The sequence below is a fragment of the Theobroma cacao genome, chromosome 3 (genome assembly GCF_053813885.1).
Source record: "Theobroma cacao isolate CCN51 chromosome 3, ASM5381388v1, whole genome shotgun sequence".
In the NCBI taxonomy this organism is placed as follows: domain Eukaryota; kingdom Viridiplantae; phylum Streptophyta; class Magnoliopsida; order Malvales; family Malvaceae; genus Theobroma; species Theobroma cacao.
In genome coordinates, this window is record NC_142641.1 from 5,701,975 (window position 1) to 5,774,063 (window position 72,089).

The 72,089-nt window shown below is 31.9% G+C and overlaps 3 protein-coding genes across 6 annotated transcripts; all 3 read left to right on the top strand.

Moving 5' to 3' along the window:
• Positions 1-11,973: 11,973 nt before the first annotated feature.
• HON4 (winged-helix DNA-binding transcription factor family protein) lies at positions 11,974-14,082 on the top strand. The gene is made up of 3 exons (XM_018118440.2): positions 11,974-13,026; positions 13,533-13,604; positions 13,697-14,082. The coding sequence occupies exons 1-3, from the start codon at positions 12,091-12,093 to the stop codon at positions 13,898-13,900; spliced, it is 1,212 nt and encodes a 403-aa protein (XP_017973929.2). The 5' UTR covers positions 11,974-12,090; the 3' UTR covers positions 13,901-14,082.
• A 16,827-nt stretch (positions 14,083-30,909) lies between these two features.
• LOC18604312 (putative serine/threonine-protein kinase SIS8) lies at positions 30,910-48,183 on the top strand. 4 transcript variants are annotated; one of them, XM_018117831.2, is made up of 13 exons: positions 30,910-32,207; positions 33,651-34,088; positions 35,033-35,136; positions 35,496-36,763; positions 36,885-36,925; positions 38,707-38,775; positions 39,818-39,918; positions 40,480-40,558; positions 40,659-40,757; positions 40,945-41,013; positions 44,984-45,033; positions 45,123-45,299; positions 47,646-48,183. In XM_018117831.2, the coding sequence occupies exons 1-13, from the start codon at positions 31,710-31,712 to the stop codon at positions 47,776-47,778; spliced, it is 3,126 nt and encodes a 1,041-aa protein (XP_017973320.1). In that variant the 5' UTR covers positions 30,910-31,709; the 3' UTR covers positions 47,779-48,183. The 4 variants fall into 4 exon arrangements, 3 of the variants coding, with proteins under 3 accessions (XP_017973320.1, XP_007036775.1, XP_088661049.1); XM_007036713.3 differs by having other exon boundaries at positions 35,496-36,745; XM_088804923.1 differs by having other exon boundaries at positions 32,066-32,207; positions 33,632-34,088.
• Positions 48,184-48,649: 466 nt separating this feature from the next.
• LOC18604313 (FKBP-like peptidyl-prolyl cis-trans isomerase family protein) lies at positions 48,650-50,259 on the top strand. Its single transcript, XM_007036717.3, has 3 exons — positions 48,650-49,190; positions 49,598-49,642; positions 49,747-50,259. Exons 1-3 carry the CDS (start codon positions 48,805-48,807, stop codon positions 50,099-50,101), a joined length of 786 nt encoding a protein of 261 aa, XP_007036779.3. The 5' UTR covers positions 48,650-48,804; the 3' UTR covers positions 50,102-50,259.
• Positions 50,260-72,089: the final 21,830 nt, after the last annotated feature.

Below are 72,089 nucleotides of genomic sequence, written 5' to 3' on the forward strand. Positions count from 1 at the left end.
CTAAAAAAAGAATACTTAGTTGCTGTTGCAGGCCATAGTAAATATTTCTTTCAAAACATTAGCAAAAGTTCTTTTTATCTTTTTAATTGAAATTGACATACCATTATAACATTTTAAATGAAGGGCTTCTGTGAACCCCAAATTTCGTATAAGATTAAAAAGGTAATTTAGCTTGGTGAGCTCTTGATAAAAGTTTTCAATCTAAATTTCTGAAATTTCTGAAATTTCTTGTTTAGAAAATTTGTATTTTATAAACTATTGAGTCTATTTGAAATATAGGAGAAAAAGAGAGTTAATTGGGTATGATTTGTACGAAAAATAGCCTTCTGGTAAGAAGGTATCAATACCTGACAACTAAAATGCATTATGTATAACAAGTATCGATACTTAACCCATAAGTATCAATATCTGGTACCTAAAATGTCCAAGAAAGGCATTTTATATGAAAAGTATTGACACCAATGTCTTATGCATCGATGCCTATGCCACGTTTTATAAAAAAAAAAAAAGGTAAAATGGTAATTTATAAATACTTTTAAGTCAACTGACTTCTATTCTTCTAGCAACTTTAGCCCTTTCTCTTTTCTTCTTTCTCACGTCTCTTGTTATCTCTCTTTTTTCTCAACTCTTTTTATCTTTTTTTCATATTTTTTCACCAAACAAACATGAATTTCAACTTATATTGTGGCTCCTAAGATTTTCAAGGTAAGATTTTAGTTTTCTAAATATCAAATTTCATGGGTTTCATTTCCAGATTAATACCCCTCTGAAAATTTGTTTCTTTCTTCTAAAAATTTAGGTTTTCAGTTGATTTCATTACCACAAGCTCACGAATGTAAGATTACTAAAGCTTTAGGTTGTTTATATTATAGATTTATGATTATGATGAAGATTAAGTGCTGAATTTAAGATTAAAAAGAGATTAGTTAATGTTTTGTTAAAAGGATGTGATTGTTATGAAATTTATGGAATTAGTTGAGTTATTAATGATTGTTAGGTACTATTGAAGATTTCAATATTTAGCCTTAAGCAAAGTTGTTGATTGGAAGTGCTATAGGAAAAGCACTCTTTGTATTGTGAATAGATAGGCGTTTTACATTATTTTGATATATATACATACGCATGTTTTGGTACTGATTGATGTGTTACTCAATCATGTATTTATGAAAGAAATTCGAAGATAGGGAAAAAGCACTTTGATTGTTTTAAAACTTTGATTTTAAACTTAGTTTGCATGATGTCTAAAATGCTATATGAAAGGATGTGCTAGTGTTTAATGAAGTATGAGGGCAGCCTTAGTATAAGTTTGCCTATTTTGAAAGCATGAGATTTCATTGATAGCATCGTAGAAATTACATGACCATAGAATGCTCAATATAACCTTATCAACTCAGGTTACATGCCCCTTAGGATGTTCAATTCATTATCATCACTAGCGGTTACATGCCCCTTAACATGTTCAGTTTATCACTATCATTATAGGTTAGATGACCCTAGCATGTTCCATACTACCATCATGAAGGACTACATGATCTTAGCATGTTTTGTCTACATATTGTAACATGTTCGGTTTATTCCCTCGACATATTCTGTGTATACATCCTAAGATAAAGCCATAAGTAAAAATGTCTTATTAAGTAGAATTTAAGACTTTGAATGGAAATCTCACACTTGAGATTTAGAAATTGAAGTTGATTTTATCTGTTTATGTAATGTTTAGATAGAAGCTATGCTTGTGCATCTATTTTGACTTATTTTATGTCTAGAATTTGAGGGTTTGATACTAGAATGGTTGGCCTTTTTATTATATGTTCAAATTTAGAAGTTTGTTTGAAATCTAGAAACTAATGAATGAGATATCAGTACCTCTTGAGTGAGGTATCGATACCTAACCAATTAAATTCCCCAAAAAGCATTTCATGCTCTAAGTTATCTTACTTGTAAGAAAAATAGCCTTGTGGTAAAAAGATATCAATACTTGACAACTAAAATGCATTATGTATAACAAGTATCGATACTTAACCCATAAGTATCAATATCTGGTACCTAGAATGTCCAAGAAAGGCATTCTATATGAAAAGTATTGACACCAATGTCTTATGCATCGATACCTATGCCACGTTTTATAAAAAAAAAAAAAAAGGTAAAATGGTAATTTATAAAAACTTTTAAGTCAACTGACTTCTATTCTTCCAACAACTTTAGCCCTTTCTCTTTTCTTCTTTCTCACGTCTCTTGTTATCTCTTTTTTTTCTCAACTCTTTTTTATCTTGTTTTTCATATTTTCTCACCAAACAAACATGAATTTCAACTTATATTTTGGCTCCTAAGAATTTTCAAGGTAAGATTTTAGTTTTCTAAATATCAAATTTCATGGGTTTCATTTCCAGATTAATACCCCTCTGAAAATTTGTTTCTTTCTTCTAAAAATTTAGGTTTTCAGTTGATTTCGTTACCACAAGCTCACGAATGTAAGATTACTAAAGCTTTAGGTTGTTTATATTATAGATTTATGATTATGATGAAGATTAAGTGTTGAATTTAAGATTAAAAAGAGATTAGTTAATGTTTGGTTAAAATGATGTGATTGTTATGAAATTTATGGAATTAGTTGAGTTATTAATGATTTTTAGGTACTGTTGAAGATTTCAATATTTAGCCTTAAGCAAAGTTGTTGTTTGGAAGTGCTATAGGAAAAGCACTCTTCATATTGTGAATAGATATGGCGTTTTACATTATTTTGATATATATGCTTACGCATGTTTTGGTACTGATTGATGTGTTACTCAATCATGTATTTATGAAAGAAATTCGAAGATAGGGAAAAAACACTTTGATTGTTTTGAAACTTTGGTTTTAAACTTAGTTTGCATGATGTCTAAAATGCTATATGAAATGATGTGCTAGTGTTTAATGAAGTATGAGGGCAGCCTTAGTATAAGTTTGCCCATTTTGAAAGCATGAGATTTCGTTGATAGCATCGTAGAAATTACATGACCATAGCATGCTCAATATAACCTTATCAACTCAAGTTACATGCCCCTTAGTATGTTCAGTTCATTATCATCACTACCGGTTACATGCCCCTTAACATGTTCAATTTATCACTATCATTATAGGTTAGATGCCCCTAGCATGCTCCATACTACCATCATGATGGACTACATGCTCTTAGCATGTTTTGTCTACATGTTGTAACATGTTCGGTTTATGCCCTCGGCATATTCTGAGTATACATCCTAAGATAGAGCCATAAGTAAAAATGCCTTATTAAGTAGAATCTGAGACTTTGAATGGAAATCTCACGCTTGAGATTTGGAAATTGAAGTTGATTTTATCTGTTTATGTAATGTTTAAATAGAAGCTATGCTTGTGCATCTATTTTGACTTATTTTATGTCTAGAATTTGAGGGTTTGATACTAGAATGGTTGGCCCTTTTATTATATGTTGAAATTTGTAAGTCTGTTTGAAATCTAAAGACTAATGAATGAGATATCGGTACCTCTTGAATGAGGTATCGATACCTAACATATTAAATGCCCTAAAAAGCATTTCATGCTTTAAGTATCGATACCTTTGAAAAATGTTTCGAAACTTGGAGGTTAGTAAGCATTCTGTGTGAAAGGTATCGATACCTACACTAAAAGTATCAATATGTAGCTACTTAAATGCCCAGGAGGCATTCTGTTTGAACAAGTATCAATATTTTCAAAAAAAGTATTAATACCTGTAGCGTATTTCTGAAAAATTTAAGCTTTTAAACAGGTTTTAAAATGCTTCTAGCCTTGCCACTTCAATCCAAACTTATATGAGGTTTTGTATGCTTTTAAATCATCTAAATGAGATTCAAAAACATTTTTTCTCACCTAATTTATGAACAAGGATTGGAATTAAAGTAAAATTGCATATTTGATGAAATGTGTTTTTGTGCAAAAACTCATGCATTAGCTTGTCCCCCCTCCCTATATCTACTAACTGAGTTTTTATAACTCACACATGTAAGCTCTATTGGTTTTTTAGATCCATACCTTATAAGATCATCATCTGTGGAGAGGTCTCCATCCACTGTATTAGTATGTCCATGGCATCCTAGTCTACGTTATTTATTTTTTAGTCCGCTTCACTGTTAAAGTCAAACTGAAGTTTTGTATTTACCAATGTTGGGTACATTTTATGTTTTGGCCAATGCGTGGCTTATACTATTTGGATATGTAATAAGTATTTACTATATGAATGTTAGCACACATTAGTGCATCTGATTGTCTTACAAGGCGTGACTTCAGTTTGATTTAAATATATTTATATATATACACGTATATTGAGATGCGTTCTCATGTTATTATATTCTGTTATCTGATTTTGTCTAGTTATATTTGAGGCTTGCTTAGGTCGAGTGAACATTACCCATTAGGTCCTTGCGCCAGTCATGGCTCAAATTTGAGTCATGATAGCTTCACTTATCTAAATCATGTTCAACAATATGTTCCTAGATTTTTGCCTGCGATTCCAGTAAAATCTCTTTTTGGCCTTCTCTCTGTTCTAATTTATGTTTCAATTTTGAAGGGGTAAAATGTCGAAGGCAAATTTATGTTTATTAAGAACAAATCCTAAAAAATCCCCTATACTATACACGATTATTCGAATAAATTCATAATCTTTAATTGCACTCTAACAACTATTTGAATTTTTATTTTAGATCAAATAAACCTTTAAGATTAACAAAAAGGTAACAATCAATAATCTTAATGGTAAATGTCACATTCCATTTTCTGGAGAGATCGTGATCAGCACTAAGACCTATATGGGCATAGCCCACTAGGCCCTAGTAAGCCTCTTTACATCATTCAATCAACAATCATGCATAAGTGGCTCATTTGCCATCATCATCAAACGTAAGCATATGTCATTATAGCATAAACAATCATACTTAGTCTTAGACACATGAATATGGATTTCTCAACATAAACTGTGTGTATACGTTCCATTCATAATATTTGTATCTAGTACAAGTCATAAGAAATACTGTAAATGCACCCTAAGTGCTCATACGAGCTCTCAAGCCAACAAGCATAATATTCATATAATATCATAAAAGTAACTCGCCACTCAATAGCTTAGCATTTCAATATTGACAACTCTATGATATAAAGTTATTTGATCTTAATTTTAGCTATTAAGTTGTTAAATTCTTGAGTTTTAGTAGAAATTTTAAGTGTTTTTAGTTATTTATTTAATTATAGTTAATTATGTTGGGTCAATTGCATTTAGATTATTCTAGACTAAGTTAGATGTTAAATTGCTTAAGAAAAGCTACTATTAATTAAATTGTACTTTTGTAGGTGTGCTTTGAATAAGGATATTTAATTCAACTGGAAAACTGCATTGTAGCTGTAGACTTCCTTTACATATGTTTTGGTTTTTCGAGTATATCTCTCACTACAAAGGTCCAAATGATGTGATTCTTAAACCATTGGAAAGTTAAGAGGCAAAGCTACAACTATCAAGTTTACCACTTCACCTAGCTCAGCCTGAAAGGGGATCAAAAATCATGTCAAATTTGGAATAGTGTAGAAAAATGTGGAAAATAAAAAAAAGCCTTCGAGGCCACAACCCCTTGATTAAAAATCATGCTTTGGACCCAGGGAACTCGAGACCACAACCTCTAAAGCCCATGGCCATAGCCCTTAATGAGAATAGCTAAAAAAATCAAAATTTAAGCTCAAAAAATGAGAAAACTCCTAGTGCTTTTAAACTTTTATGTTACTACAGCCTTAAACCCTATTTAAACACCTTTGAAGAGAACTTTTAAAGCATCAATTAGGCAGCAATTATACATGAACTAAGCAAGAGTTTTCTGAAAAAAAAAAGGCATTAAAGTTAGGAAGAAAACAAAGAATCAAAGGAAGAATTGCGAATCGTCAATCATCAAATCATTAGAGTTTTTTTTTTCTTTTGTTTTTATTTTACTTTCTTGTTTAGATTTGATGTTTACTCTTTTTAGGATGATGTTCTTAGACATTATGGTTAACTAAGTTTTTAAACTACAATTGCAATTAAACCCAACGCGTAGTCTGAGTTTTTAATATTCTTTCTTGCTTATGATTGATAATGTTTGAATTATTTATATCAATCTTCCTCTTAATGCTTCTAATTTAACTGGTCGTCAATTAGATTGATTTGGAAACCTAAATAGAACTAAAAGAGGGAGTTTAATGTAGGCTTAGATGAAATAACATATGATCAATATCAATTGCATGAAATAATTGATTTGATTTGTATGTAGGGTAGGAATACACTTACAAGCTATATGTAACCAAGATTAGTGTTGGTACTTAATTAGTCTTTCTTAATTTCCATTTGCATGGGAATATAGTAAATTGGTTACATTAGATATTTTTATAAGAACATCATAAAAGACTTATAAGAGATTTATAACTCTAGGTTAACAACTCAGATGATCTAGTAAGTGAAAAAAGACTAAAAGAAATTCAGATGAAATATTGAAGGAATATTGGGGTTATTCACTTTTGATTTATTGATTTTAATAAGTTTATTTGATAGTTTTATCTTGGCTTAGTTTAGTTTAAGTTCTTTAGTTTTACTAAAATCAAAAGTCTAAAACCACAATATCCTCTCAATGTTTCATTTGAATTTTTGTTATTTTTCTTTTACTTACTAAATAAGTCTAAATTGTTAACCTAGAGTTCTAAATCTTTTATAAGTCTCTTCCGATATTCTTATAAAAATATCTAACTTAACTAATTTACCATATTCCTATGCAAATTGAAATTAAGAAAGACTCATTAAGTACCAACTCTAATCTTGGTTACATATGGTTTATAAGTGTGTTCCTACCCTACATGCAAATCAAATCAATCATTTTATACAATTGATATTGATCATATGCTATTTCATCCAAGCCTACACAAAACTCCATCTTCCAGTTCCGTTTAAGTTTCCAAATCAATTTAATTGGTGGCTAGTTCAATTAAAAGCATTAAAAATTAAATTAAAATAAACAACTCAAACATTATCAATCATAAATAAGAAAGAATATTAAAAACTCAGATTACGCATTATGATCAATTGCGATTCTAGATTAAAAACTTAGTTAACCATAATGTCTAAGAACTTTATCCAAAAAAGAGTAAACATCAAATCTAAACAAGAAAGTAAAAAGAAAATGAAAAAAAAAACTCTAATGATTTGACGATTGATGATTTGTAATTCTTCTTTTAATTCGTCACTTTCTTCCTAGATTTAATGCCTCCTTTTCTTCAAAAAGCTCTTGCTTAATTCATGTATAATTGCTACCTAATTGATGCTTTAAAAGTGCTCTTCAAATGTGTTTAAATAGGGCTCAAGGCTGTAGCAACACAAAAGTATAAAAACAATAAGAGTTTTCTCACTTTTTAGGCTTAAATTTTGATTTTTTTTTTTTTAGCTATTCTCATCAGGGGCTATGGCCATGGGCTTTGGAGGCCATAGCCTCCTGGGTCCAAAGCATGAATTTTAATCGAGGGGACGCGGTCTCAAGCATTAGGGGCCGCAGCCTCAGAGGCCTCTCTTGATATTCCATGTTCTACTACACTATTCTGATTTCAACAAGATTTTTGATCATCTTTGAAGCTGATCTGGGCTAAGTGGTAAACATGTAAGTTGTATCTCTGCCTCTTAGCTTTCTAATGGTTTAAGAATCATATCATTTGGACTTTTGTAGTGAGAGATATACTCAAAAACCAAAACATATGTAGAGGAAGTCTACACCTAGAATGCACTCTCCTGATCTAATTAAAAGTCTTTCAAAGCACACCTACAAAAGCACAATTTAATCAATAGTAGCTTTTCTTAAGTAATTTAACATCTAACTTAGCCTAGAATAATCTAAATGCAATTGACCTAACATAATTAACTATAATTAAATAAATAACTTAAAACTCCTAAAATCTATGTTAAAATTGAAGAACTTAGCAACTTAATAACTAAAATTAAGACAAAATAACTCTATATCATAGAGTTATCAAGTATAAACAATTATTTATAAACAGAAATAAAAGACTAACTCGTCAAGCAAAACATGACTCGAATCCTTACATTTCAATAAGGCTGTTATGTCACCTATTCAAAGGAAAAACGAACCACGTTTCCGTGACACATGGTGCTCCATAGTTATCACTAATCTGCAACAAAATTGGGGAAAACTAACTTGTGAGTCACAAAAACTCCGTGAGTGGATATGGGAAAAGGACAAGTCAATGGGTTAGGGCTTTTTTATAAATAGGAATTTATGTAACCATGCACGTATGATCTTTTAAATACGTATAAGGAAATTGCAAGAGAATAATTATGCTTTTAAACAAGTTTCATAAATTCTTTAGAAATATGTATCAACCTTTATACCATTGTAAATCAAGTTCAACAATAACGAAAATTCGTTTCATACATTGTGAAGTCTCATACTCCGTTAAAACCCAATTTGAGTGAACCATTTGAATCATAATAAAAAAGGAGCTAACTTAGGCATTCATATTCCAACATCATGGTATTAAGACTTGCCTTCTCAAGCTCATCAACCATGCACTGGAAACTCAAGAATTTGAACTAACCGATATCTAATCTCATAAATCAACTTTACCTTTCGCCCTCATGACAGACTAAGGAACCGTGTTCTAGCATTCCACGAATAATACAATGGAAACAATAAACATCATGATCATTAAATAAAGTCAAACACAACATGAACATTCATCAATTAACTTTGCGACAGAATAACCCCCATTCACCATGGGCTCTACGGTATATCTCCCATTAAGCATGAGTACGCACAAGTGGGGAATGATATCACCACCTTACTCCCCGTTTCTCAATAAGATGGTAATGGAAAATCCTTCATTACCTTATAAGGTTTGTTAATGCAATAACCCCTATTAACCATGGGCAACAACCAATATTTCGCATCTTAACATCGAATACCCATTTCATAATTCATCATCATTCATCAAACACAATGTTCATTTGCCATCATATTGTGCCCTCATACTCATGACATGTGGTGTATGAAAGTACCTCACATACTTAGCACCATAACAATTCAACAAGTGTTCGATCTCAAATCATTGGTTATGTGGAAATTACCTCACATATTTTAACATAATTTACATCATATGCCTATTCTCATTCATAAGGTATGTGGTAATGTCGTCACATATATATCAACATTCATAAACATGTAGTTCTTCATAACTCATCTACTATGTAGGATTCATCATCACATAATCATATCTATTTGGCATGCTTCAAGCATTTCATTCACATCTCATGAAAGTGGAAGTTTTAGTATAAGACACTTGAAAGGACTTGTCTCCTTTTTTTGAAAACTACTGCATAATAGGATATTTATGTACATAATATATTCATAAACAATTTAAAAATCATTTGTGTCACTCACATAATAAATCATCATCCTTTCAAATCATTTAGTCATACTTTCAAAAATTAGTTGAAACCTTGAAACTCAAATCCTTTGAAAAACCATTCTTCAAATAATAGTTCATCATGCATAATCAATCATTTCTATAAAAATCATGCTCATTTTACATATTAAAATACTTGAAGAGGTGTATCCACTTACCTAATTAGAGACTAGACCTCTAGCTCCAATTATCACAACTTTTCTCTAGTAATTTTCTCAAAGTTTTCAACCATTCATAACATTCAACAACATCCAATCAATTATTTAGACTTATAATCTCATAATACTCATTCCAAGTACTTTCAAAACTAATCAGATTCAACCAAAACTAATTTTCTATCTTAAATCTACTATTACATTAAATAAATAATATTTAGAAACCCATAAATCCTTCATCCTTACCTTAGGTAAGCTTTTATACTAATGAAAATCATAAAACCTTCAGCTTTAGCAACTAAGAGAAAAATCTAGGCATAAAGACAACATTTTTCAATTCTGGAAAATCGAGATTTAAAGATTTCAAACTTGAAAAATGTCATTTTGTTTATAAAAATTCAAAACCAAGCTTAATATCATCAAAAATGGTGATTTAGGTTAAAAATGAGTTAGAGAGGGTTTAAGGTTTTAAAAATATCTTGCAATAATGATTAAGGGTTACAAATCTTCAGAAAATGTGAAATATTTATAGTTTAGGGTGTGAAAACACATTTTCACCTCTTTTATTTTTTTGAAAATAGCATTATCTATTGATACATCGAGGTTATCTATCGATAGATAGGCTTTAAAGTTCTTCAAAAAGCTCTCGAATTGCTATTTATTGACAGATGTGTCTCATCTATTGATACATAGGCTTGTCTATCAATAGATGATAAACATCTATTGATAGATGTTCTTCCATTTCCCTAGAAACCTTTATGGGTTTGTATCTATAAATAGATGAAGAACATCTATCAATAGATAGACTCCAATAAGTAAAAATCAAAACTTTGTCCATTTGAACTCCTTTTTACATTAAACCTTGTAAATCATTCCAAAACATCAAAAATTGAATCTTTCAAATGTTAAAAAGGCTATTTTAAGTGTTCAAAATATGAAACATGCATGCTCACCTACAGATTTCTTAACTTAGCATCACACGTTCAGGTAGGATTTCACACTAAATATCTTTTTTTTTATTCATGTAACATATGACATAGCCAAGTGATAGCTAACACATGTCATGTTATGTCATGTCATATGACACATGATCAAACAAAGTATAATTGACCTTAAAGCAAACGATGATTACCTTTCTGTTAATTTTAAGAATTTATTTGACTCAAAATAAAAATTGTTCAATATAAATTTTTTTAAAGTTTAAGCCTATTTATTATTGTAATATATTTTCATTAATTTTTTTTAATATTTTAAATGTAAAATATACTAGTATAAAATTAGTTAAGGTAAAATACTCTGACCCCTATAAGTTTAAACTTAGTCATATTTTCATATAGATCCATTAGTATTTGAAATAGACAATCCGTCCCAAAAGAATATATTTTATTGGACACATAAGTCCAGCCATTAGTTAATTGTTAATGCTTCCATTAGTTTGATGATGTGACAATATTTATCAAACAATTTTACCCTTTATTAATTTTAAAAATTACCAAACATATAAACTATAATTTTTCATTTTTAAAATTTTTTCTCTTCTATTCAAAAAAAATGTCCCTACCCTACCTCTCACCAGCTGACCACCCTGTGGCTGGATCTGGCCTCCCTAAGTGAGTGTGGTTAGAAGAGCGTGAAGATTTGACCAGATTTGAAGTTCCACGATTAGATTCGACCGTAGGGTGACCTAACGGTGTAAAGGAGCATCACTGGCTACCAATGTAAGGGAGCATCGCTAGCTAGCAAGAAAAGAAAAAAATAGTGAAAAAGATGGAAAAAATAAGAGTATTTTAGACATTTCATATTTACCGTTAATGTCATTTACACGTTTGGAATAGGTTGTCTATTTTGAATGCTAATAGATCCACGTGAAATTATGATTAAAATTTAAAAAAATCAGACAATTAGTTAAAGATATTTTTAAAATAGTTAATGTTGAATTTTTTATATAAGTATAGAGATTTGAAAACTTTTGAAATATAATAAAACCTTTTCTCTCTCATTTTCAACATTTAATGACAAATCAAAAAGAATTTTATTTATTTTAAGAAAAATAGAAGCCATTTCGGTATTTGAAACTTAAACTTAAAGACATACAACGGTAAAATGAAGTAGATACGAAATAACGAAAGAAGAAGAAAGAGGAGAAAAACAAAAATGTCCCAGTAAACAAAGGGCTGAGCCACTTTAACAAAAGGGAAATAGCAAAAAGACATAAAAGTCCACATCACCACGTCAGCGCGGAGCAGAATAAAGCGGAGAATAAAGGCAAAACACCAGGGTTTCAACGGTCCGAAGGCATGACCTTTCCCGTAAAATCCAACCCTCTCCTACCCATGTTCCCATTTACACTAAAAAATTAAAAAGAAGCCGCTGCCCCTTTTTTCCTTGGCCAAAAAAATATCCTTTCTCTCTCTACCAAAATTACCCCTTTCCCAAAATTTTTTCATCCATATCCAAAAAAATGGACCCTTCTCTCTCGTCCATCCCCATAGACCCTCTTCCCCCGATCGCTCCCCCGCCCATCATCCCCGCCGTCTCCACCGCCGTGGCCAACCCGACTACGACCGCCGGTCTCCCTCCTAATTTGAGCCACCCGCCTTACTCTGAGATGATAAGCGAGGCGATTGAGGCTTTGAAAGAGAGGAACGGGTCAAGTAAAAGGGCGATAGCCAAGTACATAGAGTCAGCTTACAAAGACTTACCACCGACACACTCGGCCTTGTTGACTCACCACTTGAAGCGCTTGAAAAACAACGGTATCCTTGTTATGGTCAAGAAATCTTACAAGCTGGCTACCGCAGCTAGATCTGATGCTTCCCTTCCGGATTCAGCCCCCCCTCACCCTCCCGATGCTTCTCCTGGGCCCAAAAGGGGCCGCGGCCGCCCTCCCAAGCCCAAGCCCACAATCCCCACTGTTGACCCCAACTCTCAGCAGCCCGTACCTCTGGTTGATGGGCCTAAGAAATCCCCCGGAAGGCCCAGGAAAGATGGGCCCGCCGGTCCACTTGGGCCTAGGAAGGGGCGTGGTCGCCCGCCGAAAAGTGGACCCAAGAAGAGCCCCGGTCGGCCGAGGAAACCGAAGACGGTGAGGTCAGTGGTGGGGGCTAACGCGGTGAAAAGAGGCCGTGGACGGCCTCCTAAGGCCTTGACCCAGTTACCCCCATCGGCTGTTTTGCCGATCCAGGTTCAACCCATGGCTGTTCCTTATGCTGATGCTCCGGCTGCTGTTGCTCCTATTTTACCAAGGCCCAGAGGAAGACCCAAGGGCGCAGCCGGAGCTGCTGGCGCTGTGGTCCCTGGAAAGCGGAGAGGTCGACCACCCAAGATTGGTGGGGTCTCTACTAACCCGATTAAGCCCAAGAAAACCACTGGAAAGCCCGTGGGCCGCCCTAAGAAGGTAATGCCACTTTATGTGCTTGGTTTTTGGGGTTTTGCTGTGATTCTGTTATAGACCTTTTGCTTTCCAAGAAGTATAATGCTGTGTTCTATTCGTAATGTGGTACACTTTCTAATCATTTATTCCTTGTTAATTTAATATTATATAATCATTGTGGTACTATAAAGTAGCACAAGCAACAAGCAATTTGAGTTCTTTGTATTCTTGTTTTTCTTTGAATATTAAAGACAATGGTGGGCAAATTGGCACTTTACTTAGTTATTTGTTAGTGAAAATGGATGCAGAATGTAGAATTATTTAAGAGAGTATGGATTGTTGCATGTGGTGCTTGTTGGTTCAAAGTAGGAGTCAATTCTTGGGTCAATCATATGAGTAATGATAACGCCTTGATGTTGTAGTATAAATAGACTTCCAAAGTTTAGACATTCGGTTTTGCTGTTATTTCCTGTAGACTTTGCATTATGTCTGACATCATTGTCCTTGACTCTTTTTGTTTATAACAAAAGACAACTGAAGGAGCGGACACAAAGGCGTTAGCTGCAGCCTATGGGGAGGCTAAGAGAAAACTTGAATTCTTTGTAAGTCTGATGATATCTTTTATGGCTTCTAGTTTGCTATAGTTATTGGCAATGTAGTTCTACTAATTATGTTTGAATAATGTTGATTGCAGCAATTAAAAGTGAAGCAAGCAGTTGGAGCACTGAAGCCTCAGTTCAGCAGTGAAAGCAACATCAGTGTGATTGGCGCAATCCAAGAGTTAGAAGGACTTGCCGCAATGGACATTGGTACACCATCTACAGAGGAAGCTCAAGCACCTCCGCCCCCGCCTCCGACGCAACCACCAGTTACGCAGAACGAAGGACAAGTGCATTGATCCTTTCTTTTCCTGTATGTTTAGCAAGAGTTGTAGAAATGTTCTGACCTAGACACAACCAATGATATTTCTGTAAAGGGAAATAGGAAGTTGCAAATCTAATTGTGATTGTTGTTGAGGTTTGTTGTTTGTGTAACTTTTTCATGACTTCAATTTTATCTCATTCTCTGTACTGATTCCAATTTTTTTTTTTATGCAACTTGAGTACAATTTCATCTGCACTTCTAATAACCCGAACCTGGGAATTATTGACACAGCTTTCTACTTGTCTCAGTTGTTGTTTGCTACTACTCTAACTGGACATCAAGCATCCTTCTAATCTAAACACTTGCTTCTTTGCACCGGGTACGATGAAAATTGTCACCAGACCAGAGCGTGGAATTGGAAATTTGCAGCTCTTTTTTCCTTTTGGTTAGTTTTGTAGAGCTGTCAGTTGGACTCAACCTAGAAAATAGGAGAGGTAAAATTGTTAGATGGTCAAAAAGGTTGAGGAAATTCAGATGGCTGTGGGTTAGATTAAACATCACAATTTAGCTTAGAATCTACAAGTAACTTGATTTGGACAAGAAATCCATCTATTCGTAGTCTCTGTTTAATCTAATTATTAAGTCTTCCCCCTATTTACCCCTATTTCCCTAAGATGGCATTATTTTCTCAGCCTATCTCAGGATCTACAGCTCTAGGTAGAAAATGGTAGAGAAATTTGACTACTCTCCATACAATTACCAATAATTACATTCAATATTTACTCCTTCACTCATTTATTTGCAATAATTTTAATCCCTTTGATTTTTATTTTTTATTTTTAAATCAAGTTCTGACCTAGTTGGAGTGCTGATCTTTTCTAGCAATAATATGTAATTATATTCATTATTGTCTTTGACCAAATTAAGACTACAAAAAAAAAGGAATAAAAGTTATGCTCATAGATTTATCCAAGCATCATTTCATATTCGAATCAATATTCGTATTTAAACCTTCTTTAGATTTTGGCTTACTAATATTAGGATTTGATCTCTTACGCTACGAACGTATCATAAAAAAAGAGATAAGAAAAGATATTAAAGATAAAATTGTAAATAAAATTATTAATTTCAATAAAAAGAGTGTTTTTTAATTTGGAAAAATTAGATTTTGAGAAATCAAAAAAATACAAATTCATTCATTTTCTTTGTTCTTCATATTTTTATGTCTTGCCAAATGAAAGAAAAAAAATATATATTTTGCTTTAACTCTCTTTCCTTCCTTACTCTTTCTCTCTCTATCAAATATAGTGTTGGAGTCTGAGACTATAATGAAAAAGACGAATCAATAATTTCGCGAGCCAAACATGCAATTAATACAATCATAATATGTCATAGGCATGGCCGTAGGAAACTAATAATGGTTGCACCACCTGAAATCTAATCAATAATTTTGTATATAGCTAGGAATTTATTTCACTTTTGTGCCCACCATAGTGACCTTAGGCAAAACTAGGTATGAGTATGACCTCAAAACCATAATGACCAAAGAGTTGCCCACCTATTTTTAAAAGCTTTAATTTCCAAGTAAAACATGATTAATGCCTCAATAATACCCTTACCATAATTGGGAGTCGTCTACATTTCTAATTCGGGGGCTTAGTCACATATTACAAATGGTGTAACCTTCGAATACTAGATTTTCTCAATCTTTATTATTTCAAAAGCTTAAATTGATATATGTCATAACATATATAAAAAAAACTTTTAAATTATTCAAGAAGATTCAAACTTTTTATATTTTTATTTTATTTAATCAAATTTTTATATTTTTTTGAGTCAAATAAGTTATTTTATATTTATTTTGAGTTGAATAAATCTTTATGACTATTAAGAATTTAATCAAAATGTTATTTATCATTTTATATCACGTGGCATTAATGTGATACTAATATGATATGTTCACATATTATAATAGATAATGACATGACATATTAATGTTAAATAATGACGTGGTCATATTGTATTTTTCATCATCCATATTAGCAAAACGTCAGCTCCGCGTAAATATAAAATAACAAAAGGGCATTTTGGTTAATGAGAATTAGTCAATTATTACTTAGAAAGGCTTATTTGACTTATAAGAGTTATTTTGAATATTATACCTTGATATGTTAACGTAGCATTCACCCACATGAATTATAGTTGAAAATGTTACATTATACAAGATTTTGACATCATATCATACTAATTAAGTAACTTAATTAAAAATTTAAGGGTATGAGTTGGAATCAAACCAGTATAGTAATATTTTTCAATAATCATGGATTGTATATTAAGTAACGTGAGAAACACTTCTCTTGCCTATTTGTATGATTGACCCATTCAAATAATTAAACAAAATTGGAATTTTAAATTAAGATTTGTCAAATTAGGAATATGATATTTGGATATTATTTCCTCATACTAAAAGTTAAATTAATATGCTATTATCATTCCAGCTGTCAAGTGATAGAGAGTATTATATTCTTTCTATTAGGCTACTTTTCCTTCTCTAAACATGTACACAGTTGTACCCATGAGCAACAATGCAGACTTGCATTCCCAGCCTCTTTCCAATAAGTTTTTTAATTCAAGCCCCATCTTACTCAGGTCATTATTTTACTAAACAAATAATATATTTTTACTTTTTTATATTCAATATTCTTTTGTTGGGCTCTGCAAGGCTTGAAACTTGGACTTGGTTCAAGCCCACTAGGTTGAAGCCCATTAACATCTTGATTTGTTAGTACTGTCAATAGTAAAGGGTATGGATAAAATCCAAAAAAACGCTTCAAAAGAACATCGTAGTCCCTCTTAGTTTAAAACTAGATTATGGCCCGTGCGTTGTACGCGGATCTCTTTCTATTTATTTTTTATTTCTCTTTTTACTTTTTTTTTTATTTTTTATATCCTCCACGTGGCTAAATGAGAAAATCCCTTTGAGTCTTCCTTTTATATATGTTATAAATAATATTTTTAGTCTTTTGATAGTTAACTCTATTAGTCAACAATTAAAAGTTTTTATATTCGAAACTACTTAAATATTTTAAAACACGAATGTCCTTTTAAAAAGATTCTAATCATGTTCTTTTATAAAATTTAACTAAATTCACTTTGATATTTAATAAAATTCGATATTTGACAGAGAAGAAAAAAACTTAAAGCTTAATAAAATTTTAGAACGAGATTTGTGAATGTGAAAATTTATCTTACTTTGATATTTAATAAAATTTAATATTTGACAGAGATGAAAAAAACTTAAAACGTTTAATATATACTAATCAATCCAAATTATTTTACACCACCCTAAACCTTAATCTCAGAGAATAAATTTTGAATAAAAATTTTTTAACAAAATTAACAATCATGAGTAAGAAATTAATCTACTAACTTGACATCATCAAATTTGAAGTATCCATCAAATAAAAAATTTTCTTATAATTCGTTCTTTTCAATAAAAAAATATCAAACTGTTGGAAAAATAAAAGGTATGATGACAATTAATGGTTTTCAAAGTAGATACAGTTTCAAATTTTCAAGCCTTCAGATCAAAATTTTTTAAGTTTTTTCAATTAAAGTTTTGAGAGAAAGATGAGCAAAATTTTTTAAAAGAAAATATGCTTAAATTAAAAATATATATAAATAATATTTATATCTTAAAATATTTTAGTATTAAGTTTATTTATTTTTTTACCGTTAACAAATGGTATTAACAGTGAATAGACCAAAAACATTCTTTTGAAATAAAATGGATTAAAGTAAGGGTGAGCAAATATAAATTTAACCGAACAATTGAACCGAATTGAAATGAGTTCAATTTTTCAGTTCGGTTAATTTGGTGAGGATAGTTCGGTTAGGAAAATTTCTAACCGAACTAATCGAACCTAAATAAAGGTATTATGGAGATTTTACATGAAAAAAATATTAAACCTAAATTATTTATTGATGTTTATATCATATAAATTATATGAGTATTCATTTTTATTTATTAAAATTTTTTAGAGTCATTTTTAATATTTTTGTAATATAGATTTATTTAAAAAAATAGAGTATAAATAAATATATACAAAAAAATTTATTAAGTTCGGTTTTTGGAAACTGAACCGAATTAATCGAATTAGTTCGATTTCGATTAGTTTGGTTTGATTTCGATTATTTTTAAAAAAAAGTTCAATTAGTTTGATTATTGGATGTCTAAAACCGAACTAACCGTTTGCACACCCCTAGATCAAAGTGTCATTTATAAGTGTTTTAAAAGACTTTTTAAATTTTACTCAATATTTTTTTAGATAAAATTAAAAAAAAACCCTATTAAATTATTTCAAAAGTACACTTGTAGTTTTTTTTGTTTCATCCAGTAGTCGAAAGTTAAGAAAAAATGAAACGATTTAAAAAGGAAAATCAATTTCTTCAAACTTGGCTAACAAGTGAGGACAAGAATTTAAGCTACTCTTGATCATAAATCCTCAAAAGCACCTGTTGATGAAAAAAAAAAAGCATCATTTTTTTTGTCAGGTTTTTATAAAGATGAGTAGATCAATTTTTTTTTTAAAAATATATATAAATTGGAAAAATGATAAAAAAGATATTTTAAAATATTTATATTTGACATATAATCGATGATGTAATATCGAATTTTATTTTTTTAATTATTAAAAATAAAAAATATTATTTTTTTTATAAAAAAGAGATGTATTGTGATTTGAGAATATATTTATTAAAAATTTACCAAGTATTCTTCTCACTGCTAGTTTTACAAAGTCTTACTATCGTGTCCAATGACTAGACCTCAGACAACTCACCTATAAAATATAAGTAATCATTCATAAAATCTATAAATATTTATTTCTTATGAATAGTCCTGTTATCACACACTTTAATCTTTCTCATAGTGTATTTCATATTGTCATCAAAAATACTTTGTCAAGCAACTTGACATAAACTAGTTGAAATTGCTTATTTTTGGATTTAACTGAGGGGAACATTTATTTTGAGAATCTCGAATTTGAATCTCAAATTGAATAAAATGTAAATTATAAGATAAGAGAGAATTACCTAACATTAAAAAAAAAGAAAATAAAAAATGCCATCACAAATTAAGAAATCTTTGGTTTTCTAATTTTAAAAATAAAATTTACAATTAAAAAAAATGGTGCGGTATTGTTTTCTTACACATGACATACTTCTATTGGTTGTTTTTCATTTATTTATTAAAGCAAAAATATCTTATTTTTTATTTATGTTGAAATGGGTAAACATAATTTAGTGTTGTAGATTAATTATTATCTTTTTTTTAATTAAAAGAAAAGGATTAGAATCTTATTTTTAGATAAAAGATCGTGTACTAATTAATAAACTAAATATTTAAATATAAGTTAATTATTACCTAATAAAAAAAAGGAAAATGCTATTAGCCCCCTAGAAAGTAATCCTGCCTGAAGTAACATTTCCATTTTGGCAGCCTCTCAAACTTGCTGTCTCAGCTCTAACCCATTTTCATCTGATTCCATCAACTTCTCTTCAAATCCCTAAATTCTTGACAACCAAGTTGGTCCCATGACTTGTTTTGATTTGGCAAAATTAATTGGAATTTAGTTACCTCTGCTCATATTGCAGGACCACTCTTGTTGCGAACCAACTAGAATTTGCGTGCCTAATTTTTTATTTCCATTTTTGGTATGGGAGTGCATGGTTTCAATCAATTATAGCATTTGGGTAGAAGAAGAAAATGGGGAAAGAACTAGTTTGTATAAACCTAAAATGATGATATCAAGATTTTGCCCTCATTTGGCATGGGAAACAGTTACAAAAGTTTAAGTAATAATAGGACCAGTATCTCTGAATTTTTTATTTTTTTATTATTATTTATATAAAATTTAAAATGAATAAATTCAAGATTTTATATTACTTTCTAATCACTTCTCATACAAAATACTAAATTTGTCATTAATGAAAAATCAATAATAAAAAAAGATGTGCTTAGAAATTACAAGGTAACTAATGACAAAGAAATCTATGTATAAGAGAGTCCTTACAGAAATGAAGTATATAGCATTACACAATAAAAAAAATTATTACTTTTTTTTTTCCTTAAATGAAAGAATGATGGGTTTTTTTTAATTAAAAAAATAGAAATTCAATCTCTATTCTTTGGATAAAGTATTATGTATCTATTAATAAATCAAGTATTTAAATACGAATAAAAGAATAATGGTTCCCAGTGCAAAGTTGACCTTAATTTGATTAATCAGGTCTGATTTCGTAAAGTAAAAGAAATCATTATTAAAATGCTAGTACTGCCGCTCTACGCCCTCTCTCTTCCCCAAAAAGGCTCAATCTTAGTGCGAGCTTGTCATAAGAAAAAATTATCTCATTACATGTACTCTTCATAACCTTTAGAAAAGGAAAATATAAATACTCTCACAACGGATTAGAAGAATTTGAAGAATTCTTTTGAGGATTAATTATCCATTTTAGACACTGGATATATTCGATCTCATACATACGCGATCAAGTTAATAACAGAAATTCATAATATCTAAAAAAAAATTTAAATTATTTAAAACATTTTAAATAAATTTTTATTTTTTTGTTACATCCAATTAATACATTATACTTTAATTTTTTTTGATAATTAAGGGAAGGGGATTTGAACCTTACTTTTTAAGTAGGAGATCATGCATTAACCAATAAATCAAATAGTCGGATGCATTATACTTTAATTTTTAATCAAATAAAATTTTAAATTAATAATTGATTAATTATAATTAATTAAAATATTACATATTATCTCATGTTTTATGATATTGGTGAGCACGTGATATTTGTAAACGTCATGGCATTGGATTGGATAAGGCTTGTTGACCTGCCATGGTTGAAAACTAAACTAATTGATTCTTTTACAAAATTCGATCTATCTGACCAAACTTTGGGAGGCAACTGAAATTGTTCGGTCATACACCAAATAACCAAAATTTTTTAATAATTTTGTCTTTTTGTAAATTACTCAATGGAAATGTATAAAATATATACATATATGAATAAATTTCCACAATTTGACTTTGTCAAATTCCACAGCAAGTCAGGAAATTAATGCAAATTAATTCCACAATTTCTCAAATTAATGCAACCCGAAACATGAAATTAATGCATGCAAATGAAATTAAGTAAGCCCAGACGATAAATGAAGAAATTTATTATAGATCAATAAATCAAAAAATTACTAAATGGCCAAATGGGAGATTTGTGAAGATATCGGGTCTCGACATAATCGAGAAGGGAAAGGCTGAGGCAAGTGAAAAAAAGGAAGGGAAGGAAACTGGCAATGGCATAAAGGCAGCAGCGACCGCTGATCAGTCGGCAATAAAGGGGCAAAGGCAACGGCGTCGACAATGGGGAGAAGGAGAAAGGGGGCTTAGAGCTGGAGAGAAGCTACGTAGGGGTGTAAGGCAATGTAGTTGGACTGAAGAGGTTGAACCGCGGTAAGGGCGAAAGGTAGTCACGGCAAGTGGGGTTGAGGGCTTAGGGGTTATTGGTTGTTGAGAGTTAAGGTTGAAACTTGAAAAACAAGAGTAAAAAAGAATCTAGAATAGAAGAAACAAGAAAAGGCAGAAGGAGGTGGCTTGGGGTCGAGGGTAGCATAGGGTAAGTGTAAAAAGTTTGAAAAAACAAAAGTAAAATATCTTCTCATTTTAAATTTTAATCAAACGTAAGATAAATGTGAAAAGTAAAAGAAAAAAATAAAATATTTTTATTTTTGAAGTTTTAATCGAAATTTTAAATGAGTTTATTAGTTTTTGAAATGGACATTTTATCTAAAAAAATTTTCACTGAACATAAAAGTCTAACTGTTAGTAAATCGTTAATGTTTCTATTAGTTTGATGACATGATAATATTAAAAAAATAATTTTATTCTTTATTAATTTAAAAAATCATTATTATATAATATTTATTAATTTTTTAAAAAATAAGAGAGCACTGATTGGTGCTCCTCAAGAGAAGGGAGTTGTGCTCGGTGCTCTCCAAGAGAGGCTCTTTATTTTTTCAAAAAAAATTATATAATTATAATTTTTTAAATTAATAAAGAAAAAATATTTTAGTTTTGTTATATTATTTGTTAATCGTGTTTATATTTTTAAAGCGGAGTGATCATTTCGAAACTAATAAATTCACTTGAAATTTCGATTAAAACCTTAAAAATGAGATATTTTATCAAAAAAAAAAAAAAACTAAACTGAAGTGGTCGAACTGAAGCAATGAATACTCAAAATAACCAATCTATTTGGCCCGAATTGAATTTGAGTTGAACAGTTAGTTTACTTATCTCAACATCATGTGAATATAAAATAATAAAGTGATATTTTGATTAAAATTAATTAATCAAACTTTATTCATAAAAATTTATTTAATTTAAAATAAAAATATAAAAATTGATAATTTATTAGATTGTTTAAATAATTTTAAAAAATTTTAAAATATTATATCATAAAAAAATATTATCACTAGAATAAAGAAATAGTTAACGATACCACCATTGGATTAATTTTGACTTAATAAAGCTGAGGAAGTAATTAAGAACTTGGAAAAGTGACAACAACATTATTGAGCTATTCAGAATTATTTCGATTTCTTACAAAAAGAATGACTGATGGTCGACCTTTTTAATCTCATTTCCTTTTTCCCCATTATTCAGTCCATAAATAAATAGTGGTAGTAAAACTTTTTTCAAATGTGAGCTCAAAAATAACAAGCCTGCAAAAGAGCGACTGCAGTGCAGTGCAGTGCATTAGTGCGGTGCCAGCGGCGAAGTGGCTCTAGGAAGAAATGAGATAACGCACGCGCCAATCAGAAGTAAGAAATTTCCGCGGTTAGGTGGTTTGTGATTGGACAAAAGGGTTGCTGGAAAAGAAGATTTTGACCCACGCGCATCAACGCGTGTCGTATTAAAATTTGGGGCGTAGGATCGAATTTGCTGGAATATGGTAAGCGCGTGGGACTGAAGAGTTTCCAAATAATTTTTCCTTTTTGTGATTAAGAAAGCCACGGCCAACACTTTTCATGTAAAGATTTTACCTTTTGCATTGCAAGCTCCCGACAGGGAAAGCCGCCCATGATTATTAATTAGTACAGCAGTTGCCAACTAAGTTAGGATACCATCTAAAACAAAACAAAAATTAAAAAAAAAAAAAAACTAAGGATAATATTACACTTTTACTTTTCAGAAATGCTGTGTGCATTATCGTCCTGTCCGTGCACACTCACTCTATGCCTTGGATAGATAATTAATTGGATTATTTAGATAAATGTTCACAAAAAAAAATCGATGAATTTATTATTATCTTACAAGAATCTATTTTGATGATATATGCATTTGAGCATTTGATTTATTAATTGATATATATATTTTATTTAAAAAATAAAATTCAAATATCTTTTTTCTTAATTAAAAAAAACCTACTCTAAAAATATATCTTGATTCGTAATATCAAACTCAATTATCATCTTTATTATTAGCATAAATTCAACAATTTGCTTTACATATTAATATAAATGTTAATTTGAGTTAACATCATACTTTATGAATGTGTTTTTTTTTAATTTAAAGTCAGAGATAAATAAATTGCAAGATCATATGTCAAAATGAAGATATTGAGAAGTACTTTTATTTACTAAATAGCATTATATTTAATAAAACTTTATTACCCTAGTACACTTTGGAAATCCAAAGAATTTATGCCATACACAGAATTTGCTTTCATATAATTTGGTGGTTAACTCATAATTTTTTTTAATTAAAAGAATAAAGATTCAAATATAACTTTTTTTTAAAAGGTAATTCGAATGTAATCTATCAATAAAAACTAAATACACTTGCAATTTAGTAAAATGCTAATATGCCTGATTAGTGTATAAATTAAAAGGTTAAAATAAGTTTGTCATTTTTATTCTAAGCTGATATAATTCCACCTATAAAGGGAAAATATTTTGTCCAAAAGAATATAGATTATGATTATTTTTTTCCATAAAGCTGAATTACATTATAATACATTATAATAATTTAACACTAAAGTATTTCTTTATCAAGTTCATGCGCATGCAAACCCCACAATGACGTGGGGAATCAAAAGTATCTCTCATTCTTTATTAAGGGAAAAAAATGATAATTTAATACATTGCTTTAATCCAAATATACACGGGATGATGAATAAAAAAATGCCTAATGATTGATGATTCATCATCAATATCTTCATCTTCACTACAAATTTTTATATAAAGTTATAAATTCAAGAAATTACCCTCATTTTGTTAATAAATTAAATTGGAATTCATTTTAAGAATTATGATTGAGTTTTATATGGCACACGCGAGGAAGGCCACCATAGGGAAATAGATATCAAATTTAATTTTAGATTTTAGTTAAGAAAAATATTAAAAATAATTAAATAAACTTACAGCAAATAGTAGAAAATAAAAAGTAAAAGTGTGGGACTGAAGTCAATGGTTAGATGATTGTGAAAGGAGATTTTGTTATGAAATTACATTTGCAGTTAACAATTGTAATGAAATAACCCTTTTAACGTATTAAATCAAGCAGAATAAAATCATAAAATATCAAATAAACAAATTAATATAAAGTTGGATGTAATTCATACACGACGAAACTTGAAATTGAGATTTAAAAATTTCACAATCTCTAATTTATTATTGCGATCATAATGCATTGTCAAGGAAGGAGATTTTTTTTTTGTTAAATTATTGTGCAATAAAATCACTTAAACATTCATATTAAGCAACAACTAAAGAGATCACTTCTTAAAAAAAAAATTAAAGTGAACAAGATACCTAACAAGTATTGGCTTCACTATAGGAGGGAGAGTTTGACAATGACTATTTAATTCCTGATATAATTTTATGTTTGTAATGTTGAATTTTGGAAAAAAGATAGGTGATCTTAATAGAAAAAGAATTTAAAAATCAATTGAATTTTAGTTGGTTAATATTAACTTACCAATGATTATATATATATATATATATATATATATATATATATTCATATGAAATAATATTTGTGTATTGTATTAAAAAAGCAAAACACCCTTGTTATAATTTTTTTCCTTATGTTTCCACCTTCAAAGTCTTAATATAATTTTTCTGGTTTCTCATATTTTTAACTTAATAGTATTTATTGTCACATTCATAGCACATGAATACTTATTTTTTTTCTATTTTTAAATAATAATTATACATAATTACAAATGTATATTTAAAATGTAACATATGAATTGAAAAAATGAGAGAGATGAGAGAGAATGCTTTAGAGAGGCCGAGAGAGTAAGAGCATAGGGTTTGGCAAGTTGGAAGGGGTTCATCCAGTAGAGGCAAGGAGGATTCGTGGGAGTGGCTAAGTGGAGGAGTAGATTGCATACGACTTTTGTGTGAAATATTAGTAAAAATGTTGAATGGAGAACGCTAAAAGAGTGCTTTGATGAATATGAGGTTGTTGTGGACATCTATATTCCTTGGCCAAGGAGAGTAGTGGACTCTAAGTACGCATTTGTGAAGTATAGAGAGAAAAGAGAATTGCGAAAGGCCATTCACATGGGACATGGTAGAATAATCTATGGTAGGCAAATCAGAGTGTTTGAAGTAGATAAACTTAAAAATAAGGAGGGGACTAAAGTTAAGGAAGAGGACAAAACTAGGGAAGATGAGGGAGCAGACGTATAAAGAGGCATTAAAGGAAAAAGTTGTGCACCATAGGGGACGAAGAGGTAATGAAGAGGTAGGGAAAGATAAGGTGGAGGACAGGAGTGGGAGTTAAGAAACCTTCTAAAGGAGTTTCAGCTTAGTAAAAACTTCAAAGACAAAATAGTGAGGAAGAGAGAAACAAACGGGGACTATACAACAAAATCATTTTGCAAAAATATTATGTGTGTAGGCACTAGAAGGGGAAATCTTTGGAAAAAGGTATGGATAAGGGTGGCTTCGCATAGAGTCAAGGTGTTCGTGTGGCAAGTAATGCACGAAAAAATTAAAGTCAAAGAAGAACTTGCGATTAGGGGGATTCTAAGAGAGAATGCTGCATTATACGCGCTTTGCAGAAAACATGGTGAAACCAGTAGCCACCTTTTCTTCACTTGCTTTGAAGTGTGGCAAGTATGGTGTTGACGGTGCAAGATTTTTGGTGCCAAATGGATGTCACCAAAAGATGCAAGTACATTCCTTGAGATTTAAAACAATAGCCCAATAGGGAAGGACGATTAGAGAATTTGGAATATCGCATTTTTTGCAATTGTTTGGTCCATTTGGAAGGAAAGAAATGAAGTGGTTTTTAGCAATAAGAGTTGGGGCACTTCAAGATACTGGGTGTTAGTTAAAATCAGGACTGTAACATGGGCCAAAGCAAAGTGGCCAAATGAGTATTCAAGTGTGCTGGGGACTTATTTGCTACATAATAGTGTTAGTGCTGCTAAGAAGGGTCAAAGTGGTTGTAAAGGTGTTAAGTGGGAAGCTCCTATACAAGGAAATTGAAATTCAATGTGGATGGTGCTACGAATGGATGCCTCGAGCCAGTCGAAATTGAGGGTATTTTGAGGAATGAGAAAGGTGAAATTAAAGCCATTTTTTCTAAGTCTATGGGTTGTGCGAACTCTACCTTGGCAAAAACAATGGCTGTAGGAGAAACCTTTCTCATTTTTTCTGCTTTGAGATGGAGGGAACACTATTCGCTTGTGATCTAAAGTGATAATTGTAATGTTGTGAAATGGATCAAAAATCCCGAAAGGGTGCCATGGAGATTGAGGAAATGGCTGTTTAGATTTAGAGGTTTAAAAAAGAGGCAGAAAGGTGGGAGATAAGGCATGTGTTGAAAGAGGCTAACCAAATAGTTGATGACTTAGCCAAATGGGGAGTTCACCTCCAAAAGCCTATCTTGTGTGTTTTTGAGTAAGTTTTTTTAGTATGATGTTAACCTTTTGTTATGTTAATCGTTGCTCTATTATGTTTGCTTTTGGATTGGTGTTTTGAGGGCTATGAAGGTACCTTTAATTGTGGTGGTGCCTTGCTTGCTGTGTTTTGTGAATCTGCTGGCTTAGGGAAAGGTTGAACGAGGTATAAGGGGAATTTTTGTTGTTTTTTCTAGGATTTTGTTCGGCATGGAAGTGTAAGTGCTGGGATGGAAGGTTCTTTTGTTGTTTTTTGTATTGTATGGAGGGTTGGTAAGCTCAAAGAAAGGTTTGAGAGCTATAATAGCGGATGATGCTGATATACCAAGCCAAATCCTCACTCTGACCCTTGTTAATTTTGTACAATGTTCTGGAAGGGATTTTTTCTTCTCCCTCAAGGTTTAATGAATATTTCTAGCTCTTGAAAAAAAAATGTAACATATGAAGTATAAATAATTGAAAATTTGAAGTATTAATCTATAAATTGTTTAATATTATTAAAATTAATTTTTTTTAATGAAATTCATTCAATATAGTTAGGATTCTCATTTACAAATTGGATAAATCTGATCAATATTTATAATAAAAAACATTTAAAATAATAATTTTGAATTTTAAACAAACAAATATATCTGTTTTCATCAATTAAAAGTTTTTTTTTTTTTACCAACATCCATTTCTATATATCTATTTAGAACCTCCTTATAATTTGTTATTTTTCAATTGTGTCTATAAAATGAAGTCTAGTAGTTTGATTTTGAGAAAGAGAAGAAAAAGGGGGGAATAAGATTCTTAAAATGTTGAAAGCTACTTCTATGTAGTTCTATTTGAATAGTCTAAGATTCAAAGAATCTTAAAAAGTTTATAATCTTATGTGCTTCAATTTTACTTCAAATTTTCTTCTGTTTTTCTATTTATATTTGATATTCTTAATTATATTAGAAATTAAAAACAAAAATTAATTTTCTTAAAACATTTAATATGAGGTAACACTCTTGCTAGTTTAGTATTGTTTACCATAATTATTTCATATTCGTATTTTTTTTATTTGGTTCAGTTTTTTCTCTTGATTTAATTTATTTAATTAATGTAAAAAATTAAATTTTATTCTAAAACTTATGATTCTGTTTATTAAAATTGAGTATTTTATAATTATTTATTTATTAAAAATAAATTAAAATATTATCAAATAGTTTTTTACATGTCACCACATTTTTATATTAATGTTGTGAATTTACAGCATTTTGAAAACAATTTTAAACTAGTAGATTATTCAAAGTGTAATAAAGGAGGATCTGTTCATGATGGATTGATATGTGGGCCGTTGAGATACCGTCTTGAATGCTCAGAACCGGTCACATTAATTAAATGTGAAGGCATTTCCCACACTGCCTCTCTGACTCTCTCTCTCTCCATATATATGTAATGAACACACCAACTCTTGCTTCTCTTCTGTGGTATTATTCTATGAGATCCCTTTGTTCTTTTGTTTGAGTGGGTGGCCTTAGACCCTACTCTTCACTTATTTTATTTATTTTCTTTTTGTACAATAATTTTCTCACTATTCTAACTTTGACCCTTTCAACTTCAAAAAATACCAATAGGCCACTCAATCACTCATTTATTTCTGCATGTTAAAAGAAAATATTCTCAGACAAGCACAGGCAGAAGCCAACGGGTCAAAACACCCTTCTTCTCATTTTATACCAAAGAGAGAAAAATCAAACCGATCTCATGGGAATTGAATTTTATGGAATTTTAATTGTGTTAATTTATTTAGCCTTCTATATACGATACCATACAATACATTTTACGAGTTTGAATTTACGCATCGAGATAAGATTTCATCGATATTCATTAATTATTATTGAATAATAATTAAAAAATAATAATATATATGTGGTCATAGCACCTCAAAAAAAAAAAAAAAAAGTAAAATTAACTGGCTGAGAAGTTGTCCAACTGCCCCATTGGCTAGGGCATCAGGCAGAATAGGACAAGCAGAGAAAAAAAAAAAAAGTTTTGGAAGCACTAATGGGGTTATCCTTATCAACAACTTTTTCTCCATACCCAACTATATTATGGATAAACAAAAAAAAGGACAGCGACTTGTTTAAATTTGTTCACAAATTTCAATGAATTTTAAGAAAATGTTCCCAAGGTGATCAATTTTTATTTATTTGTTTTTTCTAGTGAACCACATGGAAGGGAAGGGTTTGAACTAGTCTATGACTATGCCCCCTGCTTCACCTATAGAATTGTAGCTCCTCGTCAAACAAATAAAATATTCTTTTTTGTTGTAAATGGTCTCGGAGGCCTAGCGGCTACTGCTACCCTTGAATCTTCTCTTACTCCCTCTCCTTCCCATCGCAATCAAAAAACAAAAGAGCAAAAACAGTAATTTTAAAATTAATATAATATTTAAATAAATTTTAAAATATTTAATAAAATTTAAATAAATTTTTATTATTTTATTATATTGAATTAAAATTTTATATTTTTATTTTAAATAAAATAAAAAATTATAATTAATTATTAAATAATTGATATTAATCAAAATATTATTTATTATTTTATATCATTTAATATTGATATATCACATTGACATGATATGATAAGGTAATGTAATATATTAATATAATCACGTAACTTTTTTTTATTTTTATTATATTGAATTAAATTTTTATATTTTTATTTTAAATAAAATAAAAAATTATAATTAATTATTAAATAATTGATATTAATTAAAATATCATTTATTATTTTATATCATTTAATATTGATATATCACATTGACATGATATGATAAGGTAATGTAATATATTAATATAATCACGTAACTTTTTTTTATTTTTATTATATTGAATTAAATTTTTATATTTTTATTTTAAATAAAATAAAAAATTATAATTAATTATTAAATAATTAATATTAATCAAAATATTATTTATTATTTTATATCATTTAATATTGATATATCACATTGACATGATATGATAAGGTAATGTAATATATTAATATAATCACGTAACTTTTTTTTATTTTTATCAATACTATGTAAGTACATAATGATAGATTTTATTTTAATTAATGATAATTAATTAATTATTAATATTTGATTTAAAATATAATTTAGAGATTTGATTAAAAATAATAAAAAAATAAGAATTCTTTTAAATTTTTTATTACTTTAGCTAATTTTATAATTTTTTTTCTTGCGAAAACAATGACATAGAAGGAGTGGAATATCAATTTAGAGGCTAATTTAAATTTGAAAAATTTCATATTAAAATCCCAAAATTTAGTTGTAACTCAAGAGTTGCCTATCGAGTTCATGGTGATAAACCATTGGGGGGGGATACAAGCAAATGATTAAGGTGTCAGCCTTCAAAGGAAGTAGCAATAAGATGTGAAAAGTTTGAAGCAAAAATAGACTTTTTCATCCAATGAAAAATTTAGCAACATTATGAGAAAAGATAGGTAAGTCAAACATTTAATGATGTATAGGAAAACCATATTTGGTTCTCATTAATATTCCAAAGTTTGAATATGCATGCGAATTTTTTAGCACCCAAACTTTGGTTCTAAAAATGTGCACGTGAGCTCTACAATGGAGTTTCCCAGCAGAAAACGAAATTTCTAATTGAAGCTCTAGAAGACAAACAAGAATGTAAGGTGAAGGACTTTGATAACTGCATCAAAATGTACCAAAAACAGAACACTTGGTAGTGAAAAAAAAGGTTACAAATATCCCAACTGCAGCCGTAATTGCAGTTCTCTAAAGTTATTTCTTTTGAGTATTTTCAGTTGCAGTAAATTTTCTTACCAGTGCAGTTAATATAACTTTCGTCTTCAAGCTTTTGGTACTAGCCAGAAGCTGACAAAACCAAATTCACATGAAAAATAGCCAAAACCCAATATCTTAAAAAATGCTAAAAGGAATGATTTTTTTTTTCTTTTTCTGACTGTCAAGTTGCTCATTCAATATTATTCCATTTACTGTGCAGTTCACAACAATTTTCCAACTCATGGCCACTACCTTCCCAGTTGTGAGAAGAGTTTGGGGACTCCAAGAATATAGAGAGAGAAAGTGAAAGTTGTAGAAAGAGAAAAGGGTCATTGGGGAGTTTTGGACTTTTTAAGGGAGGAGAGAGAGAGAGAGAGAGAGAGAGAGAGAGGTGTTTGCCACCAAAAACTTAAACTTTTTTATTTGGGACCTTGAAAATCCTTGTTGCCTCCACAACTCAAGTGGGTCATTCTTTGTTGTTTTTCCGGGAGGTCCTACTATCCCACTTGTTGGTCTTTGCTGCTTCTCTCTCTGCCCCCTGTTCAGTGTTTACATTAACTTTATATATATATATATATATAAAATATTTTTCAAGCTACTCCCTTTTCTGTGCTTTCTTCCCTAATATCTATATCCAAAGAAAGATCCATTTTTTTCTTAATCTGGTTATTGAATTATTGTTGTTTTGTTTGGTTGTTAAAGGTGAAAGAAAGTCTGGTTTTTTTAGTATGCTCTGAAACTTTGGTTTTTTGTGGATGTTCCTTGTGTGAGGAAAGGAGGGTCTTTTCTTTGAATTGAAGCAGCTGGGTCCTTTTGATATTTGACAAGCTTTACTGGGTATTGCTTTCAAATTATGGTTGTTTTGGCGTTAGGATTTGATGGTTGATTTTTAGGGTAGCTTGAGAGAAGGTAATTAGGTAACAACAGAAGGGGGGTGGGATTTTGTTTTGTTTATATTTTGTATTTGATTAGTTTGAACTGAGATTTCATGCTTGGTCCAAGACAATGGAGATGTTTGTGGCCAGATTTTTATTTCTTTAGCATTGGATATGCTACGGCTTTGTGAAATAATATGAAGAATCTTCTCAAGAAACTGCATATGATGTCTAATCAATCAGAAGATGTAGAAGGGTCAACTTCATCAAGAGGCAACAACAAGTCCAGTGAAGTATCATCATCCCCTGAGAGGCCTTTGCACGCAAGGTCCCATCATAATCCTGAGCATAATAAACCATTTTCTGTTCTTTCCAATTGGTTGAATTCAGTTGCTAATAGAAAAAATCCTAGTCCACCATCCTCTTCAAATGTGAACAAGGAGGAAACTATGGAACCTACTGATTCAGTTAGTACCAGTGGTTTAGAGGCTGCTTTGGATGCTGTAAGGCGCGATTCAGGGTCTAGTAACTCAAGGGATCCTGATATAGAAGAGGAGTATCAGATACAATTGGCTCTGGAGTTGAGTGCCAGGGAGGATCCTGAGGCAGCTCAGATTGAGGCTGTTAAGCAAATTAGTTTAGGCTCTTGTGCTCCGGAGAATACTCCAGCTGAAGTTGTTGCCTTTAGATATTGGGTACGTTTCTCTCCTAATTCCCCTGTTTAATCCATTTAGCTTCTGTTTTTAAAGTCTTCTTTGGAAGCTTTTAGTTTAGTTCATGACTTTTAACTTCCTTTTCTTGGTTGAGTTTTAGGAATTTATCTACACTATGTACTATAGGTTGAGCTTTAGCCAACTGTTTTGCAGAAAATACATTGTATGAATGGGGACAATCATCTCTTTTCTTTTTTCCTGTTTCATCTCGAACTTCACGTTAAGTTTGTTGCATGATTTGGAAAGGTCTAGTATATAAAGCTGACTTTTTCATGAAGGTAATTTGTGCTTTAAGGGGAAAAGGCTTTCAAAACCAAAGCTAATAAAGTTCTGAGAATGGCTCTGTCATGCCCTGGTGATGATTGTGATCCTTTTCAATTGTCATTCTACCTTTCTTTAATAAAAGCATCAAAACATGGATATTAGTAGCATCTTCATAGCTTAAAGAACGTTTTCAGAGTCCCCTATTAATGCTGCTGTACATTTATCATTTTTCCAGTACCAAGGCAGTATTGTGGCTTGAACCACTGATGAGGACCTTTTTGGGGAGATGGTACAATGTTTGTAGAAAACTGACATTGAGACTAGATTTAAACTGGCAAAAGTCCAGGAACATTTAGTTTCTTAATCTTCGATTCTTAGTCCTTATAAAGATGCCATATCTGCACAGCTTGGAGGTTTTCCATTCTGGCCATGTTGTTTATTTCTTGTCTGTCAATTAATCTTATTGGACTTGAATTTGGCCCCTTTAAATCTAGCCCTCGTGTTTATTTAAATCATAGTCTGACATCGTATTCCTTGAAGTTTTAAGGTTGTAATTTCATCCATTTATTTCTTATCAATCGGCTAACTTTGTTATCAACTGAAAACTGTCCCTTTAACTTATTTCTTTTTTATTTTCAAATCTTAGTCTACCATCATTTCTTTTTTGTTTACAGTTGTAGTTATTCCTTCTAGAACAAAAGTTTCTCCTTGCAGTTTCTTAATATAGTGGCCATTGTAGAAATATTGAATCGTACGCTCTGGGATTCTTTCTATTCATTGAAAGACACACAAGTTCTGATAACTTTCATCTGAATAATGTAGTTTATGGTTTACATTAAATTCATTAACTTGTTTATTTAGTGATCGTTCCAGATCTACCTTCTTCCCAAAAAATTAATTATCATAACGAAAGTAGTCCATTCTCTTAAAAGTTACCAGGTTAAAGCATATATTGCATGGTGCAATGCTATAGGTTATCAGATTCTCTATGTTTGAGCTGTGCCCAACATTGCTAATGTGACTTTATGGACTATTGAAAATATCTGTTTCTCATAAGCAAGATTCCTTCCCATTGTCTGAGTTAGCTTTCTGGGGTTTATTTGCTAGACGTTTATTCCTTTCTAACCCAGCTCATATCGTAGATTTGTCCGTGCTTCACAGAATTACAATTCTCTTAATTATGATGACAAGATCCTGGATGGCTTTTATGACCTGTATGGAATTCTAAATGAATCCACTTCAGAAAGAATGCCTTCACTTCTTGATCTGCAAGGGACATCGGTGTCAGACAATGTCTCTTGGGAAGCAGTTTTGGTCAATAGGGCCTTCGATGCAAATTTGTTGAAACTTGAACAAAAAGCACTACAGATGACTGCAAGGTTAAGATCAGAATCTCTGGCTTTTGTAAGTAGCAATCTGGTGCAAAAGCTTGCAGTTTTAGTTTCTGAATATATGGGTGGACCAGTTGCGGATCCTGACAATATGTCACGAGCCTGGCGAAGTCTTAGTTACAGTTTAAAAGCTACCCTTGGCAGCATGGTTTTGCCACTTGGTTCTTTAACAATTGGATTGGCTCGTCATCGTGCGTTGTTATTCAAGGTACTTGCCCCACTTGTTCATTTTTTCTTTATTTATGGCTTGACAACTGGATTGCTCAAGATTTGCAAGAATGGTGTAAAGAGGAAGGTTCCATACAGCCAATCCCATGTTGTTGGAATAATTGATTGTTGATTTAATATTTAGGGTACAAATAAGCTTGGGTTTCTGTTATTAGGACTATTTACAACCATGTTTATGCAAAATTATAATAGAGTTGGCCTACTTGGGTGTTTTGCATGTTTTGCTTCTCATTATTCACAAGCATTCTGTCTAATCTGCATTATTGTTAGTATGCTAAGATATGTCAGGTCATCCATCAAAATGTATATTATGACTCACTTGTTCGTTATCTAGCAGCATTGGATGGTGCTAGGCGTGGAGAAAAGTTGCTAGAAATTTGAGGAGGAAAAAAACTATGTTAATTTAAATACGATTGTATTCATCTTAAATTCTGAATTAATGTGAGCGACATTGAGAAACAACAACTGCAAAAACAACAAACAAGCCTTTTCCCACTATTTGAGGTTGGCTGCTTGGATTATTGCGCCACTGTGCCCTATCTAAGATCATAATCAACATAGAGAAAAATGATAAACAGTTTTGAGGGAAAAGGGACAGCAATTAATGCTGCCAGAATGTCCTCTGAGAATGTCATTTTTGTGATTTTGTTTTGTACATTTTTAAATATTTTTGGTTTGTTTGAAGATCTTCAACGATACTTTTTTCCTATACAAAAAACTTCTCTCATTTATTTTTCTTATTTGTTGTAGGTCATGTACAATGTGTAGCCACCCTCTTGTACCCTTTGGCATTTTTCTTGGTGCTTGCATTTAGTTATAGGAAAATAACTTTTGTTTTAGCAGTTGGAGTTTATGGTTTAAAACGTGTGATCTTTGAATGACTTCTCCTCTATCAGTAATACTCGTTTCTTTGTGGTTTCATAGGTTTTGGCTGATAGTGCAGGCATTCCTTGCCGGTTGGTGAAGGGGCAGCAATATACAGGTTCTGAAGATGTGGCAATGAACTTTGTAAAGCTTGATGATGGAAGGTTATTTCTATTATGCATACATGTTTACTTTTTCCTCTACAAATCAGTCATCTGAATTGTTTAGGTTCTGTTTGCTTGGCAGTAGAATATAATTTATCATTTATGTAAGTAGGCAACAGTTGATTATTTTGTTCCAGTCAAAGTGTTTTTTTAGTTCTTTTCTGTGCTACCTTCGATATAAAATTCGGCAATTTTCATCTATGTTTTTGTTTTAGGGTTTGCTGTGTGGTTCTTGCATTTGTTTTTGAAAATTGCTGGACAAGATTTGGCTAGGCTAGTACTGCTTCTAGGTTTGAAAATTATTGGCATAGTTTGCAGAAGCTTAACTATTCATTAAAAGTGGTCCATGTATCTTTCAGGGAATACATTGTTGACCTAATGGCAGATCCTGGCACACTTATTCCTTCTGATGCAGCTGCATCTCATGTGGAAGATGGTGATTCTTTCTTTTCCACAAGTCCTTTGTCTAGAGACATTGATTCATCTCATGTAGCCTCTTCTAGCAGTGGGGTTTGGAGTTTATTTGAAGACAATTCCGAATTTGGGACACTGGAGAAGAGATCCAGGTTCAAAAACTTTGCTGCTGCAGGAAATCAATCTGATGAAAGAGGTGATCTTAATGCTTTTGTAAATTTATCTGGGACAACTAGAAGTGGGGAGCAATCCAAGGAATCCATGGATGACTTTAAAACCCCTTCCAACATGGAGGAGGCACCTGTGCGAGAACTTCCAAACAGACCTAATTATCTTTATTCACATATGAGATCTCCTTCCTGGACAGAAGGTGTTAGCTCCCCAGCTGTGCGTAGAATGAAGGTGAAAGATGTCTCACAATATATGATTGATGCTGCCAAGGAGAATCCACAACTAGCTCAAAAACTCCATGATGTGTTACTTGAGAGTGGTGTTGTTGCTCCCCCTAACTTATTCAGTGAGATTTATTCAGAGCAGTTAGATACATCAACTATTGAAGTCAGGTTGCCATTTGAAACTAAGGATGAAAGTAGACAGGGCACTGGACCTCAAGAAAGTAAGAATCAAAATGATTTTGGACCTTCTCATTGCTTGCCTCCTCTACCCAATCGCAAAGTATTTGCTAAAGCAAGCTCTCCTTGTAACCAACCTGAGCATCTTAAACCTGTGGAAGGCCTAGGGGTCACTTATCCATTTGATACAAGGGAAGTTATTGGACCACCTGTGTTATCGCAATCTGAAGCAGCTCCTATTCAATATGCCAGAAATGTCCCGGTTGCTGCAGCAGCTGCAGCAGCTGCAGCTGTTGTTGCATCTTCAATGGTAGTTGCTGCAAAAAAGTCAGGCACCGATTCAAATGTCGAACTTCCTGTAGCAGCTGCTGCTACTGCTACTGCAGCTGCTGTGGTGGTGACTAGTGCAGCTGTGACTAAGCATAATGAGCGTAGTGATGGAGATGTAGATGCAACTGGCTGTGAGTCACAAGGTAGTGGTGAAAGGGAGCATGATGCCTTGGGGTTAAATTCTGAAGGTGAGAGAATATCAGATAGATCAACTGGTAATGATAGTTCAAAGTCTGATGTTGCCCTTGATGATGTTGCGGACTGTGAGATTCCGTGGGAGGAAATCACCTTGGGTGAGCGCATTGGACTTGGTATCGATCTATTCTTCAGCTACATATTTTATGCTTTATCTTGTGTAGATAGTTTGATTCCAGGTTGTTTTCAATTAGTGTGATCTATTGTCATTAAGTTGCTGCATCCTTTCTGTTGCAGGATCATATGGTGAGGTATATCGTGGAGACTGGCATGGGACTGTGAGTTTTCTTATGCTTAGTCTTTAGTTTCTTCTCTAAATCTAAACAATTTACATTACTCCTGCTTTGGAAAGCACTAAGATATTTTTATTGTCACTTAGAAAATATGATTTTCTATCATGCTTATTGGCTGGCCAGTCAACTTGGATGACTTGTAAAAAACCTGTTTGGGTGGTGGAAATGATTATAAGATGCAAAATATTACTGCTAATGTGACTTAAAAAATTATAGGACGCATTACTGAAGAAAGTAGCCTGAAAACAGTGAGGACAATACAAAGGAAAACATTAAGACAAATTGCATCAAAATAAAGGTGTAAGCAAAATGCTATCTGAAGAGCTTGATAAATATTGGGCCTTTATCCTCTGTATTATGTTATTTGGTATCCAATCTGCCAGGGTTTCATAAGATCATTTTCTAAAATTGTTGTGATTTCCTTTTCTTTTTAAGTATGGGAAGGACTGCTTTCAAAATTAATTTCTCTTCAACTTTTATAATATTCTTTCTCTAAAATGAGTTTTCCAAATATCCATCTAAGGAAGCAGGCTATTCTACTTGGCAAAAAGAGTTATTATAGCTTAAGATATACAGTCTTGCAATTTCAAACTCATTTCAACTCTTGACTTGGAGATGAAGTAATGCAACAAAATATTTTTGAGGACCAAGATCAGTGGCGGACTCAGGAATTTGCATGAGGGGTGGTTAAAGGGTAAATTTCATATATATAACAATAAAAAATTAAAAATTGAGTGGTGGCAGCTGCCATTCCCCACTATCCGCTTGGCTCTGCAACTGACCAAGATAGCGATATGATGGTCACCATATAACATGGCCTTAAAGGTCCAGCTGAAACAACACCACTTGATGATCCATGCATGTGGTGAAAATTCTCTGTGGGGCTGTTTGGAGCGTCAATATGATCAAAGTTTAGCATTGCCAAGTTGATAGAGGGCCTAATTGAAATATAATGATATTTTATGGTAACAAACAGTAGCGTATGGATTGATATTCTAAGTAGAGTAAATTTATCTTGATAATCCCCTTATTTGGACAACAGTAACAGAAGTCAGACAGAAAATTGTCGTCGGGTTTGTTACAATTGAGCATTTTCTGGTTGAGTCTTTATAGCACTTGATAGTGGTGTTATCTCGCATCATTCAAGTTTAGAGTTTGTTATGGGCTTGTATACAGGTTGGCCTTTTTGCATGTTGCTAACTGTTTTTTGGTTGATAGCTTAACATGGTATTAGAGCAAGTTGTACGTTCTATTTGTTATCCACATACTATGGCCATTTTCTTTTAGTTGTAAGTGTTGGGCTTAAACATAAGGGAAGTGTTAATTGGTGTTATCCCTATCTTTTCATTTTAGGTTGGATGTTTAAAAGCACTACCAGAAATGACTGGTTTTCAAATGAACTTTGCTCCTACTGTTTCTGTCGTATTTATATGGGTTATTATCTATGTTAAACTTTTGGATAAGCTACTACAACTAGGATATTTGCAGTGTGTTTCTTCGCTATTCTATGGAACTGGTCTGCGTTCTTGGGGCTGGATAATGCATCCCATTTTTGTTTATTATGAATTGGATCATGCATACAGATTAACTAGTTTATACACAATGTAAATTTGGTTTTCAATCAATGTTATAACTTGAGTTTTCACTTTCCCACTTCTTGGATGGAAATCATTTGTTGTTCTATATATCCAGTAAACTTTGCCATATTATGTTGCTGTTCTTTGAAGGAGAAGATTTGACCACTCTCCCATTCTTTGATTTCATAGGAAGTTGCTGTGAAGAAGTTTTTGGACCAAGATATCTCTGGGGAATCACTTGAAGAATTCAAAAGTGAGGTATAAGCCTATACGTCCGCTTATCATATGCCAAAGCCTAAATGGATGTGTTCTTCATTTTATTGGAGATTTTTTTACCCTGAGTAACTGATTACGGTGTTATGAACTACGAAGCATCCTAGATCCCTAAAACTGAGTCAATCTGGTCCCACTTTATATCTTTCTATACTTCTCTGTCGGTCATTATGGCTGGAGTTGTCCAAGGGCCAAGCCGGCCCTCCCAGCTCATGAGCTCACTTTGTGTTTGGATGGGCTCTAGACACCTCTTTTAGATTTATTCGGCAGGCTATAAGAAAAAAAAATATAAACTCGTAAAGTTCTGGGCCAAGCATGGACAAATAATCCAGCCTAGCTCTTTTTTTTTTGAAAGTTAATCCAGCCAAGCTTGGCCCCAATAAATATTTAGAAAATCTTATCATATATAATAGAACAACTATATTAAACTTATTTTTCAACGTTAATCCATTTCTTTTAGGAAAATTATCTTAGACATTGCTTGTAGAGTTTTTTAACTTCACAAGCCTAGTTAGAGGTTGTCATGTGTTCCATTAAGGCATATTTATGAAAATTAATAACTAATTCTTAAATGGACATATGACAACCATCTAATCCTGCTTGTGGTGTTTAGAAAGTCCACTGTTTGTGTATAGAATTATAATCCTTTATACACACACACACACACACACACACACACTCAAAATTCAGGCTTAATGAATGGTCTTGGTTTTTAAAGAATGGTCTTGGTTTTTAAAGATCAAGTTCTGCACACCGAGTGGTTGAACCAATGAAACCCCGAAAGTTATAACCGTTTTCTTGAGAAACTAAAGCATTCGTTTTCCCATTTATATGACTGCATGTCAGTAGTCTATTTGAATCTCATTAATAGCCTTTCCTTTCTGAATGATTTCATTAGACATGATCACAGTTCTTTTGCAGGAAAGATTTTCTCTAATTCACACTGCACTTTATCCATTGTCCCCCTCCATTTACTTGTTCAAACTACTTCTCTTGTAAATTACAATGTATAATACTAATTTTATAGGTCCGAATCATGAAAAAGCTCAGACATCCTAATGTTGTTCTTTTCATGGGAGCTGTAACTCGTCCTCCGAACCTTTCAATTGTTACAGAATTTCTTCATAGGTATGTTGTAACTCTATCTCTTTTCATAATTTTGTTGGAACCTTATTTGCAGTTTGAAGAAAGTGTCTGATTTTTCTAAGCCATCATATAGACAATTTAATACATTTTAAGGACTTCTTGTGGTGACTTTCTAACATTAGATCATTACAATTAGTTTTGGCTCAGCAGCTTAGTAAAAATTATGTGTCAACTCATAAGTTGAGCTATTTCATAAATCCTCGTCATTGTGTCATGTTTATTGTATCAGCAATTAAATTATGAGTAGAAGACAAAGAGGGCTGAAAGATGAATTTACAATAAGCAAAGGGTGTGTGTTGAAAACTACTTTTTGTATTGGAAGGGTAACTGAAATTGTGCCCTAATGGATAAACTTCTGCTGGAGGCATGGTTCTGGAATTTGAACTTGCTCATATGAGCATTGTTGACTCTTTAATTCTTATTGCTTTCATTTTTGACTCTTTTCTTCAGTCTTAATGATTTCCTAAGTGCTAAGCTTTTCATTTATTCACTTTGTTATATATGTTGTATTATCTAAGTATTTTGGCATCTTGCTTTTTGCAGAGGTAGTTTGTATAGATTAATTCACCGGCCAAACAATCAATTAGATGAGCGGAGGCGTTTGAGGATGGCTCTTGATGCTGTATGATTCTGTATTCTTGCCTTATATTTCAATTGTTTGCTTAAAGTGCACTTAATGGCTTTGCTGGGTAACTTTTTCTTTTGAATGCTTGAACTTTCAGGCTCGGGGAATGAATTACTTGCATAATTGCACTCCAGTGATAGTACATCGTGATTTGAAATCTCCAAATCTTCTAGTTGATAAAAACTGGGTTGTAAAGGTTGCGTTTTATCTCTTCACTATGATTTCTGGTCCTGTTAGAAATTTCTTTTATAATAACTCTGCCTAGGATGAAATTTTGATTTAGGTTTGTGATAAAGGTTGCATTTTATCTCTTCATTATGATTTCTGATCCTGTTAGAAATTTCTTTTATAATAACTCTGCCTAGGATGAAACTTTGATTTAGGTTTGTGATTTTGGGTTATCACGAATGAAGCACAGCACATATCTATCATCAAGGTCAACTGCAGGAACGGTAATGCCAAACAGATTGTTCTCTCTTTTTCATTTAACTACTTTATGTTTTATTCATTTATTTTCTGTTGTATGTAGCTGATCCCATCTATTTTAAGAGTAGTAGCATGTTTGTAATAAATGAGTTCTGCAAAAAAATTATGGAATTTGTTTGAAATCTATATTTTTCTTTGTTCAAAAATTTATAAAACTTTGATTTTAATTTCAAACATGGTAATTTATTTATAAATGATTTTACTGCAAAACTCGTTTTCAAATATAATGAATGAACCCTCTTTTCCGTTCGGTTGCCAACATGCTTTATGGATTAGTGTAAGTTGATGTTTATTTTCTGCTTTATACTCTTGGGCTCTCGTTTCTTGCTTCCTCTCTTGGCAATTCATGCAATGCTAATTTAGGGAAATGTAGGATTGACTAGTGTATGGTGTCAATGAAAGTTGATTTGGATATGCACATTATTGTCTGTATGCTAGGTTGGTAGATGTATTTGCTAGAAAAAAGAATGTAGGATGGTAAAGTTAGGCCATAACTTGGGTAGATTGGGATGAATAAATCACCAAAAGAATAGTATTATGAAATGTTTTTATATGATTACATTCAGATTAAAATGCACAAGGTTGGTGAGCTTTCTTTCAAGGAAGATCCTATTGAGGGTTCTTTTACTGGAAAGATGAGCTAGCACTGCGCTTTAGTAAATAGGATGAACTAAAGGAGGCAAAAAGGAGGATTGGGCAATCTCAATGCACCAAAATATGGTGGTATGGTGACAGAAGAGTAAGGTAAATTAGGTATTTCATGAAGTAAAGTAGTAGGTGGTAAAGTGGATAGCTAAGGAGGATTTTCAGTGGTAAGAGGTAAGGAGATCAAATAGTGAAGATAAGGATATCTAATAGTGCAAGGTGTGAGATCCAAAAATAGGAAATTAGGAGGTTAAGTGGAGATCGGGAGTAGTAATAAAGGGCAGAATAATGCTATTTGACCCTACTTTTGTCCTTATTATTTGTCCCCCTTGATATGCAAAATTTCATTGGATAATCTGATGTTGAGGTCTACCAATTTATGACATGTCAATTTATTCATATGGACAATGTTTAAAACTGAATCAATGAATTGTTGCTACACTGAGATGGACTAATAATAGAGACAAATGTGTAGGGTCAATAAGCAACTTCCTAGAAGGAACTAGGAAGTTTAAAATACTGTTAGGTGAGCAAAAGTAGTAGTTGGAAGCAAAGTTTTGATTATCACTATGGATGGATACAAAAATAACAATATTAATTTGAGGAAAGGATTGATATTCGGATAAAGAGTTGAAAAATCTTGATTGAAACAATAGTATATATTCATTCATATTTTAAAAGTATAATATATCATACATATGATATATAAAAACATAATATATGATATGTAGTGATTTGCAGTGTCATTGACATAGATAACAAATTTTAAAATTTATCTGATAAAAACTTGAAACAATTTGAGAAATATTCAAATAATTTTGACCATGATGCTTTCTACAATTTCCTTTTGAAAATACATTGAATTTAATATAATATTCTTCAAATCATTCGTTATACACCCCTAGATCTTAATGATTATTTAAGTTTTATGGTTGAGCAAATATTTTCTTGTAATTCTTTTCTGTATAATTCACATTGAAACTTTTTCTTTTAACATACTAATAAGGTAATTAGCTTTCAATCGTTGGATTTTCTGCTCTTTTTCTTTTTCATTAATTGGATTTTCTTATCTTTTTATAGCTCAAATAGCTCGAATTTTCTTGTCCATGGCTTGAATCCATTTCTCCTCCATGGCTTCTTCAAAATTCTAATGGTCAATGTTGGCAAATAAACAAAATAAGTTTGCATCTTTTAACCTTTGAGTTTTACTGTAAAATATTCTCAAGACTTAGATATTTTGGGGGGTTTTTTCATTCAAAGACGAACCAATGAAGATGAAAGTGGTGATGGAAATGGTGAAGTTGGTGGAGTATCTTTCTCTTGAACTTCTTGGAAAGTCTCTTTCATCTTCAAAGTATGGAAGGTAATCATAAGACCCTTCCTTTTCAGGGTTTCAATCCCATGATGCATATTCATCAAAATCCACATCTCTACTAACCACGATCCTTTCATTGCTTGGATTGAACAACTTGTATCCCTGTGAATTCTTATCACCACCGATGAAAATAAGCATCTCACTTTGAGCATCAAGTTTGGATCTCTCTTGTTCGGGAACATGAACATAAGCAATGGATTCAAAGACTCTTAAATGTGACACTTGGTCTCTATCCACTCCATGGTTCTTGGGGCGTCACATTGTTTAGGCTCTTGGTTGGATTATGATTTGAGAGATGCACTGTGTCATGGACCCATGTTTTTAACTCGAAAGACAGGTCTGAGAGGTGGAGGAAGGCCTTTATTTATAAACCTAAGACTCACATCTCATCTCTTACTGATGTGGGATCTGTGATATTCAACCTCACCCAATTGTGCAACGGTCTATTGTACTGACTCTTTACCCATAAAGGAAAGGGATCCTTACACTGGTCCGAGTCTACCTCGATCCTGATATCTCTCATGGGGATCACGCATTAGTGAAGATTTGAGTTTGCTTTGATACCACTTGTCATGGATCCATGTTTTTAACCCAAAAGATATGCCTAATAGGTAGAAGAAGGCCCTTATTATGCCTAAGACCCACCCTATCTTTTATTTATATAAGATCCATGACATACTGCACATGGCACAGCCTTAGCCCAAAACTCCTTTGGCATGTTCTTTGACTTGATCATGGTCCTTATCATATTGAGAATTGTTTCGATTCATCCTTTCAGTAACTCCATTATGTTGGGGTGATTTTGGTACTATTAAAGGACGACAAAAACCATTCAACTCAAAAAAAAAAACTTAAGCTCATTAGATGTAAACTCACCACCTCTATTAGTTCTTAATGATTTAATCTCATACCAACTCTCTTTTTCAACAAAGGTTTTGAACTTCTTAAATGCATCAAATGTCTCCGACTTGTGTTTTAAGGGTAAATACAAGTCTTCCTACTATAATCATCAATAAAATGCACAAAGTAAGAGCTTTTACCAAAAGATTGAGGCTTAATAGGACCACAGACATTGGCATGAACAATGGTGTGAGTGCCCACCAATTTCCGACAGTTACTTATTTAGATAAAATAAGGCTATCCTTGGTTCATCAAAAATGTCAACGGAAATAAATTTTGAGGTGGAAGGAAGAAAAATTGAATTAGTAGATCTACTTATCCTTATATACAAACTATAGCAGTCAGAAGCTCATTCCTTATATTTCTTTTTCCTTTTTTTCTTTTTAACGTTTTCTTTCAAATTTTCTATGAACCAAATAGCATGTAAGAAAAATTTAGGGCCGGGGGCCGGGGGGGGGGCGGAGAATACCCTTTAATAGGCCACATTTCAAGATCCTCACATAGCTAAACTTCCATCTTGCTTGTAATGTTGTACTAAACTATCTATATAGCTACATAACTATAATTAGATGTGGTAAAATAACAATGAAATACATTAATGCTAAAATTGCACATGCAGTTGAATCACATGCCTCTAGATGTCCATTGGGATGGTCAATGTTGAGGTAAGGCTTTTCTGCTGTGGCATAAAAAATTTTCAAGGTGATGTAAGGATATAGTAGACTCATATATGAAGGACAGAACACAGAAGTTGCATTTATAGGTAATCCTAAAAAAATATCCTGGTTCAGTAGTTTCAACTATTTTAATGTTGAAAGCATAGATTCATTCCTGTTTCATCTTTATATTAGAATGGGATCTGTCTATCAGACTATCTGGAGAAATTATAATTGTAATGTCATCAACTATGCTCTGCACCATGTTTTTTCATTGTTTGCCAATGCTCAAGTTCTAGTTCTACCATTTGTGCTGTACCTTTGAATTAATCAAGTCCATGTTGTATTGCTCTTGTCCAGGCTGAGTGGATGGCTCCAGAAGTACTACAAAATGAACTTTCAGATGAAAAGTAGGCTTTTTTAGTGTTATTTCACAGTACTATTTTTGTCATTATCCTAGAATCATTTAATGGTCATATAAACTATGGTCAATATGCAGGTGTGATGTTTATAGCTTTGGAGTTATATTATGGGAGCTCTGTACATTGCGACAACCATGGGGAGGAATGAATCCAATGCAAGTGGTTGGTGCAGTAGGATTTCAGCACCGTCGTCTTGACATTCCAGATGACATAGATCCTGTAATCGCAGAAATTATTAGAAGGTGTTGGCAGACGTGAGTATATTTTTTTATTATTGCCTTTATTTTTGTTTCAGATTAAATATTGTGATTTAATACAGCCAATTCCCGAAAAACTCATGCGCACATAGTTGCACTATACTGTTTGGGTTATCTTGAACTTAGAGCTGGCTTACTATTTTTATTACCATAGGAGATACACTTCTAGATATGAATCTGTAGCTTAAAAGGAGACAATGCTGTAGATGTTCACGTTTTGTGTCATGGTCTATATGTTTAAACATTGTTGCTTCAAACTATTTTCTATTGCTTTTTTGCTGAACCAGTTCTTCGGGCTGACCAATTCTTTCTTTAGAACTTAGTCTACCTTTTAGTTGACCTTCCTCTTAATTTATCTTCATAGTAATTCTCGGTCTCCTGAACCTGGGTTCTGCTTTTTAAATCTTGAAAGGCTGTTTAAGACCTTTGTCACGCATGCCTGAAAGGCTGTTGCTTTAAACTATTTTTCTATTGCTTTTTTGCTGAACCTGTTCTTTGGGCTGACCAATTCGTTTTTTGGAACTTTTTCTACCAGATTTTATTATTATACTAATTCTCAGTCTTCTGGCCCTGGGTTCTGCTCTTTAAATCTTGAAAGGCTGTTTAAGACCTTTGTCACACATGCCTGTGTATGTATTATATGTGTTTAAGCCGTTCATGCGCCCCTTAATTGCAAGCAATGCTACAACTAAAAGAGTGTATGCATGTATGTATGTGCCATTTATGTATTAACTTGAAAGTTCAGAACAATGTTTTCCATTCAATGCGAAGTACAGAGTAATAACCTAACTACCTTTTTAGTGTGTAAGAAGTTTGGAAAAGTTATGAGTCATTCTTATCTTCTATTTAAAGGAATATTTGAGGGACTGGGCTTTCAGAGGCATTGTTTTGTGCTCTTAAAGAAAGTGTCTCATGCTGTTTTGTAGTTAATTAGCTGTCCTGGTGGAGTCTGGATAATATCTTCACCATGAAATAGGTTAGATTTTAGTGGCTAGTAATTTGCAGAAGCATTATGCTCTCTAGCCTTCTGCATACTTATTATTATTATTTTTTATTTTGTGAGTGTGTGGAAATATATAGTCATATAGGAATGAAAGAGAGAAAGGAGAGAGAAAATTAAAGTTGTTTGGAATTGCACATTTTATTAACATTTTTTTAAGTAGAGACCATATATGAGAAGTGAGAGTTGAGAATACAAGCATAATTCAAACATGAATCAAATGAGTAATATGTCCAAAGTAACCTCTTAGTGTCTTGTTTGGTTGTTTTGTTAATTCTAGAATTTAGTTTGTTTTTACTAACTTGGTTGAGACCAAATTAGATTCTCCTTTCTATATTAGTATAGATACAAAACTATTGTAGTAAACTTTTTATAGACTCAGTGCCTTAGTCCTCTCAACTCTACCTCAGTGGAATAAAAATTTCTTGTTATGGACCGAACTTTTATGTCCATTATCAGAGATTGTCTTAGCTGTGTTCGCTTTGATATTTAACTTGATGTTCTAGCCAAGGAGAAAAAAGATTTATGCACTAGTATATATTTTATCAAAGATTTGATAAATCTTTTATTGAAGCTATTTATACCAACTTCAATAGGATTCTTTCGGGACAAGCTATATTTGGACTTGCCTGCATATGGGCAGTACTCTGAAGACCTGGCCAAAATTTGAACCTTTGTCTTGGGTGCCTATCCAAGCCTTTCCATGTTGTGACTTCAGATGATAACGTCTAATCCTCTGTTTATCTGGAAGAAACCTAAACTATTGAAATGACACTACAAAATCAAATCCATTTGACTATGAATTTTTATGCTTTTGCTAGCCTATTGGTTTGAAAATCAACTTAGGTGCGGTTTGGCATGGCGGGCTCCCAGGTCACTGAAGCCCCAGTTCCTGGCTGGACCCTTCCCACCGCTGTCCTGCTGTGCTAAACAGGGCTTTAGTTTAGAAGTTGATTAATTGATAGTCTTGGTGTGTGTGCAGTTGACAGTCTGACTGGTATAACTGGCCAATTTTTTGAAGGCTCATGAGTTGATCTAATTCAAAACCATTTGCAAAAGATGGGAGAATAGTGGTCTTAATCTATTGTATGCTCCATTTGTACTTTGTACAGATCTTGCCATCTTAGTTTGCTTAACATGACCTTTACTTGTCAGTCTGAATTTCTATATCTGTGTTTTATTGTTAAAGTTTGAAGTTTGATAAATGTTAAAGATTGCTGCTGTGTTTTAGAGATGAACTCTATATTATTATGGTTGTTGCAGTCTATAAGATGTAGTTATAGATGCATTTGAATGTGTTAAGGCCGATAGGCAGAACTGATCTGTCTTCTTTAAAATTGTAGAGATCCAAAACTGAGGCCGACATTTGCAGAAATTATGGCTGCTTTGAAGCCACTGCAAAAGCCTATAACGAGTGCACAAGTACCTAGATCAACTGCATCTTCAAGTAGTGCCCACGAGAGGGGTCAGCCATGAAGTGTTGCAGAAGGCCTAGCAGGCAAAGAGAGAAAGCTCAAAGACAGAAGTGACTGAGGCTTCATTGAATTACCCACAGTTGGCAGGCCCTGAGCTATTTGGGACAAAGTATGAGTACACATGATTGAAGATTACATAAAATTTACTCCGATTTGGGATGATTTGATTCTTTTTGCACTTTTTCCTTTTTGTTTTATTTTGTTTTTTTCCCCTTTTTTGGGGTATCAGTGATGCAGCCATTTTAATTGTTATGCATTTGTTTGTAAAAAGAAAAATGAAAGTTGTTGTAATCAATGTTTTGCCTCATTTTGTGTTCAAGGGGGCTTTTACGGTTGATAATGTGAACTGAAGAAAGATGCAAATAACTGAAATCATTTTTAAGCTGTGTACAGTGATCATAGGCAAGGGAGTCAAAAAAGTAGATTTTAATCAGTTCATTTTTTGAGCTTAGCAAATAATGTTAGCTTGGTACTTGTTAGGAATTTTGATGCTTGAGGTGGTATGAGTGACTCATAGTAAACATTATAAGGTGAAGATTTTTGCTGTCATGGCTTCATAATAAGTGTTGGCTTAGGGAAGGATTTTGTTCTGAAGGATGGTGCAGTTCAAAATTTGCAGCTTCCATTGATGCCATTTTCACTTATAGTCGTTTCCAGCCATTCATTCTTGGCCCAAACACTAACATTACCTCTGTCTGGATAAATAATCTTTATCTCTTGGTCATCCTTTTCAAGAATAAGTTATTCCTCCATAATTGCAACCAAACAGTTCCCCTTAGAAAGCAATAGAAAGGAAGAGGGTAGATACTTGATAGACCTAATGTTTTAAATCCTATCACCAGTAAGGATAAGGTAGGACCAGCCTCTCTCCACAAAAGTGAGGAGGATATTTTCTTTCTTCCTGCTGCCTCTGAAGCTTAGTTTCTTAAGGACCAGCCTCTCTCCACAAAAGTGAGGAGGATATTTTCTTTCTTCCTGCTGCCTCTGAAGCTTAGTTTCTTAAGCCGAGATTTTATCAATCCCTTACATGGCAGCCTTCTTTGGCTCCCCACCATTTCTGTCTCACCCACTAACAAGAACTCCCCATTTCTCTTCTTCATCCCAAACACCTCCTCCTACTCCTCCTTCACCACCAAACCCATCTTCACAATCACAACCACAACCTTCCACTCCATCTCCACAGCTAAGCACAACTTCATCAGAGCAGCAACCACCAGCCACGGTAAGAGTGCAACAACAAGGGCCCCCTAAACCTGCCACCAATGTTGAAACCACAGACTGGATAGCTTCCTCCTTGACCAGGCGCTTCGGGCTCGGTGCAGGCCTTGCATGGGCTGCGTTCCTTGCTGTTGGAGTGATCTCTGAACAGATTAAGACTCGCCTTGAAATTTCTCAGCAAGAAGCAAATACAAGGTATCTAACCATAAGTTCTCTCTCCACATCCGCACTTTAGAACTCAATTCTATGTTTACCTATAACCAGTCATCCCCGTGTCATACCACTTAAGATAAGTTGAATTCATATAAAAACTTTTTGGCTGTCTATTTCTTGCCTTTGAAATTTCTTATAATCAATTATCCACTGGACTGGATAGATACCTTCCACCTTAACTTCACAAAGCTTCGACTACTATTTGGTATTCTTTGTGCACCATATTTACTTCTTACTTGGTCAGGATAATGGCTGATCAAATAATCCAATGCAAGAGTTTATTCAACAAACCTTCAAATGGATCGGCGATTGAAATTTATTGAAACCTGTTAGTTGTGTATGAGTCTTGAGACTAGTTCTTCACTAACCACACTCATTGTTTTGGACAGAGATGCTGAGGAGCAAGAGGAGGTTGTGCTGCCTAATGGCATAAGGTATGTTTTCTTCATTGCCTATGCATCTATATAAACTTATTCAACCACCTGAAATAGATGCCAACATTTTCTTAGGCTGATTAATAATATGGCATTTAAAACAGGTACTATGAGGTGAGAGTTGGTGGAGGGGCTTCACCAAGGAATGGAGACTTGGTGGTGATTGATCTCAAGGGAAAAATTGAAGGCAGTGGTGAAGTATTTGTTGATACATTTGATGGAGGCAAGAAGCCACTTGCTCTAGTGATGGGGTCAAGGCCTTACAGCAAAGGAACGTGTGAAGGGGTAGAATCTGTATTGAGATCAATGAAAGCAGGAGGTAAAAGGAGAGTCATAGTTCCTCCCAATTTGGGGTTTGGAGAGAATGGTGCAGACTTAGGCTCAGGTGTCCAGATTCCGCCGTCTGCAACTCTTGAGTACATTCTTGAGGTTGATAAAGTCTCCATTGCACCTGCATGATTCTTTTTGAAGGAAAGAGCCATAAACTAAACTAAACTAAACTGCATGTATTTAGTGCACTTTCACAGTTTTATGAGTTGTATATTGTTTTCCTGTTAGATCATGAATGCATACACAGCAAAAGCAAATTTATTAAAAGGAACTCAAACTTCTATTTAGTCCAGATTGGTTTCTCATGTGAAAATGTGTTCATGGGAAAAGAAAGCAGATTTGCTCTAAAGGGTAGACTTGAACTAGTTTTGCTAGGACTGGAGTTAGGAATAAGCTGTTTGTTTAGGCTGGAATGAAATAATTATTCTTGCTTACTTTGAATGAAAACAGAACAACCATTGCGTAAGAACCATTAAACTGATTGAGGCAACATTTTAATGTTGAAGAACAATCATGTAGTTTGTGATCACAAATAATTTTGTCGGCCTTTTGTAGGTGGCAAATTATAATTTTGTACATATCATAAAATGAAATGAGAAAAATATTGATAAGAAGATCATTAACTAATTTATTTAATCTAATATTTCAATTTTTATAAATTACATAATAATAAAAATAAAAATAAAAATAAAAATAAAGAACGTATGATGAATGTTATTGTATACTAGATTTAATCCTCGCTTCTCCTTTGGGATTTTAGATTCTTACTTTCGAAATTAGTATAATCTTCGAGATTATAGTATATGTTATCAAACATATACTTTTGGACCTTTAGATGTTGGTGTAGACCTACAAAAAATAACTTTTTGTTATGAAATAAATCTAAAAGAACAATTATAAGAGAAATATAAAGAAAGTATTTAGAGGGAGTAAGAAGATCTTATTCAAGTATATATTTACAAATGAAGTGAAGGGGCCTATTTATATGTTAATAAACCCTTATCTCGATTGAATTTACAAGATAAAAATAATATTTAGGGATTAGATGGATTAAATCTTAATTCAATCTAATTTACATCAAATCTAGATATAGATAACATAAATGTATATTAACAAAAATATTCATAACATTCCCCCTTGAATATCCATTGTATTAAGAATATGCCTCGTTAAAACCTTACTAGGAAAAAACCTTATGGGAAAAAAATCCAAGTGAAGGAAAAAAAGTACATAATCTTTTTAAAAATACGCTTTTGAAATACTGCCTCATTAAAAACCTTATCAAGAAAAAAACAGTGGAAAAAATCTTGATGAAGGAAAAAAATACAGTGCGTATTTTACTCCCCCTGATGACTGCATTATAGAGATATTTAAAATGATGCATTCCAACTTTTCAAATGTTGTAGTAAGAAGGGCTTTAGTGAACAAATCTGCTAGATTGTCACTTGGCTGAATTTGTTGAACACTTATTTCACCTTTTCTTGGAGATCATGAGTGAAGAAGAATTTTGACGAACTATGTGTTTTGTTTGATCGCCTTTAATATACATTTCCTTTAGCTGTGCTATGCAAGTAGTATTATCATCATATAACGTTGTTGGAATTCCCTTCTTGGTTGACATGCCACATGTTTCTCGAATATGTTAAGTTACAGATCTTAACCAGACACATTTACGACTTGCTCATGAGTTGTTAAAATTTTTGCATGGCTAGAAGAAGTAGCAATTATAGTTTGCTTTATAAAATGCCATGAAATAGCCATACCTCCATATGTGAACAAATAACTTGTTTGGGATCGAGCTTTGTGTGGATCAGATAAATATCCTGCATCTACATAACTAATTAAATTTTATTTTGATGCATTTGAATAATATAAGCCTATATCCATTGTTTCTTGGAGATATCGAAGTATATGTTTAATCTCATTCCAATGTTTTCGAGTTAGAGAAGAACTATATTTTGCTAATAAATTCACAACAATTGATATATCAAGTCATGTATTGCGAGCAAGATACATTAGTGCTCAAATTTCAATAAAATACGGTACTTAAGGACCAAAAAGTTCTTTTTATCCTCACGAGGTCGAAAAGGGTATTTTTTTCACATCTAATGACCTTACAACCATTGGTGAACTCAATGGATATGCTTTCTCCATATAAAATCGTTTTAACATTTTTGTGATATAATTTGATTGATGGACAAAAATTCTATTTGCCAAGTGTTCAATCTAAAGATCTAAACAAAATTTTATTTTTTTCAAGGTCTTTCATCTCAAATTCTCTCTTTAAGTAATTCACGATTTTTAATAACTCTTTAGGAGTTCCAATAATGTTCCAATCATCAACATAAACAACAATTATAATAAATTCATATCTAAACCCTTTTATAAAATACATGGGCATATAGGATTATTTCTATAGTCTTCTTTCAACAAATATGCACTAAAGCGATTATTCCATATGTGTCTGGATTGCTTTAATCCATATAAAGATTTATTTAATTTGATCGAATAAATTTCTTGGGAATTCAAATTTTGTGCTTCAGGCAACTTAAATCATTTAGGGATTTTCATATAGATATCGATATCAAATGAGCCATATAAATAGGCTGTAGCTACACTCATTAGACGCATTTTAATTTTCTCATTTATTGCGAGACTAGTTACTATAGAATTGTAATTGTATCCACCATAGAGAATATCTCTTTATCTTTAATACTAGGTCTTTAGAGAAAACCTTATGCGATAAGCCGTGCTTTGTATCTCATAATCTCATTTTTCTCATTTCGTATTCGTACAAATACTCATGTATATATCTCACTGGTTTTACACCATTTGGTGTTGGACTACAGGTCTAAAAGCTTGACATTTTGCAATTAAATACATTTCCCCCTTAATTGCATCTTTCCACATTGGTCAATCCTTTCTATATCTACATTTTTCAATAAATATAAGTTCAAGATCCTCGCTTTTCTTTCATAATATTGAGCTCTATATTATATACAAAATATCGTCGACGTTTATTTACCGGTTCCATCTTTTCTCATCATGACATAATTGATTAAGATCTCTTTATTTTAACTGATTTCAGGTACTTGAATTTCTTATAGAATGTTTATTAATTATGTCAGGGGTCCCTTCTAGAGTCTTTACTTCCTCTTTTTGACCATCTCAAATATTTGCTCCTTTTTTTTTCGAGGATTTTATCTTTGGAACCGATTGGTTTCCATGCTTCTGGCGTGTCTTGTCCTACAAGGACATCAATGCTAATAGGAGCATTTGCAGCTGGTATATAAGATTTAGTTATTCCCTATAGGTCAGTAAATACGTCTGGCAACTGATTTACTATATTTTGTAAAATAATTATCTTTTGAACTTTAAGTTCATATTGTTTTGTGCCAGGATCAAAACTAGATAATGATAATTAATTATAAGAATTTTTCTTTTGCAGTTGCTTATTTTTTTTTCTCCCTTTAATGTTGGAAAAATTATTTCATCGATATGATAATTGATAAACTTTGTCATGAGTAAATCTCCTATTAATAATTCTAAATATTTAATTACAAATGGAGATTTGTATCCAACATATATTCCAAACCTCCTTTGAGGACCCATCTTTGTGCATTGTGGTGGAGCAATTGAAACATATATCGCACATCCAAATATTCTTAGATGGAAAATATTTGTTCCCTGACCATAAACCAATTGTATAGGGAGAATTTATAATAACTCATTCAGCCTGATGCATACAACTGCTACTGCATCCAAAAAGACATGCCCTCAAGCAGTCATTGGGAGCTTGAATTTCATAAGTAATGACCTTGCAATCAGTTGGAAGTGTTTAATAAATAATTCTGTTAGACCATTTTGTGTATAAACATAAGCAACAGGCTGTTCAATAGTTATTTCAACTAATATACAATATTAAAGGCTTGAGATGTAAATCCACCAGCATTTTCTTGATTATTTAACTAGGAAAATGTGCTTGCAAATGAATAATTGCAAATGCCAAATTGCAAGGTGATAATAAGCACACATGTGACCATCTAGTCGATGCATCGATTAAAATCGTAAAATATCTAAATAGTTCACATGGTGGATGTATGAATCCACATAGAATCTTGAATATTATTCAAATACGAAGGGAATTCAATCCCAACTTTAGCTGGTGATAGCCTTATAATTTATTTACCTTCAGAGCAAGTAGCACAAAAATTCATTAGATTGAAAAATCTTCTGGTTTTTCAATGAATGATAAATTTTCAATCATTTTTTGCACCATTATTGATCAGGGATGGTCCAACTGGTCATGCAAACATTAAAATCATTAGTAAACTTCTGGTTTACTATGGGTTTCAATTATTTTAATATTTGTATAATTTAATTTTGAGAATAAAGCGAGTAATTTTTTTTCAACACACACTTTCTACTTGAGATAATAGATGTAATATAAAGGTATTAAGTGTCTCTTTCATTTGTTGTCTTAATATGATATATAATTAAATGAATATCTTTCAAACTTAATAAACTTTTTTGAGACTTAATAGAATATGATACATCCTCTATTACTTTATTCCTCAAGGTAGTAAAATATTAGCTCTTCTAGAGCCTTCAATTAATCTTATACTACCAGATATTGAACTGAAATTGTTTTTTTTTTCGTCAAGTAGGAAAAATATTTATTGTCTTTAAATATAGTGTGTGTTATAGCAATGTCTGCTAGACATATATTTACATTATAGATCTTAGATCCATCAATATGAATATCCATAAATATATACAATAAAAAACTTGCAAGTTAACATAAAAGAATATTAAATATTGAATTAAAACACATAATAAGAACATATCATTTAAACATATTAAAACATCTTCATAATATAGTTATGCAAAATATACCAATCACTATTAAGTTCATTCTCAGATATTTCTATTACCAATCGAATGATCAATTCCTTTTTCAGGACAAGAAAATCAATAATCGATATTTTTATTACCAATCATATAATCAATTCCTCTTTCAAGGTGGAAAAATATCTTGATGTGCTATATCAACTTGGCCATGATTAAAATTATCACAAGATGTTTTAATTTTCAGTGATACTTGATAAAATTTAAGACAAACAACTCGTACGTGACCAATGATCTTTCATGCCACATTAATAACAATATGTTTTCTATATTCATGCTATTCTTTTCATTATTTATCTGCTTCTGGTAGGTTACAAGTATTCATCCACTTCTTTGATGAGTTATCCACTTCTGGTGGGTTAACGGGTTAAGGTATCCATCTACTTTTGGTGCATTGAAAGTATTCATCGATTTGTAGTAGGTTACAAGTATACATCCACTTTTGGTGGGTGTTCCACATATGATGGGTTATCCACTTCTGACGGATTATAGACATCAATCCATTTTTTATGGTAAAATTATTTATCCACTTCTAGTGGTAAAATTATAATTAAAATAGTGATAGTGTAAATTATTATGGCCATCATAACCAAATGATGTTCAAGGAATGCATGGATTCATGATTATGACCATAATTATTAAATGATGTCGCATTCACTTTAGGGAATGGACGAATTTATAATTTTTTTTATTAGTAGCTCGTTTGTCGTATTTACTTCAGGGAATGAACATTCATAATTTTTATTAGTAGCTTATTTGTCATATTCACTTCAAGGAATGGACATTCATGGTTTTTCATTAATAGCTATATAATAGCAAATTTTCTTTCTAATTAAGTGACAAAATATATACTACATGATAGTAAAATTCATATTAAGGTTGATTTTTAGGGAATGGAAATACTAAAGAGATATCAAGTCACTTACCTGATTTTTTAAAACCAGAAATCAAAACCCAATCATTGAAATCCTTTTGAAGCTTGAAGATGATGAAAACATAATAATAATAAAACTTGAGAAATCAGAGAATCATGCTGATAACGTGTTATGAAATAAATCTAAAAGAACAACTATAAGCGAAATATAAAGAAAGTATTTAGAGGGAGTAAGAAGATCTTATTTCAGTATAGATTTACAAATGAAGTGAAGGGGCCTATTTATAGGTTAATAACCTCTTATCTCGATTGAATTTACAAGATGAAGATAATACTTAGGGATTAGATGGATTAAATCTTAATCTAATCTAATTTACATCAAATCTAGACATAGATAACATAAATGGATATTCACAAAAATATTCATAACACTTTTTTCATTTTATAATTTTTACCTTATTTGTCTCAATAATTAAATTCAAAGCTTTCAAGATGAAATCTCAATTCTAGTTGTTACAATATCTTCTTTCAGACTTAAAAAAAAATATAACTTTATACTTGAAGATATAGTGCTTTTTAATGGATCATTTCCTGAATACGTTATTTTGTTAATGTACATTTCAAAAAGTGATTTTATTGATTCTTATACTTTTACCGTTGTGATGAAATATAAGAGTGAACATTTGGTTGATTTGATTGTTTGATTTTAAAATTTTAAAAAATAAATTATTAAATTTTAATAAAATAAAATCAAAATCGACCAAGCTATAATAATAAAAATAATAATTGAAGTCAGCTTATTTTGGTCCTTTTAGTTGATTCTAACTATTTTTCAACACTTTTTTTTCAACAATTTTTAACAATATTTTCAACAACGTTTTTCAGGAAAAAGATAAGTAAAACTACTAGTCTTCACATCTAATCAAGATAAATCAACCTACATAGATAGTTATGTTATAGATAGGTAGAGGTTATGAGGTTTGGATGAGTCAAAAAAAAGGAGATGGGTGCTGGTGGGGAGTCAAATGGCTGCTGTGGTTGTGGGTTGGTCATTGTTGGTTGCTCTCACTAGAGAAAAGAAGCAATTGAGGTAGTAGCCAATAGGTCAAAATATTTTGGAGTTTAGGGTTTTTTCAGTATTAAAAGAGATTTTTTTGGGGGTTATTTTTAGGTTTATTTTAAAATATTAAATATATATAATATACTTAAAAAATATATTATTAATGGTCAATTTTTCAATCAATTTGATTGTAAAATTTTGGATAGAAAAGATTGAAATGAAATAGCTAAATAAATTACTCCTCTTAATTGATTAATATCAAGATAAAAAAATCCATTTGAATGAATCGAATTTGATATCAATTTTGATCGTTTATATTGATTTGAATCGATTAATGCTCACCCTAACCAAAATGTTCCTTCCATAAGTGTTCTCCTTAATCATGATGTCAAACCTTGTTCTATAAAATAATTACGATGTCATTTACATGCTCAATAGAATGTTTGCATGTTTAGGAAGTTCGAGGAATCGCTAAAAGACGATATTGCCCCTAATGGTACCATTAAGTCGATTAAGCCTCGAACTAGTTCAAATAGGAATTTTGAGGTGAAATTAAGAGTTTCACAGTTCAGGGATGACTCAAAATGGTAATTCGGAGTTCGAGGATTAATTTGGAGTCAAACTGAAATTTTCACTATCTAGGGGCAAAATGGTCATTTGTCACTTGAGGACAAAATGAAAATTTTGAGAAAAGATTTTTTTGGCCCCATTTAACTTATTGGAGTATGATTTGAGCATTGGAGTATAATTTGAGGGTTTGGCAGTGAAAAAGTTTAATTTCGGTGATTTTTGGAGTGTAGGAGCAAAATCGTAATTTTTCCACTAGCGGACAAAATTTGAGATTTTGAGAGAATTTAGATCACATTTGAAAAATTGGAGAATGGTATGAGTATAAAAGATGAAAAATATGTCTATGGGCAATTTTTCAGTTTTTGGGACAAAAATGTAATTTTGCCACCCCAGGGGCAAAACGGTAATTTTGCACCCTCAAAGCATTTTTTCAGCACAAGGTCTTCACCCATCATCATTTTTGACCCTTGAATAATGTGTGGTGGAGAGAGAAAGCTTAATAGTTAAGAAATGACACATGGACCAATAATAAGGTGACATGTGTCAAGTTTATATTCATTATTTATTTAGCTTTAAAATAAGCATAAAAAATCAGCCAATTTTCTTTCACATGGTCGGCCAAACAAAGAAAAAGGAAGAACAAAAGGAGGAAAGGAAAAAACAAGAAATCTAGGTGGGAAAATTAAAGGAAAATTGGTGGATTTCCAGGAATCAAGCAATCAAAGGTAAAATTTCTTGATTTTGACTTGTGATCTACCTTTCCCATGCTTTTCTCCTTATTTTTCATGGTTAGATTTTATGTTTTCATGTTGAATTCATGGCTGCCCAAATGGGTATGGAGAGAGAATGAATTTAGATTAATTTGATTTTAAGTTATGTTAGTGTTTTTAGTTAGTTTAGCATATTTAGGAACAAAACAATAAGAAAAAAATTCATTTTCCTCCATTATCATTATTGGCCGAATTTTCTAGGGGAATATTGGCTGCTAATCTTGATGTTTATTTGAGGAATTATGATGAATAATGATGAATTATGAGCCTAGAAAAATAATGGAAATTTTCGGAGCAAAAATATAAATTTTTACCCACTAGGGGTATTTTCGTAATTTGCTATCGAGACTGATAATTTGCACCACACTGAGGAACATTAAGTCAATTTGGGTGCAATTGAGGTATAAAAATTGAAAAAAATTAATTTGGAGTTTAAACGGACGCGTATATCGATTTATCGGGTAAAATATCGAAATAGGCTAACATCTCGTTTAGGCAAAATTTAGACATTTTGCACTACATATCATGCATTAGTAGTATAAATTAGTTTATTTTGGTTTAGTGCCAAAGTAGTAAACCTCTTAATTGTGCAATTTGTCAAGGTGGCGAATCCTCTGGTAAGAGCAAAGAAATCGCACCCGAGGAGTAATAGTTGAAGTACTCGAATTTAGTTTTTGAAAACTGTGAGTAAACTTATTATCGTCTTAATTATCTAGAGTAGTTTTATACAATTGTGTGATTTTATGAAAAATGAGTTTAAATGGTAAATTGCTATGTTTTAAGAAAAATTGTGATTTTATAAAATGATTTTATAAATTTTCTGTAAATTTATGGTTTTAAATTGAATGGCTTATGACAATAAATGAGCATGAATGGCTAAACTGATTTTGGTGTTAGAATTATTTGTACTGTGTATTCAGCCTTGAGAGGGTAGGTTGCTATAAATTGCCATGTCATGCAGAAAAAAGATTTTATAAATCAGGTGGTAGATAAAAGATTAGCTACTACAGTGGTGGGGGGTTCTGTGGGCTAGCCTATTAGAGGGGCACGGTAAACTCCTTTATATTCTTACCTCGGTCGTAGAGGAGCGTAGCGTATCTCTTGAGGTGGGTTTTTTGAGTGCACTTCACGTGGACCACCGCGTGAGAGTGAGACTCAGCCAACGCCAAGGAACAACTATGTTTCAAAATAAAAATATGATTTATGCGAAATATGAATTTTTAATAGCCTTGACGGACTCGGTTGGATACCCCTGGTCCAAGTGTCCCCGAGTACAAGATTTAGCATTAGCCAAGTTTTGAGTAATTCACGAGCCATATTGATTATTTGGTTGAAATGAATATTCGTGATGTGAAAAATTTGCTGAAGTTAATTATTTTTAATTATCTCCATTTACCGCCTTTAGATAGTGTAGATGGTGTCTGTTTACTCAATGGGATTTTATAATTTCACCACCCTCAATTCCCCACATTTCAGGTTCGGGATAGTCGGTAGATAGCCGATTGCATCAAGGACTTCAGTTAGCCTTGCATTGTCAAAATTATAGGTTCACAGACTCGTATCTTATTGGTTAATTGGGGGCCCACGTGTCATTATAAAAGTAATTTTATACTTTCGTTATCTGATTTAAAATATGTATGAACATATTTAGCTTTTACACCATGTTTTTGGCCAGTTTCGATATTATCGAAGAAAAATGACGAAAATGCCCTTATGAGCCAAAAAATAATATTTTATTGTTTTGATTTGGAAACGACTTATGATTTCTTGAAATGCAAGATTTAATAACTATCGCTCATCGGGGAGATGCGAAAACTGATGCTAAGCCTTGCGGGGTTCCGATCGGCATTCGGGGTAATGAGTGCCTATCGGGACGTCGCGACGGTTGTCATGGGCCCGATGGGAGTTCCGGATCGTGACACATGATGCAAAATGCCAATAAGTGACACAGGTCACTTAATGTGGTGGTTGACGTGTATAATTAAAAAATGCTTAGTTAGGGGCATTTTTGACATTTTTAGACTATTTTGGGGTTTTTTTCGCAATCATATTTTTAATCTTTGAAAATTTTTAAGGAGAAAAAAAGAACCTTTGAGAAAAAGAAATAGGGAGAGAGTGAGAAAGAGGAATAGGAGAAGAGGGGAGATTGGGTAGTGGAAGGGATTAATTTTGGCTCCTTGTTGCCAATCTAGCATTGTGAAAGGCCAAAATTCCCCTCACAACATCGTATTGATGTTGAAGGGACCAAATTTAACCCATTGTGATAGTGTGGGTGTATGTTCATCAAGCCAATCAGTTAGTTGTACCGAGACATATTTTGTATTTCAAGTATTTACATTTAATGAAAAAGCATTCTTCATTTCCATAAGAATAGTAAAGTCAACAAGATAAACTAAAGTTCATGGAATATTATATGCTTTGCAACAAGAATTATAAAGTGTTATAATTATGAGATCTTTATTGCATCAAAGCATTATTCCTATATTGTTCATAATTAATGTTTTATCAAGAAATGGATATTGATAAAGCTGAGTGATTGACACATGATGATATTCCTAACTATGAAGTGGGCAATTGACCTCATCAATTGAAGTATGAGGATACTTGTAATAACATGTGGGTGTTTGTTACATGAGCAAGTTCATTGAGCATGATCCTATGAGAATTTCATTTAGTATATCAATCAAGTGTCTATGGATAAAGTTTCATGTGACAATTGTGTAAGTGATGCTTAGACTTGAGATCATCTTGTTGCTTTATGTGTGGAATGCTATGCTTTGATCTTATCTAAAATGGTAATAACCAAAGATGCTCAAAATAGGTAGATGTTGGGTCTAGTGCGAAACACATGAAGGTAAATGAATGATTGATAGTGAATTCATCATGTAATGAAAATAAAAGAATATCTCATTACATCTTTACAAGTAATAACTCAAGGAAGCCTTTGGCCAAGGTAGATAGGGATTTCAACAAAAGAAGTTTGTTAATTCTTAGTTATTTGACGTCTAAAGGAAATGCCAATCAAGGTCTGCAAGCTTCAAAGGTCCATCCATGGACTTAACTAAGTTTCTTAGAGTTGGAATATCCGATTTAATGAGACAATCAAAGAGTTTGATTATATCAAAAGCAAGAATGAACCATGTGTGTACAACAATATTAATGGACGTGCAACCATTTTTCCATTGTTATATGTAGTGACATATTATTTATAGGAAATGACATTCCAAGGCTACACTCTTCTAAGATATAAATAAACAAAAAATTCTCAATGAAGGATGTGGGAAAAACAACTTATATACTTGGAATAAAGATCTATAGAGATAAATCTAAAAGGTTGCTTGAACTTTGCTAGTCCTCATACATAGACAGTATGCTAGAGAAGTTTAGCATGGAAGAATTTAAAAGGGGATACTTGCATATTTTGTATGGCATATATCTGCCCAAGAAGATATGTCCTAAGACACAGGAAGAGAGAGATAACATGGATAAGATTTATATGATTCAGTAATATGATCTATCATGTATGTGATGCTATGCACAAGACTAGATGTATCTTACGCCTTAAGTGTTACGAGTAGATACTAAACTAATATTAGTTAATGTCATTAGATAATAGTATAGAATAGTCTTAACTAATTAAGAAGAATTAAGGATGTATTTTTGGTTTATAGAAGAGGACCGAATTACAAGTACGAGGTGAAATGATGCAAAATTTCAATTTGCAAGGATGACATGAAAGTGATGGACTTTATATGTATTTACTCTAAATGGCAAAGTAGCCTATTGGAAGAGGTTCAAATAGGATATGATTATAGACTCTATAATCAAAATTGAATACATCTCTACCATTTGACATGGTGAAAAAGATTGTTTGAATCAAGGAGTTCATCACTAAACTAAGTGTGGTTCATAGCATTATTAAGCTAATACCTTAAAATTGTGACAATAATAGAGCCATTGTGCAAGCTAAGGAGTCAAGGACTCATCAAAGATCCAAACATTTATTGAGACAATATCACTTGATCATGGAGATTATATAGAAAGGGGATACAAAGACTGAGCGTATTCTTACAAATGATAATCTACTAGATCCATTCACTAAGACTTTGTCCTAACAAAACTATGACCACCACATGGAAAGGTCCAATATTAGATACATGGGCAATTGACTTTAATGAAAATATTTGATAGTGTAGATGTAGGCCACAAAATTCAACCGGTTGGTTGTATAAAGATACATTTTGTATTTTAAGCATTTACTTATAATGCAAAGACATTCTTTATTTTCATAAGGCTATTGATATTGACAAGATGAGATAAAGTCCATGAAATATTATATGCTTTCCAAAAAGAATTATAAAGTGTTATAATTATGATATCTTTATTGCATCAAATCATTATTTCTAAATTGTTTGTAGTCAATGTTTTATCAAGAAATGGATATTGATAAAGTTGAGATCGGTACATGGTTATGTTTCTCACTTATGAAGTGGACAATTGATCTCATAAATATAAGTATAAGGATTTGATATAACATGTTGGTGCTTGTTACGTGAACAAGTTTATTAGATATAGTTTTATGAGAATTTCATTTGGTATATCACTCAAGTGTCTATAGAATAAATTCTCGTGTGACAGTTGTGCATGTGATTCTTAAACTTGAGATCGTCAGGTTATCTTATGTGTGGAATGTTATACTTTGGAACTATGTAAAATAATATTAATCAAGGATGTTTAAAATGGATGGATGTTAGGTATAACATGAAACACATTAAGGTAAATGAATGATCAATATATAGATGATTCATCACCTTAAGTGAAACTAAAAGGAATATCCCATTGCATCTTGACAAATAATAACTTAAGGAAGCCCTTGGCTAAGGCAAGCAAAGATGTCGACAGAAGAGGTTTGTTAATTCTCTATAATGAGTTTGATTATAAGATTCAAATACTAAAATGGCAAAGAAAAAATAAAGTAGATACTACACCATAGTCTATGTCTTGTGAATATATTAAATGATGAAGGGATAATAATTACACTGTGAGACTGTACACTAAAAGGTTGACCCAAATCACTATGACTCTTCTTAACATTTGTATAGTCATGATACATTGCTAGACGTCAATCTTAACTTATAAATATGAACTAGTTAATTAAGGAATTGATGATGAATGCAACGGAGTTTGATTCATCTAACCTTAGTTTATCTTAAATTGTAGTTTATATTTATTGTTAACATATTAAGAACCTGATGAGTCACACACATTAAAGAATGATAATTAAGAATGTAAAATAGGAAAAGTAAGTTGGACTTAACTAAAAGAAGTTAAGAACTTCAAAGACTTATTAAATGATTCAAGTTAGTCAAGATGCAATTTTGCAATTACTGATTCAAGTTAGTCAAGATGCAATTTTGCAATTAACATAAAAGATTTGCAAATCTTATTAAGGTTAGGATTAATACAATTGTCTATAAATACAATGCGTGTGCTACATGAAAGAGACAAAATAGATTAAAAGACCTTGAGAGGTAAGAGATGAGAGAAATTGGCAAAGTCCCTATCTTTAAATATCAACCCTGGCCTCCTAACCTCGAGTTTCTATATATTAAATTTTAACAGAACAATTAATATACACATCATTTGATAAATTTCTGACACATGTGACATTTCATACTTATATATTAAAATTGTCCTTAGAAGGGGTCAATTGTGTGACATCTAGCAGTTTCAAATTATTGACATGTGGCACGTAATTAGAAGCGTTCTAGCCTTGAGCTTTTTTTTGAGTTGGGACACACTCAGTATTATGAGAAGATAGGTTGTGTTTTTCTAATTTTTACTTTCAAATTGTCAGGAGATTTTTTGCTAGGTATTTTGGGTGTTTGCTATAATTTAAGAGTTTTTTTGCTCTTTTGATGGTGGAAGCCTTTTTATTCCGAGGGTATTGTTGGTTTTTAAATATGTTCCAATGTTATTTCTATCCTTTCTTCTCGCTCATTCTTCTAGAATATTCTTGCATTCTTCCCAGATTTGCTCCATTTTTGTGTCTTGCTTTCTTACTCTTTTCTTTTGTTTTGTTTGTTGGTGCTCACTTTCTCTTCTAGTCTTTTCCCTTCTCTTCAGTATTGTTAGTTTGTTGTCTTTTTTTACCTTTTTTTTCTTTTTGTTATTCTTTTGGAATATTCCTGCATTGTTGTCGGTTTTCTCGATTTTTTGGGTTTGCTTTTCACTTTGTGTTTTTTGGGTTTCTTTGGTGGTCTTTGCTTACATATTTACTCTTCATTTCAATGTTGTTTGTTTACTCCATTTTTTAACTTGTTTTTTTGACTTTTGTTTCTTTTTTTTTTCTTTCTCTTTTCATGTTTGGTTTCTATGTTTTCTTTACATGTTGAAGTTTTAGCTCTTGTTGGGTTTTTTATTTGTTATTTCATTTGCTTTGAATTTTTTTATTTTTACTTTTTGCTTCTTTCTTTTGGATTATATTGGTAGATTTTTTACCCATTTTTTTTATAAAAAATAATTGGGGTTTTTTTCTATTTTTGTTTTTTTTTCTTCGTTCTGTTTTGTAATGTTTGTGTGTTTTTTTTTAAATTCTTTTTTATTTGCATTTTGTTTGTTCTGATATGTTTTGGTTTTCATTCTTTTTAGGCATAATACTCAAATAAGCTTGTGAACTATTCAAAAAAATTCAAAAAAGCCTTTTTTTTCTTTTTTTTTGCATTCAATCAAACCTCTATACTTTTATTTTGGGTCAAATAATCCCTTATGATTAATGATTGACTAATTGTCATTAGTCCAAATGTCATTTATCATTTTATATTCACATGGTATTGACATGACGTGTTAGCTTTAAAATTATTATAGTTTTAATTATGACAAAATGATCAAATTTGCTTGAACATTATTTGAGTAATCCTTGACAATTTCTTGAAATGATTTAACTCCTATACATTTGTTCTTACATAGACACAAGCTTGACTATTGAAGTTATTGAACTATATCTATAAGCTTGTATGACTTAGGTGTATAAGTGCTTATGATTCTCATTCATTAAAGTTTGATTTAAAGATTAAAGGAAAATCTTGATGCACTTATTAAGGGGGAGTTTTGAATATCTTGTTTAATGATGAAAAAGAAAAAGGAGAGAAGTAAGACTAAGTTAAATAGAGTTTGATAGGTCTTCATGTTTAATTTATGTGTGTGATGCTTAGTTACTTATGACATTCTGCTGTGATAATTGCTGATGGTTAGGATTTGACATTCTGTTGTGATAATTGTTGATGGTTAGGATTTGGATGATGATGACTTACTTTTGTTATGCTTGATCGAGGGTTATCCCAACCGAGTCCGCCAAGGTTGTTAAATGTCTTTACATCCAAAATTTTAGCCATGCCTTGGCGTTAGCTGAGTCTCACTCTCATGCGATGGTCCACATGAAGTGCACTCAAATCTTTACCTCAGGAGATACTTCATCCAACATCTCCCCCCAGAGGTAAATATATAATTGGATTATCGTGCCCCTCTCATAGGCAGTCCACGGAAACCCCCACCACTGCAGTGACTATAGATTATTTTATCTACCACTTGATTTATAAAATCTTTTTCTTCATGACATGGCAATTTATCGCAACCTAGCCTCTCAAGGCTGAATACACAGTACAAATAATTCTAACACCAAAATCAGTTTAGCCATTCATGCTCATTTATTGTCATAAGCCATTCAATTTAAAACCATAAATTTACAACACAAGCAGGTAGTCTGCAATTACTTTATTTTCGAAACTAGTATTCAATTTTCTAGAAAATTTATAAAATCATTTTATAAAATCACAATTTCTCCTAAAACATAGCAATTTACCATTTAAACCCATTTTCCATAAAATCACACAATTGTATAAAACTACTCTAGATAATGAAGACGATAATAAGTTTACTCACAATTTTAGGAGTCGATGTACTCCTAATCCCAGTCTCCAAGCACAATCTCTATACTTTTACTAGTGTAATTTGCTCACCACCTATCCACAATGTACAATACATAATTCACCACATCAATGCTTGACCATTATAAAATCAATTCAGGCTCGGTGTATATGCATGATATGATATGCAACTTATCTGACTACCGCTTAAATACGGTGCTGACCTAATTCGGTCTATTACCCGATTAAATGACAATTGTGTCCGATTTGGCTCCAAATTGCTCCATTTCATTTCTAATATTTTAATTCACTAAATACAATTCCAATAATCTAAAATTCAACCTAACAACCCTCACAATTCTTCTTGAAAATTTCGACCATTGTGGTGCACTATCACTAAAAATTTTCTCATTCCATTTTCTCACCATAAATCATCATTTCATCAATTTTTCAACCAATTCACTTGATCACAAAATCAATTCATTACTTCTACACTTCACATAGGGTTTGGCCATTGAAGGTTCATGGGGAAAATGGATTCTTTTCTTGTTGTTTTGTTTCTAAACATGCTTAACTAACTAAAAACACTAACATAACTTAGAATCAAATCAATCTAACATCATTCTCTCTCCATTCCCATTCCAACCAGCCGTGAATTCATCATGAAAACATCTAATTTAACCATGGAAAATGAGGAGAAATGCATGGGAAAGGTAGATCATAAGTCAAAATCAAGAAATTTTATCTTTTGTCACTTGTTTCCTTGAATTTGCACCAATTTTCCCTTGAATTTCTCCACCTAGGGTTTTTGTTTTTCTTTTCTCCCTTTGTTCTTCTTTGCTGTTGGTTTGGCCGGACATATGAAAGAAATGGGCTGATTTTTATGCCTTTTATAAAGAAACAATAAAATAATAAAAGCATGACACATGGCATTTTCTTGTTGGTTCAAATTTTAAATATTTGACTTTTAATTCTTTAATTCTCCACCACACATTTCTCATGTTTATCCATTTCCATGATGAATAAAATCTCTTGGTCTTGACAAGTATCGAGGGTGAAAATTTACCGATTTGCCATCGGGGCGGTAAAATTACCATTTCGCCCTTATACTCCAAATTATACCGGAATTAAAATTTTTCACTTATAAACTTCAAATCATACTCCAATAAGTCAAATGGGACCAAAAAATCTTTTCTAAAATTCCTATTTTATCTCCAGGTGGCAAATGATCATTTTACCTTTGGATAGTGAAAATTTCGATTTGACTCCAAATTGATCATTGAACTCTGAATTACCATTTTGAGTTATCTCTGGACTGTGAAACTCTTAATTTCACCTTAAAATCCCTATTTTAATTAGTTTGAGGTATAAATCGACTTACTTGTACTTCTAAGCACAATACCGACTTTTAAATATTCTTTCGGGGCTGTTCAAATATACAATCACTCTATTAGTCTCATGTGTAACATGGTAGATAATTTAGGGCTGGGCTTGACACTAACCCTCATTTTTAAGGCTTAACATCCTTAGGGGAGATCCAAATGGCTCTAGAAAAATCTGTTGATGCTGAGGGTCAATGCATTAATATGCTTCATCTATTTGATGGATCAAACTATCTATATTGGAGTACTAGAATGTCCATTTATGTTAAAGCTTATGACTATGAGATATGGGATGCCATTACCGATGGTCCTTTTATTCCTATGATCACAAATTTGGTAAATGGTAAAAAAAACTCCCGAAGATAGAAGTAAGTGGACTGCAGCTGAAATGAGGAGAGTACAAATCAACTCTAAGGCCATGCACACTCTCATTTGTGCACTTGATTATAGAGAATCTGATAAAGTGTTCATATGTAAAAGTGCCAAGAAAATTTGGCAAAAATTAGAAGAGTTATATAGAGAAACAAAGATGCAAAAGGAATTGAAAGACAACTCTTGTGAGAATCAATGCTCAACAAGCAACATGGCAAATGCAGATAAGGAATCAAGTGAAGATGAATCCTCAAATCAAATTGAATTATGCCTCATGGCTCTTGAAGAGATAAAGGTAAGTTCTTCACCTTGTGAACTTAATTCATATGCTTTTGATGAATTGCATGATGCTTTTAAAGATTTAGCATTTGAGTTTGAGAAAATGAATATGAAGCACAAGAAAATTATTTTCGTACTCAATGTTGAGAATAAATTTTTGATGAAAGCAAAAATTGACTTGGAAAAATAAAATGAAAATTTGAAAAAGGATTTTGAAGCTTACGAAAAGAAAATTGATATTTTGGAAAAAGGAAATTTTGATGTGAAAAGGAAATTTGAAGATTTGTTAAATGAGAAACAAAAGGCTTGATAAATTTCTCATCTTCCAAAATGACCAAATGCAATCATTGCACATTTTTTAGTTATTATTCATACACTTGTCCAATTAAAAAATGTTTACCTTATAAATTTAGACAAATGTGGGTTCCAAAAGGAACTTTATGCAATGAGACTAACTTTCAAGGATCCAAAGCAATTTGGATACCAAAAATCAAATGAAAAATGTCTCTTGTAGGTGTGCTAGAGCAAGGAGGAACAACTCTTGAAGAATGAATGCTCTCTAGTCACACATAAAGGAAAATGGGTGATTTCTATGCTAAATTTTTTTAATGGGAATCTTGATTGCTTATTTATTGAATGTTTCATTCATTTGACTTGGTTTCTAAAATTGTTTGCTTTTCTACATTGAAAATTTTGGTTGCCTATTCTTGCTTGAATATTAAGTGCATAATTCCTTAAGCTTTATTGATAAATCTTGGCTATGCAACTTGATTTGATATGATACATGCTATAAGTTGCAAGGAAGTATGAATCTAAAGTTGGAGTATGTACTTATATTTGATCTTGAATATATCATCATCCTTATTTTGAGAAAATTATTTTATTAAGATTGCTTGATTATGGAAAATTTGTTTCTATAAAATTTCCCCATGTTTTGTGAAATTATTACCATATTACTTCTTTGAGGAAAAATGATTTTTGAGCATAGTTTTGAAACATAAAGGTTGGATAATGTGATAGAAATATGAGCATACTTGATGACTTACACCTATTCAAGTAGCCTAAAACGAGGAAAATTGAGTTAACAAAAAATTTGTCCTTGATTTCCTTGTGGCTAACATAAGTTGACCATTTGAAAAATCTTGATTTACATTCTAGAATTTGCTTGAATAGTTCAAGATGGTTGACAATGAGCTTGAAAATTTTGACTACCTTAATTGGTACTTTCAAAGCAAAATGAGCTTATATGAGAAAAATGTTGCCATCCTTAAGTTTATAATGATTTATTAATTAGACAAGTTTGTTTCATGATGAAAGTACTTATTGACTTGTTCTTATTGGATGTGCATGCTCACTTGTAAGCTTGAATGGTCATAAGGGCATTTTTGGTACATGATTGTGAGATATTTGCAAATGACCCTTGACATGGATATACATGATTCATTATGCCCATGACATATTTCATAAATCATTTAGAGCATAATGAAACAAAATTGAGTGACATTGAGCTCATGATTTTTCACAAAGCAAGTCTAATTTTGAATGTTTCAAGTTAAAAGTTTGCAAAGAAAGATTAAATCTTTATCAATTGATTTTCTTACAAAATCTTTTTATTCTCTTTGATTGAAATTGATTCATTGTTTTTGATGATATAGAATGGTTGAGCAAAATTGATTTGATACATGAATTGCATAAATCCCATTTTGCTTGGTATTTCTCTCATGATTGGTGAAATTAATTGAAAGGGATTTCTTAAGGATGATTTTAAGTGTGATAATTTGGTATTGATGGCATTTTTCAAGCAAAGGAACAAATTTTCTTGTAATGCTTGAGGCTATAACGATTTTGATGATATAAAACTTAATCAAGTGTGCCTTATGTTGAAAATGCTATTATAACTTGATCTTATTGCAAAATGAATGCTTGAATGACCTCAAGGGCATTTTTGTCCATATGCTGGAAAATTATAGAAAATGCTAAATTTGATGCTTATTATGCTTAAACATTGTTTAAATTCTTGTTGTACATGTTATAAGTCATAGTCACACATCATGATGTAAATTGAATATGTTTGAGCATATTAAAGACATGATTCTTCAAATGAGCATTTCAACCTTTTTAGCACTGATGAACAATGAGCAACAAAAGCCAAAATTTGAGTTCACATGTTTTTCTTGCAGAATCTTTGATCATACATGTCCAACATGATGTTCTAAACATGGTTGAAATGAAATTCTAAATTGTTCTCACACAAATCCATGTTTTGAGATCATTATGCCTTGGAACCTTGCATGTTTTGCACCTTTTTTTGGCTTTTCAATATGCAGGAATCAAGCATAATTAACTCTTTAGCATAACTGGTAGACTATTGTAGAACAAAATGCAAACAATGCTGCTGGAATGATCAAAAGTGGACCTAAGGGATATGTAATTGACTCTTGAGTGCTCTAAAGTCAAAATGGGCAGGTTTTGAGTTTCAAAATGTCTTTTTACTTTACTTCTTGTCCATTACAATATTTTTTTCCCTGAATCTCCTTGTCAAAGATGATTCTTGACTTTTAAAAACTTGCATTGTGAATACTCTCATGATCATTTGGTGCAACTAATGGTTCTTGAGTTTGTAAAACTTGCTGAAAAATATGAAATCCTTTTTGATGACATAAATCTATCTATTCCCAAGCATGACACTCATATTGATTCCATAAATTCTCATGTATTTACAATGACAAAATAGAAAAATGAGAAATTGTACATCAATGCTTGAATTTGTTAATCCGATTGGATTTTCATGTGCATATATAGAAAATATCTTCTCATGAAAATTGAAAAGTTCAAATTCTAATCTAGGAACAATTCTTGAAATATATTTTACATTTGTGCTCAAATTATTGTTTCAAAATTGATTTCGTGATTTTGCATACTTATTCGATTAGGATGAACTCATTGAACTTAATGAAAATATTTTTGGTTTATCTACTATATTGGTCAAGACACATGCTTATATGATTTTTCTTTATGCTTGACCTTAAGGTTTGAAGTCTAAAACTTGACTTGAGCTATACATTTGAACATGAATGTAATTGTCAAGTTTGATCATGACAAATATTATGAGTTGACATAGTTGAAATTTTTTTTGAATATGCATTTAAATGTTAACTATGTCTTCATTGAGCCTTAACGTTTACATGATCTAAAGATTTTGTGTGCATCCAACTTTAGCTTATAGGTCACCATAAACAACTTGACATGTTAAATAAAATGTGGCCTATAGCTTTAGTTAGAAATGAATGCCTAACGTGCTTTGATTAAATATCTCTTTCTCGAATCTTGATAATTGGTATTCATTGATAATTGAATGTTCACTTTGAATATATTCATGAGTTGAGTGCTTTACTTTCAATATTCTATAACAATTAATATCATTCATGAATCATGAATTATTGAGAAATTACATGTACCTTGAACTTCAATGGTTGCATATTTTTTGAATGGGTATATGTCTATATTGAACTCATGCTTGCATTTTGATGAACAAAATTGGATTCATGATTAAGGAAGATAGCCATGTTCTCTCTTGTAACCATGTTTGTGCTTATTTGATCATAACTCTCATACATGATTACAATAAATGCAAAATGCTTTAGTCATGCTTCATTAATAATGATATGCCTTTTGTGAAAGTTCTCCTTGAATTGACAATTTCATATATAATTTGGAGAATACATCTTGCAATGTTTGCTCTAAAATGACTTGGATGAATGACTGCTTGAAAATAATTTGGAAGAATACTCACTAAAAATGCTTAATGATGATATTTTTTAATTTCTCCTTGAGTTGCTATTTTTTAGTGAATTTCCTGAAAATGCTTGATTAATACTACTTGGCTGATTGATATTGAGAATAAATAATGAATGCTAGATGATGATTGATAACACTTGATGATAATTAAGAATGATGCTTGAAAACTAATGATACCT

Coding starts and splice junctions, on each gene's coding strand:
- LOC18604313 (XM_007036717.3), top strand. CDS start 48,805: ATGGCAGCCTTCTTTGGCTCCCCACCATTTCTGTCTCACCCACTAACA. Junction 49,191..49,597: donor CAGCAAGAAGCAAATACAAG/GTATCTAACCAT, acceptor TGTTTTGGACAG/AGATGCTGAGGAGCAAGAGG. Junction 49,643..49,746: donor GTGCTGCCTAATGGCATAAG/GTATGTTTTCTT, acceptor CATTTAAAACAG/GTACTATGAGGTGAGAGTTG.
- LOC18604312 (XM_018117831.2), top strand. CDS start 31,710: ATGAAGAATCTTCTCAAGAAACTGCATATGATGTCTAATCAATCAGAA. Junction 36,926..38,706: donor GTGGAGACTGGCATGGGACT/GTGAGTTTTCTT, acceptor TTGATTTCATAG/GAAGTTGCTGTGAAGAAGTT. Junction 40,758..40,944: donor ATAAAAACTGGGTTGTAAAG/GTTGCGTTTTAT, acceptor ACTTTGATTTAG/GTTTGTGATTTTGGGTTATC.
- HON4 (XM_018118440.2), top strand. CDS start 12,091: ATGGACCCTTCTCTCTCGTCCATCCCCATAGACCCTCTTCCCCCGATC. Junction 13,027..13,532: donor CCGTGGGCCGCCCTAAGAAG/GTAATGCCACTT, acceptor TTATAACAAAAG/ACAACTGAAGGAGCGGACAC. Junction 13,605..13,696: donor AGAGAAAACTTGAATTCTTT/GTAAGTCTGATG, acceptor TGTTGATTGCAG/CAATTAAAAGTGAAGCAAGC.